This window comes from Salvia miltiorrhiza, chromosome 1, assembly GCF_028751815.1.
Source record: "Salvia miltiorrhiza cultivar Shanhuang (shh) chromosome 1, IMPLAD_Smil_shh, whole genome shotgun sequence".
Taxonomy (NCBI): Eukaryota; Viridiplantae; Streptophyta; class Magnoliopsida; order Lamiales; family Lamiaceae; genus Salvia; species Salvia miltiorrhiza.
In genome coordinates, this window is record NC_080387.1 from 48,079,237 (window position 1) to 48,150,883 (window position 71,647).

Genomic DNA, 71,647 nt, shown 5'->3' on the forward strand with positions numbered 1-71,647 from the left:
ACAAGAACCGAGCCCTAGATCCCCAATTTTTCCACTCGATTCCCAGTGACGATAGCCGCGTCCGCGCCCCTGCCTCTATCTTTCTCTCACTCCTTCATCCTGCCGGACGAACAGTAGCGATTTCACGCTCCGCCGCCGCCGCTCACGGTCAAGCACCCTCCCATCATTTTTATTGGGTTTGCGAGCAATTTTGATTTTTATTTTGTTGATTTGATTCTAAAATCTTGTTTATTCTGAAATTTGGAATTTCGATCTTGCTTGGGATTTGGTTTTGGAATCTTATTTCGATTTTGCTTAGTGAATTTGGTTCTTGAATTTCGATTTTTGGTTCATGAATTTGTTGATTTTTGTCGATTTTTTGGTTCTTAAATTTGTCGATTTTTGGTTCTGTAATTTGTTGATTCCAATTTCAATCTTGCTTGTAAATAGAATAATAAATTAAATTTAAATTTAAATTATATTAATTAAATTACAGAATTCAAATTTAAATTACTTTAATAAAGAATCTCTAAATACAAACCTAATCAAATGGACCACACACCTTTACTCCTTAATCTACTACTCCTTAATCTCCGTGCCCAAAAGCGATGTCCCATAAATAATGAGACGGAGGGACCTATAGTTAGATTGGGATTCGAATAATCACCAAAAAATTAAAAATCATTATTAATCCTCTATGAAGAAGCAAAAAAAAAATATATAAACCAATTAATATTTTCATAGATAAACTGTTCGCCACAAACTTATAACAAAAAAATCATTTGAGAAACTCAATCGAAAAAGGTAATATGATATCAATGTTCCAAATACAAACACAAATTATAAATGTCACGTCGCGTCAAATAAAATCATTATCATTTAGATTTTGTGGATCATCGTTGACGCCTTGCGGTTTAGGACTAACAACATTTAATTCATTGGACATTTAAAAAATATAGAAAAAAAGGAAAAATAGTGAGTGAGAGAGAGAGATTATATAAGAAGGCGACGCCGAGAATATGTTAAAATAATCACCGCTCCCCTCTCTTTCCTTCTTCGAGACAGGCTGGCCACCCAACCAAAACATTTATTCTCTCTTATCTATTTTTTTCTTTTTTCTTTTTTCTTTTTCTGATTAATAGTGACCATTGTTCGATATTTTTCCATCTCCCAATTCCCATCTTTTACTTTCCCATAAATAAATACAAAAACATAGGTCTTATGAACATTTTATCGATTGAAATAAAATGAAATTTGTATAGATCCTTTGATTTGCTAGTTGATTGAAATACCTACCACATGATGAAGCCAAAGACAATATTTAGATTATTATGTTGGATGAAAGTTGAGCATCCATACATTTCACGCTGCATTCAACGCACCACGCGTCTTGCAAGAAATATCATTTTATAGAAATTATTGGAATTATGATAAAAAAAAAAATTTCAGTAATGACATACAATTTTTTTTTTGTCAACTTTCATATGAAGCCATCTTCACAATATAATTTTAAGGCATATTTCGAATATCAAGTGCATACATATTTATTATTCCATGGTTACACTAACAGGGTTCAAAATAATAAGTGGAGAAATTTAATCATAGAGATGAATCACAAATAACTAATTTAGTTAGCAAAAACTAAAACAAAGTGTCAATATGTCTTTTCTTTATATTAAAATAATCACCTTTTTACAGTTTCACTGCACTAGTTATTTATTTTAAATATTCACGTTTGGCTCAAGTGCGACCAAAAAATAATTTAGTTTTTTTTAGATACAAAAATAATTTAGTTTTGATTAGCTGAAGTTACTTTATTGACATTATAATTTTTCATAAATTTGAAAATTTGACTATTTGACGAACAATTGCTAATGCGGCAGAGATTGCCGGCCCGTGGGGGTGGGAGAATATGCGAATCCTCAATTTAAAGCCAAATTCCCCCCCTTTTTTTTCTTTTTTCTGTTTTTTTTGAGAATATTTAAAGCCAAATTCTAAGTCAATACATTTCATTCTTTTATGAGGATATCATTAATTTGTTTGATTTGGATACTTTTTCCCCATAACTTCATCGACGTCGTGAATTGTCGGCGATCAGATATATTGGGGTGATTATTATAAAAATCATATTTATCTATTTATTGCATAAAACGAACTTATTATGAATTTACAATGAAATACTATGATTTTGCTATGAAGAGTTCCAAAAAAATGAAATTCTAGCTCATTATCGGATTCGAACTGTGAACCATAAATATAATTAACATAAGCACAACTGACTATATTTTTTTCAATCTAAAAACTGAAAATGTTTTATATTCGATATACACATGAATTCATTTGAACCACTCCCTATATTGTATAAAATAAAAATCATTTTCAGCATTTTAAATTCACGGTTTTTGAGTTCGAATCTCATAATTGGCGAAAATTTCAATTTTGTTGAATTCAAAATCTTTCATGACCAATTTATAGTATTTCATTGTAAATTCACAGTGATTTCATTTTATACAATAATAATAACCACACACACACACACACACACACACACACATATATATATATATATATATATATATATATATATATATGGAAGGGCTACCGTGAAAACACTTCTTAAAATAAAAATAAAAATATTTTTTTAATGTATGAATTTTATGTAGAACACGTATGAATTCATCTAACAAGATTACGAATTGTGAAAAATAAATTTTTGCTACCTTTGGGATCGAACTCAGGACCACGAATTCATCCAACAGGGTTACTAATCAACCGTAGATCTTGATGATCTAAGGGCTGAAAATTGTTTATATTTTAAGAAGTATTTTTATTTTAGCTATATATATATTAGAAATTATTTGCGGCTGTTAGATCATGATAATTTACAGTGAATTCATCACTTTATTGGATTAATTTATAATCATGAATTTGAATGTTATAAGAAATGAAAATTTTAATTTTTGAATTCGTATATTTTTATGACGGATTCGAACAAATTTAAAGGACCATATCTCATTACAAATTGCATCATCAAATTGAAAAATGACAAATGAACAAAATATTATTCAGTTAATTCGATACGTTTGCTTATAAACTGAAGGGAACCAAAATAGCTTTGATTTACTTAATTTTTTGAGTTTTTGATTTTACAATAAATTTAGGGCATGTTAGATCAAACAATATGTTTTATTTGGATGTGGGCCGGGCCCATGAGAATATTGGATTTTAATGAGAAGAAGTCACAAAATACATACAATATCGACTATAAAAATAAGAAAAAAAGCGCAATTATTCAAACTTCAAGTAGTTGCGGGAGAGAGGCCTGAACACGTGAGGCGCACGCGCCTCAAGCAAATCCAGGTGCCTTTCCTTGAGATGCATGTACACAACCCAATCTCCATTCCCATGCGGGCCGGGCATCGGCATCACGTACCCGGTCTCACCGCCCCATGGAAAATGGTACGACCCGAAATCCGGCCCGCCCCACCCGAAATCCAGCATCCGCACCGGGAACCTCTGCCCCGACGACACCACCACCGCCGCCTCGTCCCTCTCGTCCTTGCAGTACACCCTCGCCACCGCCGCCTTCGGCCTCCGCACCTCCACCCAGTCTATCAGTGCCAGGAAGTGCTGCGCCGTCGCTGCCGTCGCTATGCACGCGCTCACCATGTCAGCCACCGCCTTCAGCGGCGCCGCCTGGAGCTCGCCGGCGCTCGCCTCCACGTAAGGGACCGAGAGGACGTTCCCGAAGTAGGACTCCAGCGACGTCGTTTTGTTATTGCCCAGCCGCGCTCTTCCGTCGACCACCACGCCTAGTTTGACCGCCTTGGAGCCGTCGGCGGCGGAGGCTAGGGTTTGCCAGAGGAAGGCGCTGAAGGACTCGATTTTGCTCTTTCTGGTGCCTTTGTGGCTGGATTGGGACTGGAGGCGATCGATTTCGTCGGACTGAACGTAGTAGATCCGGCTTGTGAGGAGGCAGTGGTTGCCGGCCGTTGGCGGCTGCAGCAGCGGCGCGTAGAGTTCGTCGAGTGACTTATGCGGCTGCGGAGGGCGGCGGGGATTGAAGAGGGAGCGGCGGAATGAGGGGAGAAGCTTTATGGGATTTGATCGGGCGATATCCGCCCATGCCGTGAGAAACATGTTGGCGGAGTGGGCGTCGGCGGCGCGGTGGTCGAAGGTGCATCCGATGAATAGGCCGCCGCATTTCAAATCCGTCACCTGCGCAGTTGAAGTTGTTTGCATGCGTCAAACTTTTCCAAGTTAAAGTTTAGGTCAACCAATTAGATTCATTAATTTTCACTTAAAATTTAATTAAAACGAATACATCATTTATTGAGAATCTGAGATGCAGTGGAATGTGCCACTTTGTTTTGAATCACACCCACTGAAGAAAATTAATTGGAATCACCATACAAAACACACAATTGAATCTACGTTTAATAGAATTATCATTTTTTTTTCCCAATTCGGATCTTCTTTTGTTTACTTGAGTTTCATCATTTATTGAACTTGTTGCAATTTAGGGACTAAAACTTATCAATGTCAAAATAATTATCATGTTAATCAATATACAAGAAAAGTCTTAATCTGTCTAATTGGATTATTATAAAGATCATAGAAAGATTCCAAGAGTTTATTGGGTTTCCACGCTGGTTTCTTTCAATCGTAATCCAATTAATAGTGTAACCGTGAATAGTTTGACTGAATAAATAAAGGAGAAGATGATCTTCAACTGATCATCGCATGAAAAAGGAGACAGAGTTTCTTCTTCTGTTTCTGTTAACGTTCATTGTTTATATTGAAAAATGGGATATGTTCTCAAATTAAGCAATCATAGACCCATTTTATATATTGCACGAAAAAATTGATTTTTAATGTTGAATATAAGCTGAAATTTGATTATAAGTAATGATTTTTTTTTAATCGAAGTATTATCCCCCCACCTTTTAGTATAGAGTGAAAATTTAGAGCGTTAACACTTTTAGAATAATCATCGTCTTGAAAAGGGTCTAAAAAGTAAAATCTAATGCATGTCTACGCGGGACCTCAGAGAGTAAGCCACCCACTAAGTTTAAATAATATTTGTAGGTGGAGAATCAAACATAATTCCGCATTTGCTAAAGTCCAAACTACTCTTACAGCAAATTAACCACACTAATAAATTTATTATTCCTTTTGGACCAAACGTATAACACAAGTAATTAACAAGGTTTTAATTTTTAAGACGTGACCAATTTAAAAGTCTTATTTGGTACACACGCAATCTTATATCTTATATATAGTATAAAATAGAGAATATAATATGCACTCATATAATCACATTGAGTAATAAAACTCAATTTTTGCCACCCATCTAAAAATCATAAATTATAATTATATTTTATAATTTCGATCCAAAATATTGTTGATCCCGCGGATACTACTCTACCCAATCCAACCATGTACACGTAATGAATGAGACAATTGACACGAATTTATCCATTTGTACCAACTGTACCATCATTCAATCTTCAGTCACATTTGACACAAACGAACCTAATTGTGTCAAGTGTACCTAATGAATGACACAATTGACACGAATTTATCCATTTGTACCGACTATACCATCATAACCGGCGCGCCCCAACCCGAACCCGAAGCCCAACCCACGCGCAAACCCGAATCTGATCCTCTTTAATTAAGGGCAAAACAATCCTAAACGTAAAAAATGATTAAAATTTATGTTTTTTTTATATAGAAGCCTAAATATTGAATTTCATTGCTCAACATGGCTATCTCACACGTTGACTCTATAAAATAATAGAAAAATGGGATTTCATAATTTCACTTGTATGGCACTTTAAGATTTCACTATTCGAATTTATCTCTATTCTTCTTCACTTGCAATAATTCTCCATTTTATATATTTTAATTCTAAATTATAGTTAATAAATAATATATCACGATCAGTATTACTATTTATCAATCAAACAATCAATAATGACCTTTAAAAGCATAAATCAATTAATATTTACATATATTATTTATAAATACTTACCATCTAACTCCAATTGTGATGTGAAACTATTAAATGATTTTTGGGTTTCATTATTAATAACTATTATATATATATATATATATGTGTGTGTGTGTGTGTGTGTGTGTGTGTGTGTGTGTGTTTATCGTGATGTTAATTAATAAATTCATGAAAATAAAAAATATTTCATTGGGGTTCGATAAGAGAGTAGTAAAATTACTTTTTAATTGAGTTTTGGACATGTATACATACGATTATAAACATTTTAAAGATGTCTGAATATTAACTGACATGTCCATATTTTTTTATTTTTTTAATCTTGTATTATTTAAACTATTTTATTATTCATGCCAATAACTTTACAATGTTCAATTATATTAAGACAATTAACCAATTATTATATTTATCAATTTAAACAAAAGAAGCATACATTTAGGGCCTTTAACTTTTGATTGTGAAATGGAACTAGCTAATTCTTTGTTTACTAAAATAAATTACCAAAATCCTTGATAATTTCTATTATTTAAACTAATTTTAATTGATCCATATCCCACTAAAAAATGAAATTAGAGAAATTCTAATATAGTATAAGATGAAAATGCTTAATTACATATCTTATCAATTACTATAATAAAATAAATGCATGCACCCTTACCAAAATTAGCTTCCTATAAAAAATGCATAAGAATATTAACAAATGCAAATGTGTTTCAGTTTTCAATAGAGCATAATTTGAAGATAAATATCATCAAAATGCAAAAAAGAATAGGATAATTGACATATAAATACACCAACTTTAAATTAATTCTCATTTTTAACATAAATATTAAAAAGTATACCAAAAAATGCACCAACTTATTGATCATATTAACTTTAACACGAATTCTATTTTCAGCCAAATTAAAACTTATTTAGCAATGCCGCAATGCGGATGTGAACAAATTGGATTGTAGTAATTTTGTGACAATTGAATTGTTGGAATCTATTAAATTTTACGATATCTCTTTTGAATCGTCTCGAATTGTATCTATGAAAGTAAATAGAATTCGTGTTAAAATTACTGTGATCAATAAATTAGTGTATTTTTTCTTATAGTTTTTAAAGTTCATGTTAAAATTAGAATTGTCCAAAGTTGGTGTATTATACGTCAATAAGCCAAAAGAATATACTTTATCCGTCCACGAAAGAACTTATTCGAAGCGAGTGACACAGGTTTTAAGAAAAAGTTGTTGACTGTATTAAAATTATAAGAGAAAATATTGTTGAGTGTGTTGAGAATAGTGAAAAATGTGTTTTACTTGGTATTGACAGTGGTAAAAAATAAGGGTAAATGAGATATTTATAAGTGATTGGATATAGTTCAAAAATAGATAAAAAATTCTTTTGCGAACGTCCCAAAAACAAAATGTAAGAAGTTCTTTCACGGATATAGTAATAAAAAAAGGGTACCTGAACGGTAAGAAGAGCATGCATGTGAAGAGGGACAAGTTTAGCATGAAGAGACAAATCCGGTTTATAAAAATCGATGTGTTTTAGCTCCACATCCGCATAAGCATGCGTGAAATCGACGCCGCGGTTGTTGCAGAGGATCTCGGGCTCGCCTTGGCCGTTGGCCACGATCTCTCCGGCGAAGGGGGCGAAGTAAACCAGCACCTGGGCTAGGGATTTCTTGAGCACCGCCGCCATGCTTTCCGGCGACACCCTTTCGATATTCTTGTAACAAAAGAAGATTCCGAAGTGTAGGGGCGGCAGGAGCAAGTCGAGGTTGGACATCGGCAGCCAGTGCTCCTGCACCGGTAGCACCGCGGCCACCACCTCTCTCCGCTTGATTGTCACCGGAAAAGCGCCGGAGTCCATGGTGGCTGCAGGTTCTGCAAGAAGTGACGATTGGAATGTGAAATAGTTCTAACCGTGTGTGGGAGGTGAGCTAGCCATACATGCTCATATATATAGTAACATAGAATAAGGATTATATGTGATAAAATAAAAACCTTCCTTTAACATTAATAATTGTAGAATTTCCTTTTTCGGAAACTATCCATTATTTGTATTTTAAACCACATTCATATTCAATATTTATAAAATATCCAACCATTTAACACATTAAATTTGATGAGTCCTTTTCTCCGCTTAATTTTGATGGCCTCGTTCTAAATTTTATACACATTTTTTAATTATTTATTAATTAAAATTTGTGGACTCGAGATCACACTATAACTTTTATGGATAAAGGGAGTATTATTATTGCAACCGATTTCCACAAATAAAATATTCGGGGAAGTATCTCATCCACACCTAATTATTAACGCATAATTTATTTATCAAATAAGGCGAGTTCATGTAAAGTGTCTCAGGAGTCAAGATTCAATAACATTTTACTAGTTTTTTTAGACGGTTGTTATTTTAGTAGTTAAGTACAATATTAATCTGGTGTTGATTTGTACATCTTGGGAAAAAGATATTACATCAATTTACGAGAAACTCGGCTGCTAGCAAATACATTATCAGTTCGAGATATCCTTCACATTTTATACTATATGTTAATTAATTAAGGCCATTAAATACTTAACATTTAATTTCTCTTAGCAGCTGAAGGATTAGGATACAAGTTCAATAGTAATTAGTAGATTTTGGAAGAAAAAATGAAAGAGTATACATTAGCAGTTCCGCCCAGAAATTCATTACTTGCATAACCTAACATTGGAAACTTGGGGAAAAAGTATTCGTTTACTACCTATTTTGGAGGTAATTAGGCGTTACATCGCAATCACACCACCTATGTGAGATTAGTTTTTTTTTTTTTTTGAAGAGATATTATTAAGCACGAGAACAAGCAATAGTAGAAAGGCCAACCACACACACACACACATATATTTTTAGGCGTTACATCGTAATTACACGACTTTGTGTGTGTACAATTTTATGAATAATGTGTGAAAGAGCAGTGTGTATGTAGGCCACCGTGTTTGTTCACTTCTTATGTCAAACTAGTGTACATATCCATATCCGTAGATTAATTTAATTCGTTTTTTTGCTTTGATTGCACACAACATAACTGTATATAATAAATACACTACTACACCTCTGTAAATTAGCAGGGCGAAACTATTGAGTAAAAATTAAAGATGATGTAACAAACCAATTATATCGTGACAAATCAATTCAACTCTTGGTCTACCAAGTCCATACAAGAAGCCCAAAAGTAACAATGTTAGATATGAATTACGTAGGTCAAGTTTAGATACAACGTTAACGTTCCATTGCCCAAAATTTTGCCATCATAATAATAATAATGATGATGATGATGAGATGATGATGAACATTCAACATATAGGGTGCAAGGTGCGTTTACTTTGATGGAAAATGAGAGGAAAAGTGTATTTTCACCCATTTTCTATTATTTTCACATATTTACTATAATGGAAGATTTTCTCGGACAGTTTATTTTCACTCATTTTCTCTTAAATCTTATATAATGTTATCCTATGATAGGGGTGTGAAAATATTATCCAATATTTTCTCATCTTTTCATCTCTAATAACAAATGATAAAATAAGGAGAAAAAGATAATATTTTCTTATATTTTTTTATCCATCATTTTCTAATGAAAATTTTACAATCAAAGTAAATGCACCTAAAGATGTAAAAAAAGAAAGACATAAAAAGAAAAAGGAATGCCCATGATTTTTTTGGGGCATCTAGGGGGGGGGGGGGGGGGGGAAGTAATTACATTTTTATTTGTTTAGGGAATGGGACAGTGAAATTTGAATTCTATAAAATCTCACTGTTTAGTATAGGGGTATTACATCTTCATTGGAACCTTTAAGATAATTGTTTGTGGGACCTTTACGTGCACGATCATATCTAATAATGTCCGAAAAACAACACAAAAAGATATACAACTAAATGAAAATTTCCAATCCTATTGTGTGGTATCATGTGTAATTTGTAGACAAATGATAATTTGTGTCAGCAATATAATATTGTACTGTGCTATTTGGATTAATTTGATTCCGATCAAATACAAAAATTTATAATCTCGTTATAAAAAGATATTCTTACTTTATAAATTTTTTATTTTATAATTTTAATAGTGTGAATTAATTAAATTGGTTATATATATGAATAGAACAACATGCATGAATCTTTTCAACATATATGGATCTTTTTATTTGACATACATGGATCTTATATTAGGCAAAAATTCATGATTTTTTGTTAACATGCATGAATCTTCGCAATTTTTTTTGTTAATATGCATGAATTGAAATTGTATTAAACAAGTATCAAAAAAAAATTGTATTAAACAAAAATCATACATTTATTATAAATCTTCACGATTTTTATTTTTTTTTGTTAACATGCGTGAACTTTGTACTATTAAGCAAAAATTCATGATTTTTTTGGTTGACAGAAAATTCGGTGAATTTTCTGTCGAGGCTCCTGAAGCAAACTTTGGTGTAGCTCATCATCTCCAAAAAACACCATTTCTCTTCTCAACATCTCTTTAATGTAATTCTTGAGATCATCAAATTGTTCCTTCAATGAACGATACAAAGCATCTAAACTTTGTACTTTCTCCATCCCACGAATCTTGACATGTTATGATTTCGACACGAAAATTAATGAGTTGTAAATTAGTGTTTTAAGTGTATAGTTAATAAAGTATAAAAGTGATAAAGTAGGAGAGAGAAGGTAATGTGTCAATACTCGTGGAACGGCCCAAAAAGAAATACGTGTCATAATTCGTGAGACGAAGGGAGTACTCTTTTAAGGGTATATATACCACACGTGAGTGACTCTTTGATATCAAAATAATACTAAGGATAGAAAAATATAAAGACACAATTCAATGTATTTAAAATACATTGCATCCACCTCTTAAAAAAATAAAAAGAGAATGGCAATTTATATTTAAATATATTTATTTATTAATTGAATAATAATTTACCGTTATTTCATTACAAAATCATCATTAAGTGATATTTGCATTTAAAAAAGTTTATGAACTCATGGCAGGCATGTAATGGCAGTAATGGGCTGAGAACATAAGTGTTAAACGAACAGAGACTGCGGAGAACTAATTCAATCTGCAATAGGCTAACTTCTGTTATTCAAGATTTCAATAGAAAGTGTAGAAATAGCGGCACAAGTTACAATAATCTCAAGCTCCATTGTCAAATTATATGGATTTAAAAGACATTGGTCTCATGAACTACAATCATGGAAGCTACTGTTACATTTGAGTACATTTAAAATTAAATGGTGGATTATCAACCACCATATATAGCAAGCAATGGGAGCAAAGCATCATTCCTATCTAGCTTTGAGTTCCTCCTCGAATCGAAGCAAATGCTTGCGAAGAGGCTGCAAAAATAACTTGAGATCTTGAATAATCTGCTGCTTAACTTGTGGCTGAACGTCTTTGTCTTCACTGAGCTTTACTTGAATCTGAAAAACAAAATAACACGGCCAATATCCAAATGAGATCTAAAGTACCTTGAGGTTCGAATAATCATAAGGTCCAAAAGCTGAAATCTAGCTCTACTTTTAAGTTCATCCAAACAAAAACTCCATGGATCACATATAAGTGATGTAACATACCTCCAAGTCGTCCAGTTCACCAAAGGAGAACTCGACAACATCTATGTGGCCTTTCATCTTCTTTGTCTCCCCTCCAATTTCCCATTCTCCTAATTATTATTTTTCCAAAGGGGGTAAAGGAAAGATAAATGAGGCCGAGAATGGAAAACGCAATTTAACATCCAACAGCATCAGAATTCTGCAAAGAACAAGACGGTCTTACCTTTTACTATTAATGATAACTCATAAGTATAGCCAACCCTTTTCTTGTTTCTAACAGTAACCAAGAATGCCTGCAAGAGAATGTACAGAAATCCTATTGTGAGAACTTTCCAAATCGATAATAAACTTCGAAAAAAAGAGTGGTATTCAGGCATAAGCAATGGATGTGAGAAATCCTGACAATCTAAAAAAATTATCTTGCTTCAGTCTAGAATAATTCTTTCACCTGCTCACTTTCCACTTCATTCTATCAATGTTGAGCATAAATGCAATCATAAGGGGATCCAATTTATTTATATGGATCTCCAATCCCGATAAATATCACCTCCCAGTTCTATACAGCAAAAAACATCCTGATTTCTACATAGCCAAAAGCCGACCATGGTATCTGCAACGTCTAGGTTGGAAATAATATAAGGAGCAAATAGAACAGTAACAATAAATGGCCTCTTGATACCAACCTTTTTTTAGATTGCAAATCTAACAACTGTAACTTTGACAAAAGAAAAAAGACTGAAACAACTACTTGGTTCAAATTCAAGTGTTTATAAAGGTTTGCATATCCAAGAATAGAATGAAAGATGGCATTGCTCTGTATATATTCATCTCCAAAAGCTCGCAACAAACACATCATCTTTAACAATTAGTATTAAAGGCACTCACATCTCCTGAGCATCTTGTCACTTCTGTTATTTCGGCCTTGCCCCCAGAGAACTCTAGTGAACCCATAGAGAGAAGCAACTCCTGCAATTACGGACAAAAATTGAAAATGAGGATCCTAGGGCATAGTGCATGGACAGTCAGTTGCTCAATATCCACAAATAAGAAAGACCATTGTATGAAATCATACTAGATTCATCAAAATTTAACATTAAACACACATCTCTGATTTTTCTTCTCTTGGAGAAACTAACATTTTTCACACAGGTTATGACTAGGTCCTTATAGCTAAACTTCAATGTGATCATATCTCAGATGAAGACGAGGCCCATAAAGTATAAGTCCCTTCTTTGGTTTATGCTAATTCTGTTCTTGTTTTCCTCAACCCTAACCCACCCAAGGCACTGCCCACAATGCAACTTCATGCATGGATTTAAACAAGATCAATCATCACGTCAATGAGCAAAGAAATTCGAAGCGTTTATAGGCTCACGTAATCCAAAAATTTAACAACATCACATAGTCCGTTCCCATGGAATGGGGATCATAATAGCATGGAATTCTCCCATTGAATAATAATACCATTTTTTTCTTCAGGGTTAAGCCGAAGCACAAAGGCAATGACTACAGAGCACATCTTCAAATATGCCTCAGGTATACCAACAAGTAATATCTCAAAAGTTTGAAGCCTTAAAATGCCCAGACCTTGATTCTCTCAGTTGCCCATTTATTCAAATTCTTTTCCTCCCACGTTCCAGCCTGCAAAGAGTAAAGTATGATAAGCAAAAAACTGCAAGTAAAAGAAAAACAGTACTTGATGATTATCATAAAAAGCTAGAAAAAAGTTCAGACAGTGTTTGGCTAAGCTTATTTTAAAGAGCTTATAAGCTCTTGGAACTTAATGTTTCAAGTGCTTATAAGATACTCCCTCCGTCCCACTTCAAATGGTCCAAAACTATAGGACAAACACACCCTCTTAGTGGCACCAAAAATGAAGCAAACTAAACCCTTATCCATGATTTTCATAACATACCCCGTGAAATACATAGAGGATACAATCAAATTGACAAGATCACAGTTCAGATATTACTCAAATGCAAGATAACTACTTCTACATTAAATATGGCAGCTCGTAAATGGAAAGCGCAATATCCCGTCCAAATATCTAGGTTCTCTCGGGGGGGGGGGGGGGGGGGGGGTGAACCAATGGTGCCAAAAATGCATACCCGATTCCAGGCGGAGCCGAGATGAGATTGGGTGGGCTGATTGCAGACATCCGCCGGGTCAATCTTCTTGGGCGCGGGCAGCGGCGCGGCGTCGCGGCTCGCCTCTCGGACCCAATAAGTGTAGGAAGCTGATTCCGCCGACTTCTCCGCCGATACCGCTGCGCCTCCCTCCATTGTTCGCAATTCGAGTACGGATCAAATGAATGAAGAGATCGCCGACGATATCTAGAAAATTGGGGGCACTAATTGAATGCGGAAACCTATAAAACTCTTGGAATTTGGAGGCGGAAAAGAGAAATGGGGTTTTGGGTGTGATTCGAGAACGTTCCTAGCGGGTGGGAAGGGGTAGCTGCTTCTTGGAAATAAAATCAGTGGTTCAACTTTGACTGCCTGCACATTTGGGAGACATTCATTAATTTAATGTCACTTTTTCTGGAAAATGATTAATTTTATGTCTTATTTGTAATTAAAATGTAAATTTGTAGGGTTTTCTGGAATTCTCTGGTTTTGGATTTAGCTATTTGGGCTTTTAAAATACTGATTTTGAGCTTTATTATAAATGGGCTTAGATATAATATTCATTGGGCTCAAATCTGATGGTATGGTATGTTATATACATTGCAAATTTGCAATTTTTTTTTTTTTTGGTTATATTAAGTCCTCGAACATTTTAATATATATATTCTAGCGGATTTAATTCCTCCAATAGTGTTTTCTTTTTCATACTTTTCTAGTGGGTTTTAATGACATTGACATATGAATTTCTGTCGGTACTAAAATTAAGTCACCAATTTTACAATTCCAATAACATGTTTTACGGTTCATCTATTTGAAATAAATATAAAAAATTGAAAATTGTTGCTATATTAAATAAGAATTAACGTGCTCACCTATCAAAATAGGTACTCCATTTTGTTGCAAAAGAATCGAACAAAAAATTCTTTCGTATGATTAGCTCCCTTTCAATTTTTATTTATGCAATGGTATATCTGCTATGTGGTGAATTATTTACCTGAATTTGATGGAAGAGTAAACCCAACCCGGAAAATGACGTACACGTATTCACAAGCATACCCGTTTAAGAATCGAGCCAATTTGGAATTGGATCAATCACCCGTTTAAGAATCGAGCCAATTTGGATCAATCAGGCTGAGCCAGAGCCCATCATGAATACTCAGGTAAATTAATCCTACACCATCAAAATTTCATCTTTCAATTGCTCCCAACAGTTTCCTTTTGTTGTTGATGCGTGAGATAAAAAAGGAGTAGGAAGAACTCAAAAGGGCGTTTCTTGATTTCTTGATTCTTCTCATTGCTGCTGGTTTAGTTGATTTCATCTTCTGCAACTGAAGAATCATTGAATTTCAGTAACTAACATACACGTGCGCGTGTAGCTTCTGTGATGATCTTGAGTTTTTGGATTTGGGTTTTGATCAGGTGGTGGATATTGATGGGAGTGGTCCAGCTTACACTCTGGATGAAGCTCTTGGCGCGGTTGGGTTTGGGAAATTCCAAGCTCTGGTGCTGGCTTATGCCGGGCTTGGAGCCATGTCTGAAGCAATGGAGGTGATGATACTGTCTTTTATTGGACCTTCAGTGAAAGCAGAATGGGGGCTTTCGTCGGGGCAAGAGAGCTTGATCACCACTATGGTCTTTGCCGGGATGCTCATTGGAGCTTATTTCTGGGGCATCTTGTCTGATAATTATGGTAGAAGGCAAGTTTCTTGATTGCTGATTCTTCAAGTATATGGATCCCAATTGTGGTTTACTTTTGATGTTGGTTCCCGAATTTGCATTTTCTGTACATTGGATTGCTTGTTCCAATATTGTGTCTGTATCCTGCAGAAGAGTATGTGGCCCGTGTTGGGCTAATTCCATTACAAGTGCTTATTGAATTATAGCTGCATCTATGATTTGATCATAACTTACTTCTCCAATTTTACTAGCTCATTTATATGGACTGTCTGATATAAGCTTTATGGCCTATGGAGAAGTAAGTTATGATTATTCTAATTTTCTAGTTATTGCAACATTTTGGAAGTGCCGGTATTGTTACTGACACTCAAATGATGTTTCCTTGGTGATCAATCAGGGTAGGCCTTCTAAGTGTTGCTGTGGTAACTAGCATATTTGCTTTCCTCAGTGCCGTCTCCCCGAATTATGTTTTATTGATCCTCTTCCGAATGGTTGTTGGCATTGGTTTGGGTGGCGGACCTGTGTACTCAACCTGGTTTCTTGAGTTTGTGCCTGTGCGAAATAGGGGCATTTGGATGGTTATCTTCTCCACTTTCTGGACAATTGGAACCATACTCGAGGCTGCATTGGCATGGGTATGTCTTGATTCTCTTGTAACAAATCCTACGCCTCGTTTGATTCTTCACATTACTTTAGCTTGTACAAGTGACTTTATTGTTAGTAAGATGCAAATTTACCAGCTATCCATGTCTTTTTTGAGGCAGTATTTATCTATCTCGAGTTAGTGAACAATTAATAACCGATTTTGATAATCTTCTACTTCACATTTTATACAGATCGTTATTCCTAGATTGGGATGGAGATGGCTGCTTGCAGTATCATCAGTACCCTGTTTTGCAGCATTTATCTTATATTTCCTCACAATAGAGACTCCTAGGTACCTATACATGCATGGAAAGATCGGTGATGCATATGAGGTTTTGAAGAAAATGGCAACGGTCAACAAAACAGAGCTTCCTTCCGGAAAACTTGTTTATGAGAAAACGAGTAACCTGAACGAGGATTTTACTCCTTTGGAAGGCACCATATTACTTGATACCAGGGAGCAAGAAACTAAATCAGGCTACTCCTCGATCTTCACACTGTTCTCGCCAAGTTTAGTCAAAACAACCCTTCTCTTATGGGTGGTTTATTTTGGCAATTCATTCTCTTATTATGGTGTTGTGTTGATGACCTCGGAACTAAGCAGTGGAGTAAGTAAATGCCACACAAGTTCGCATTCAGAACTCTCGACAGATTCCAGCCTCTATATCAATGTATTCGTCACCAGCTTTGCAGGTATCACGGTGCTATCCTCGTTCCATCTCTCTTATGAATTACATGCATCGTCTGACTTGAGAGAAACTAATCTGTCAATTTCAGAGCTTCCCGGGCTCATTCTATCAGCGATACTCGTGGACAAAATTGGTCGCAGGATGTCAATGGTGCTTATGTACGTGTTCGGATTTGTATGCCTTTTGCCATTGATGTTCCAGCAGCAAGAGGCTGTAGCCATATCTCTACTGTTTGGAGCCCGCATGTTCATCATCGGAAACTATACCGTGGCCGGTATCTACTGTCCAGAGGTTAGTTGCTCTGTTTCTCAATCCACCTCCGTCACTTGCAACTCGTTTTTCCTGTGAAACACGGCCTAAATTTCCCCTTTAGGTGATGGTTAGTATGCATGAATGGAATGAATGAAATACACATTATAATTACTTTGGCTGGTATTCACAAGGAGTGAGGCATGAACAGAATTGTCATTCTTCAATTGCTCTCATTTTTCCTATATTGATAATTAGTAGTAATGAAATGCCAACTTTTGAAATAGATTTACTTTAGATTATTACACAAAAACTTGTGTGAGACCGTCAAGTGGGCCGGGATCCGTCAAGTATCCGTATTCAAAACCATATCCATTGACGTACCTGTCAAACGTCTTACACGTACTCGTCCTTATGTTTGGAAACATGGTTATTTGCAGTTATATCCGACGTCGGTGAGGACAACAGGAGTTGGTGTTGCGAGTGCTGTTGGGAGGGTTGCAGGCATGATATGTCCTCTTGTAGCTGTGGAGCTTGTTTCTGGTTGCCATCAAATGGCAGCAATAAGTTTATTTGAGATTGCAATACTTCTGTCAGGAATTAGTGTGCTTTTCTTCCCAATTGAAACCAAAGGAAGAAAGCTGAGTGATATTGTGAGTGTACTGTAAATAATTAGTATATATACTGTTATTAAATGTACTTGCTCTACTCTCATTTTTTGCTTGAAAATGTTATAGAATAAATGGTAGAGATGAAATGGATATATGTAGCACGATATTCACTAAAGTTTATATACATGTGAAAGTGCTGTGCAATATGCTAGATTTGATTTGTCTCTTCTTTTGCAACTTATGTATTGAGTTTTTAATGTAAACGTGTCTTTCAGAATAGAAGTAGGTCTCTGAATAATTAATAGATGTGTTTGCGATCTTTTGTATTTAATCTGATGATGATTGATGATAAATTTGTCGTTATACTGCCTGCAACATGTGAAGGCATATATAATACTAATATAAAAGATGAGGTTTTTTAGCTCCAAATTCTCTGTCTCCTTTCAATTTTTCTTCCAAGTTTTCTTGTTTATATTTTAATTCTTTAAAAAAAATTGTTAATTTTGATCCATGAAAAAATATTCAGTATGAATTTAAATTAAAGATTATAAAAAAAAATTAATTTGATATAAAAATTATAAAAAATAACTTTAAAATAAATAAATATGATCGTTTAAAATGTCAAAATTAACTTTTGTTCGCTTTCATTTATTTTTAATATTGATCATATGCTTCTACATTTTATTTTCGTTTATTGGTTAAAAATAAGTAGATACCATTTTTTTTTACTTTCAAAATTTTTTACATGATTGTTTAATTATAATTAATTTAAATTTAAATAATTTTAAATTATAGTAGTTTTTAATGGAATTAAGAAGAAGGAAATTTTATATTAATTTTAATATAAATTTGTAAATAAAAAATTAATTATATCTAAAAATTAGAATGTAAAATATTATATAAATTTTATTTAATTGCATATACGAATTATTTATTTATTTATTTAAACATATTTTTTTATATTATTCATATTTTCTTGATTTTTTAATTAATTTTGGGCTATTTAAATACTACATTCGTCCACGAAAAGAGTCTTAATTACCCTTTTTTGTCTACAAAAAAGAGTTTCATTTCACTTTTTGAATCATAGCATCATATCTTTTCTCATATATTTAACTATAAATTATACATTTATTTCATTTCTTACTAATAATATACCTTTATTTCATTTTTTTAACAAATAATGTACTTTTATTCTTTTTTTTTTGTATTAATTGAATAATTGTACATTTATTCTACTTATAACAGCTTTAACAACTTTATTAAAACATGTATTCACCTTCAAATGAGACTCTTTTTCGTGAATGGAGGGATTATGAACATTTAATATAGTTTGGACTTTTAAGAGCCCAAAATTGTTACTTCATTCGTCCCCAAAAAGTTTGCCCCACTTTACTTATTTTCTATTTTTGTACATGACCTCACCATCAATTTTACAATTACAACTCTTTAAACATTATTTTTGTACATGATCTCACCATCAAATAAATTTTTACCAGCTTTTATTAAAATTTGTGTCGTTCCTCTTGGAGAAAACTCTTAAGGGACGAAGGGGGTATATTAAATGATGACTATTAATTTTGTTATATTGATGGTTTAGTGTTATTTGCTCAAAATGAAATTGACTTAATTTTTTTTACAATCTGTAAATTTAATAATAATAATAATAATAATAATAATAATAATAATAATAATTATTATTATTATTATTATTATTATTATTATTATACAATACTCAATATTATACTCATTAAGTTGATAATATTGTTATTATACACTATTTTAAATCAAATATTAATATTTAAATTAATATATTTTTTTTGTTACCGATTAATCTAACTCATAAAAATAATGACATTTTGACATTTTTACATAATTTAAAATTTTAAAAATAAATAAATATATCGTGGTCCGTGCATCGCACGAGTTGATATATTGATTCTTTTGAATTCACAATTAAAAGTAATTGTGGTTGTGAATTGGAGTTTTAAAAGTTAAAATTCACAATCAAGTCATAGATTGACTGTGAATTGCGAAAGTAAAATAATAAGTGTGATTTTTTTTTAATTATTATATTACTTCCTACATCCGATAAAAGTAGTCATAATTTTCCTTTTTAGGTGTCCACAAAAAATAGACCTATTCTATTTATTGACATTATTGCATAATAAATAGTTTTTATTTTTTCTATTTTAATTTAGACATTTTCAAAATCGACCCTAAACAATCTTTGGAGCTTACCCATATTTTTATCCACACATAGCCTGAGAGCCAAACAATAGTAATTACAAATCATATATAAATAATACTAGCGTCTAACCCGTCGAAATTCGACGGGAACTATTTTATGTCATCATTTATAATTATTTTATGTTATTTTTATTACTATAACATATGAAATAGTTTATATATAAATTATTTCTTTAATTAATTTGATATGATCAAATCAAATTAGTAATACAATATTTGAAATAATATTAATCTTAATCACTTTCGCCAATTAAATGTAGGTTGTGATAATAGAAATACATTTTTATATAAATATTCATTTGATGAAGTTTATAAAAAGTTGATGTGGGATTGAAGATTTTAGAAGAAAAAAATATGTAAATTTAAAGTATGATATGATGTACGATTAATGTGTCGCATCAGCTGTTAATCGTATATCGATAATATTTACTCTCTCCGTCCCTCAAACATTTTCCTTATTTTTTTTTTCTATTTTGGTTCGTCCCCAAAACATCTTCCTAACCTACTTTTGGAAACAATTTCACTAATGATTATTCTTACAATTTCACTTTTTGTGGGACTCGTTCTCCACTTTCACTAACTATCACTCTTATAATTTCACTTTTTGTGGGACTCATTCTCCACTTATCAAATACATAACTAACTTTTATTAAAACATGTGTCATCCTCTCTTAGGAAGATATTTGGGGGACGGAGGGAGTATTAAGTTTGTTCAAATTCTTTAAATTTGACGGATAAGAAATAATTTCAGGCGTTTGAAAACAGATGAATGGACCCTCGAAGTGCTAATGTGTTTTAATTTGGCTAGGTTCCGATAATCAAATGGATATGTATGATTTATAATTAAATGGATATGCTGGATTTATCTAATAGTTTTATACAATATTATTTAATAGTACAGACTTTATCTAATAGTTTTATACGATTATTTAATAGTATATAATTTATCTATAAATTTATATGATTATTTAATAGTTTTTAGATGTAAAAATTGATTAGAAATGTATAAATAAATAAGAATGAATGAGAATTGAGAAAAATTAGAATGAAGTGATTATACGATGTCACGTAGGATATGATTTATTTTGTTATAATGTAAAAATTGATTAGAAATATATAAAATAAGAATGAAAATTTGAATGGAGTAATTATACGATGGCACGTAGGACAAGATGCTACATATTCCTTTTCGGGCCGTCCCAACGAAGATGCTACATTTCTATATTTGGCAAAAATAAGGAATTTTAAACACTTAATTAACACTAATTAAGTATTTTTTTATTACATTATCTCTCCTACTTTATCACTTTATTATCTTCTCTTTCTTACTTTATCACTTTATTACTTTCTCTCTCTTACTTTATCACTTTATTATTACACACTTAAAATATTAATCTACAACTCCTTAAATCCCGTGCCGAAAAGCAAATGTAGCGTCTTGGCCGGAACGGAGGGAGCATGTAGGATGAGAATTGAGAAAAATTAGAATGAAGTGATTATACAATGCTACGTAAGATAAGATTTATTTTGCTATAATATATGTAGAATTTATAATTAAATGGATATGTTGGATTTATCTAATAGTTTTATACAATTATTTAATAGTACAAACTTTACCTAATAGTTTTATACGATTATTTACTAGTATTGAATTTATCTATAAATTTATATGATTATTTAATATTTTTTAAATGTAAAAATTGATTAGAAATGTATAAATAAATAAGAATGAATAAGAATTGAGGAAAATTAGAATAAAGTGATTATACGATGCCATGTAGAATATGATTTATTTTGTTATAATGTAAAAACTGATTAGAAATATATAAATAAATAAGAATGAATGAGAATTGAGGAAAATTAAAATGAAGTGATTATACGATGCCCACGTACGATAAGATTTATTTTGCTATAATATACGTAGGATTTATTTTGCTATAATATACGTAGGATTTGTCATGCAAATTGAAATAGCGGATTCGAAATGGGCAAATTGAATAGTAGAGTCTGTAGAGCCGATATATATATAGATGAGTGATGAAAATTGTTGGTAACCGCGGGACCAGTGGAGGATTAGGTAACCTCATGAAACGTGCTTCAGCTACCCTTCCATCGTCAACGGCCCCTTCTGTAAGAACCGCTTTTACTTTTCTTCTCGATTCTCAGCAGGATTCATTCACTTTTTCCTATATACTATAGTAACTAAGAGATGTATTTACCAAATTTGATCGCCACATTACTGTTATTTATTCCTTTTTCGCTTATCACTGCTGTTTCTTCTTATGGTAATCGATGAATCTTCAATTTGTTGTTATGCTGACACAAGCTTTAGGTGTAGAATTCCGTGTTCTGAATATATTGTTCCGACGTTTCCCTTACTGATAATGTTTCACATGTTGCAACAGTCCAAGTGTATACTGGATTTGAGATCAAAGCACACGCTACGGCTACATTGACAGTGCACCAACAACGGTAAGAGTTGCTTGCTATGATATTCAAAGAAGGCAATATGGTAATAATGCATAAAAGAATAGAAGGTCGATACGAACTATAGTGATCTTAGCTACAATTATAGGAGGGATAGGCCAAGTATGAACGTTATTCGAATAGTCCTTTAAACTAATTGTGTCCTGTTAGCAGCTTTCTAATGATAGTCAATAAGTGCAAAACTTATTGAGAATGATGCTCCACATTCTTACACTTTGCTATTTCAGAAATATTATACTAGTACTTAAAAGTTAGGATTGATAATATATATGATTGAGGAGTTCTGTCCTCATTAATCATTATTAGGATTTCTCCTATCCTAGCCCTTCCAATGGGATATTAATCAAGCAAGTTAGCTCACATTGTAGATATTATAAAGGGCCTTGGGATATCCGAAACTTCCAATCCATGTTAGTAAACAATTGATTAACCTATACTATCTTTTTCTATCTAGGCTAATCCTCAAAGTAAACTTCCCCTAAATTTATGTTACAGTTAGATCATATGAATTTTTTGGGTTTAATCGCTGTGACTGCTCTAGAAGGTGGAGGTGGCGGCGGAGGGAGTAGTTTCATTTTGTTTGTTCTTTTTTTTTTTTTTTTTAATATGCATGTTACTATGTCTAATTCATTATATACACTGCTAAAAATGGTTGACTTTGCATCTATTAAGTTTTAGTTTTTTCCTCCATATCACATGCAGCATTTTACAATTTGTGTTATTAAACTCAAACCATATGCAAGTCTTTCCCATCTTCCGATTTGTGATGGTGCAGATGGGAGATTCTGACCACGTGTACTCTCTGGACGAAGCACTTGCTATGGTTGGCTTTGGTAAATACCAAGGTCTGATGCTAGCTTATGGGGGACTTGGTTATATCGCTGATGCAATGGAGATTATGATTCTCTCATTTATTGGAACAGCAGTTGAATCTGAGTGGCATCTGTCTCCTGGTGAGCAGAGCTTGATATCAACTGTGGTCTTTGCAGGGATGTTGGTTGGATCATATTTTTGTGGTGTCATATCAGATGCTTATGGACGAAAGTGAGATGCTTGAACTTGTCTACTCGATTCTCAGTTGACCTACTCTTTATCTTTTTGAGGTTCATCTAATTTCACAGTTGCCTCCATGTTGATTGAATGAAGTATGTTCTGGTTCCCCTTTTCCTTTCCAGGACGGGAATCCTTGGTCTTGCCACTATTACATCTGTTGCTGGGCTATTAAGTGCTTTTTCACCAAATTATGTGACATTACTCACACTTCGTTGCATGGCTGGAGTCGGTCTTGGGGGTATGCATACCTTCACCACATGGTTTTTGGAATTCATCCCAGTACCAAACAGAGGTGTCTGGATGATTGTCTTTTCAAGTTTCTGGACAATTGGAACAATATTCGAGGCTGGCCTTGCATGGGTATGTCATTGGCACGCTTCTCTCTCTCTCTCTCTTAAAGACCGGATGAATCGATCTCTTTTGGGTCGTTCTGCTTCTAACATGATCGCTATCCCTTTACAGACTGTCATGCCTAATTTTGGCTGGAGGTGGTTACTCGCAATATCTTCTGTACCTTGCTTCATCGTACTTCTATTGTACAGTTTGGTACCAGAATCTCCAAGGTATTTATGCATGAAAGGAAAATTCAAAGAGGCTCATCATATTCTGGAAAAGGCAGCACACTTTAATGGGACAACGCTCCAAAAGGGTACACTTGTTCTTGATCACATCAAGGATGATAATGAGTTTGCAGCACCAGAAGATGCCCCTTTACTGTGCCCAAGAGTGGATGAAGCAGACAACTACAAAGGCAGTCCTTCTCCCTCATCATTTTCTCTACTTTTTTCTCCAAAATTATTTAGAACTACTTTTGCTCTATGGTTTCTGTATTTTGGGAATACTTTCTCATACTATGGAGTTATACTGCTGACATCTGAACTGAGCAGTGGTGGAAGTAAGTGTACCCTAACCACGTTGCATTCAGAGCAAAGCCAAAACTCAAGCCTTTATCTCGATGTTTTTGTTACCAGTTTGGCAGGTAAAACTGAATTGTATCTGATTGAAAGTTGTACAGTACACTTACTAGTATTGTTCAGGATTAGGTTGACCAAGTGTTCTTTCAGAGGTTCCCGGCCTGATCGTAGCAGCCTTCATTGTGGACAGAGTTGGTCGCAAGCTTTGCATGATAATCATGTTCGTGGTAGCTTCAGTTCTACTTATTCCGCTATTAACTCAACAGAATGAGGCTACTACCACAGCTCTGTTGTTTGGAACTCGCGCATTAGTTTCCGCAACATTCATAGTTGCCTGTATTTACGCCCCAGAGGTACAATTTTTTTGTAATATTTTTTTAATGAAAACTCTGTTGCATGATCAGGTTGTCTCCTTCCAAGAATGTTATGCAACACCAATGGGTAGAGATGTGAGAAAATTATAGGATAAATTATTGTCTTTTGACACCTCTGGTTTAATGTTTTGGCATCTTGATTTGTCGTTGGGCAGGTATATCCGACTAGCATAAGGGGAACTGCTGTTGGACTAACAACTGCTATTGGGAGAATTGGAGGCATGATATGCCCTCTCGTAGCAGTAGCGCTGGTTGCTAATTGTCAGCAGACGTATGCAGTGATTCTTTTCCAGGTAGTGATTCTTGGCTGTGCTCTCAGCGTCGTGCTCTCCCCGTTCGAGACCAAGGGGAAGAACCTGGTCGACGTTCTTTAGATTGCTTAGATCATATATGTTCATGTGATAATTGTTACACATTTTAGTTAAAGGTCTTGTAGTTCATTCTGCAGCATGCGTAAGTAAATAAAACTGCTGAGCTTTATTTATACTTATGGCTAGCTCTTGTAGTTATTTTTGGAAAAAAATCCATCATTACCATTTAGATTTGTTTCATTAGGCTCTACATCTTTTTTGGTAGCGGTAGCGGATAGGAATTTTCATTTCTTTTTGTGAAAAAACTGCCAATTTACTTTTTCGGAGCCTTATGAACTCCCATCAACATTTCTTAATTGAAGTTTGTATAGCAATTTAAACTTCTGGCCAAGTGTCATTTAGCCTAAAATGAATAGGTTAAATATAATAAATAATGTAAAATTCTTTTACACTAGCTGGTATGTTAGTCAATTGTTTAAAAGTTGTCAGTTTTCTTATTTTAGCAACTTGGTGACTTTTTCGCCCAATGTAATCGCAACAAAATTTAACTAGATTAAGCAATTTCAAATAATTGAACATACTATCATTTTAGAGGCAACAATAACAACACACGCACACACAATTTCAAATAGTAATTGATAAAATCGTGAAAAAACAATTTAAATTTCTTCTTGCGCTGAGCCAAAGTTACGACTTACAAGGCTGCTACAGATCCACGAAAATGGGAGGCAAAATTTGAAAGCTAAGGCAGCGGTAAATGCATCATCGTATAATCAATCGGTTGGCCTCAAGTTGTTCATGCGCCCCAGCGCCGCTCCACACCAAAATCAAGCATCTCATCTCGCAAGAATTATACGAGCAAGCTCTCACATTCTACGCGCAACATCTCCACCCTTTCCAACTGACCATAGACACAGCCTTCCTCGTTCCCTCCATCACCAAAGCATGCGCTCTTTCCCAATCCCACCGGATTCTCGGCCGCCAGCTTCACTGCAACGTCATCAAAAATGCTTTCCATTCAGATTTCACTGTATCGAATTCCCTGCTATCCATGTACGCCAAGTTTTTCGACACAGAGCGTGCAGAGAAGGTGTTCGACGAAATGCCTAGCAGGGACACCATTTCTTGGAACTCCATGATAAACTGCTATATACAAAACGGGCACTTCTCTGAAGCGCTTAGCACGCTCAAGGAAATGTACGGCCTTGGTCTCGCGCCGAAGCCGGAGTTGGCTGCGGGCTGTATCGCGACGTGCGTTAGGAACGGGAGTTGGAGACTGGGGAGAGCGATGCATGCTCTTTTCTTCCTTGATGAGAGGATGGAGTGTTCGACGTTCGTGGCGACAGCGCTGGTGGATTTCTACTGGAGGTTCGGTGATCCGGAGATGGCGTTTCGAGTTTTTGATGGGATCGTGGAGAAGAATGAGGTGTCGTGGACCGCGATGATCTGTGGATGCATCGAGTTTCAAGATCATGTTAGGGCGTTTGCTTGCTTACGAGCAATGCAGTTTGGTGATGTGAAACCTAACAGGGTGACTTTGGTTAGTGTTTTGCCAGCTTGTGCTGCCCTGCACTCGCTCCCACATGGGAAGGAAATTCATGGCTATGCTGTCCGGCACGGTTATGATTCGGATGCTCAGTTGTCGGCCGCGCTTTTGCACGCGTATTGTGAGTGCCGGGGGGCAGTGAGGATCGCCAGGCTTATATTCGAGAGGTCTGTGAGTAAGGAGGTCGTGATGTGGAGTTCTATGATCGCGGGCTATTCTCGAAGCAAGGCTACTGCTAGAGAAGGTATCAAGCTATTCAATCGGATGCAGATTGAAGGAATTGTACCCAATAGTGCTACCATCTTGGCCGTGATTTCAGCATGCGTTTGCTTGTTATCTCTAACCGATGGCAGTGGTGTCCATGGCTACGCCTTGAAATCGGGCTTGGGAAACGACCTGTTCGTTCATAATGCCCTTATCAACATGTATTCCAAGTGTGGCAGTCTTAAAGATTCCGTCAAAGTGTTCAGTGAGATGGCGACTAGAGATTGCGTTTCTTGGAGCTCTCTTATTAGCGCATACGGGCTCCACGGCTATGGAAGGGAAGCTCTGCAGCTCTTTCATGAGATGCAGTTGCAAGGGGGTGGAGTGAAGGTGGATGGACTTACGTATCTTGCAGTCTTGTCCGCCTGCAGCCATGCTGGCCTCGTAGATGAGGGGCGGGCGCTCTTTGATCGGGCATTGAACGATGTGGAGGTGTCTCTGAGCTTGGAACACTATGGTTGCTACATTGACCTTCTTGGAAGGGCAGGGGAGATTGAAGCTGCATACGATGTTTTGTGCCGAATGCCGATGGAGCCGAGCCCCGGAATCTTGACTTGTTTGGTTTCTGCGTGTAGGCTTTATGGGAGATTGGATGTAGCAGAATCAGTAGGTAATATTCTCGTTGGAATGGAACCTGAGAATGCTGCCAATCATACTCTTTTAAGCATGGTATATGCTGAATCTGATAAATGGTGTGGGGTGGAAGAAGTTAGGAGATACATGAAGGGAAGAAAATTGAGGAAAAACCCTAGCTGTAGCAAAGTTTAAAATTGTGAAGGAATAATTAAGAATTGCTTACATTTTTTTCATAGTCAAAAGTAATAGTAGTAATTTCCCTTGCATTAGAGGTGATGTGGCATCGAATTGAAAGAACTTGTTATAGTTCACTCTCAATCAAGGAAAAGAAAGAGATGATTCATCTCCAATTTCTTGAATCCGCTTAATCAATCGAAATAAATGCACAACAGCATATTCATAAAGAATCCAAGCGGATATAAAACCCCATAGAATGAAAACTGCTACAAAAGTTTTCTAAGGATTCACAGAGGTCCTACATCAAAAGAGAAGGTATTCTTAGTAAATGGCTCCACAACATCAAAACCAGTATATCTGACGGCGGGCATTGTGCAGTGCTGAAGTCCTCGATGTTTGAACTGGGGCAAGAAGATCTGCACTCCTGAAACATCAATAACTTGAGATTAGGATCTGGTAAATTTGAAACCCTGCTTACCAATCTGATAACACATCACAAAGCAATGAGAAACAGTAGTCATAGAAATCGATGCATATCTAGGCTAGGTCCCATTTAACTTCTTTGGAAGACTAATAGCTACCATCATGTTGGGAATATTCGAATTACTTGCTGCTCCCATAAGTAGTTGAACAAAAAGCTTGCAGGCTAAATAATGAATTCAACTACTAAATACCTTCGGCGTTTAATCAATATGGGTTGAACTGAACATCATGTTATAAAGATTATCATTAGATTCTTAAGAATTAAGGACAAATTTTGCACATTTTAGTTGAGCATATTGGCAATGAGATAATAGAGACCGATGAATGATAGCTGTTGAATCTCCATGCATCTCCAAAAGCCACTACAAACAACATAGTTAGAGGCATAGAGCAATTGTCCTGTTTTACATATTCATTGTACAATGGGGAGGAAAGGAACTTAAAGAACAAAAGCATCCCCACAGCATACAAATAATTAGATCTAGTTTTGTGTTTTCTACAAAAATTCAACAAAGACAAAGGAAAAATCAAGCTTCTTGCAGCTTATGTAATCTGGCACATCCTGATGAATTTTCCACATATTCTTCTTTAATTGCTTCTCAGTAAGAAACTGAGGATGAAATGTACTCCATGTTATTGGCAATAACAATCTATGGAGTATTACATAATAGAGAATTCCCAAACAAATCCTTAACGCATGAATTTGATCCCATGTCACTCTATTAGCCTCCAAAACTACAATAAACAAATGCTCAAGAAATATCTAGATTAAAAAGAAGAGCATAAACTTGATTAGGAACCTAGAAGGGAAACACAGAGTAAATTTAAAATGAAAGCCTTTATCATTTTGACAAAACAATATTCTTAAATAGGGGCATTCCATCAAACATAACAATAACCCCAAAGAATCGATTAGAATAAAAGAAATCGGTAAAGAAATGCCCCGACAGTCCAACACGTTTCAGATACCTTACTATTCAGGCTAATATCCAGGCCCAACAAACTTTACAACCACGACACCGCAAAACAGAACCATGAAATCCGTGTGGAAAAAAAAAAAAAAAAACTGATGCATTGAAGCGTGCAGGAACATTCAACTCCAGACCTTGTTGGAAAATACAATTTTTAGGATACAATGGGATAGATAGTTAACACAATGTACATGTAATGCAAATGCAAGATACTGTGAGTTTATTCTCTTAAGCCAATACCAAGTAACTGTATGTCTATCACAGGTTAGATGTGGATTTCATGAATTACCCAACAAATAACACAGAATACTGAATTCCAATCATCAACACACACACACAAAGAGTGAGCTGCGAGGGGCATAGACAATCATACCTCAAGACGTCTTGTTGCTTGAATCATTTGGTGTAGAAACATCCTTGTTAAGAGACGGCGGCACGTATATCCTCGCTTTCTTAAGGATTTCGGCCACAGTCCAATGCTTCCGCTTGCTGAGCGGCCGCGAAGGATCCAACCTCACCTGCAATCGGAACAGGAAAACATAATGTCACTCTCGTAATCTGTTCGATTACATGAATATGTGCGCGCGCGTGTGTGTAAGAGTACTGACGCGATCGCCGATGTTGCAGTTATTTTGCTCGTCGTGCGCCATGAATTTGGAGGTGCGCTTGACGTAGCGGTTGTATAGCTTATGGTGGAAGAGGCGGTCCACCGCCACAACCACCGATTTCTGCATTTTGTTGGACACCACAGTCCCCACCACCGGTTTCATCGCTGATTGATTGGTTTCCGACGGCGATTCTTCTCCTCCGAAGCCTCTGCTTTCAACCCCAGGCAGCTAAAACCCTCCTTCATCACCCAACGACGTCGTTTGTCCCTTGAGAAGATGTGGGCCTAATGGACCCAGTTGAGCTTCAGCCCAAAATGAAATAAATTGGGTCTCTAATTTTATTTGGCAGTTACAAACTTAATGGTTGCTAGAATTTTTTTAGAATGACATGGTTGCTAGAATTTGATGTACTTCACTTTTGAATCAACAAAAACTCACCATGGCATTGTTTTATAATAATAATAATAATAATAATTTATATATATATATAGATTATTAAAGCAAAATAAATAATATCCCATGTGACATCGTATAATCACTCCATTCTAATTTTTCTCAATTTTCATTCATTCTTATTTTTTTCTAAATTTTAATCAATTTCTATATCTAAAAACCATTAAAAATCTAAAAGTTATGATATATTTAAAAACTAAATATCTAAAAAATCATTATATAAATATTTCAACAAAATAAATTCTATCCTACGTGGCGTCGTATAATCACTCTATTCTAATTTTCCTCAATTCTCATTCATTGTTATTTTTTTCTAAATTTTAATCAATTTCTATATCTAAAAACCATTAAAAATCTAAAAGTCATGATATATTTAAAAACTAAATATCTAAAAAAACATTATATAAATATTTCAACAAAATAAATTCTATCCTACGTGGCGTCGTATAATCACTTCATTCTAATTTTCCTCAATTCTCATTCATTCTTATTCTTTTTAATTTTTAATCAATTTTCATATCCAAAATCTATTAAATATCTGAAAATCATTATATATCTAAAAACTATTGAATATCTAAAAAACATTATACCAATATTCCACTGATCAATAGAATTTTATGTATATCCTTACACGAAAAATAGAAAATACATAAGTATTTGTAATTTTGAGGTTGTAATGATTATTGTAATATTATACTTTATGACGTCCAACTTTGCAATTTTAATTTAAAATGTACATGATTTACTTTAATATATATGACTTTGATGTTATTAATTCTATTTATATTCCCTAAAAAATTATCTTCGACCTCATGGGCAGACCAATTCAGGTTTCAACGTATATAATACTTCAATTGAGTTAAAATAAAAACCACCCTTAAGATAAGAATGTAGAACTAATCTATACATTTGATCAATAATATTTAATATATTTTTAATTTGCCTCTAATACATACTGTATATTAGGAATAAAAAATTACTGTAGAAAAAGACTATAGATCCCTTAAAGATCACAACAAAGTTGATCACAAAATGCAAAATTAGATAAGTATTCTTAATTAATAAATCTACAAAAAAAAAAAAAAAACTTTTGGAATATGATTTAATCATATCCATTAAGATGGAAAACTAATTAATTTAGTTCTAAGTTCTTACAATAAAAATGATTTTAAATTGAACTCGTCCCTATATATATGTGTGTGTGTGTATATATATATATATATAATAACAATTAAATTCAACTGTTAACATTTCTTCCTTCTAATAATAAATAAATTGATTCCATTGTTCAAAACAGTATTGGAACTTATACGGTTGAATGAATTTAGTCCTTTCTATCTTCCGATGCATTATTCGCTAATATTCATTTATGAAGATGACGGATTATAAATTCTCATTCATTCCAATTACTATATTCTAATTTTTCTCAATTCTAACTTATTCTTATTTTTTTTCTAAATTTTTATCAATTTCCATATCTAAGATAATTAAATATCTAAAAATCATTAAATATTAAAAACTATTAAATATCTAAAACTCATTATATTAATATTTCAACAAAATAAATTATATCCTATGTGACGTCGTATAATAACTTCATTCTAATTTTCTTCAATTCTCATTCATTCTTTTTATTTTTCTAAATTTTAATCAGTTTCCATATACAAAAACCATTAAATATCTAGAAACTATGAAATATATAAAAATCATTATATTAATATTCCACAAATCAAGACAAATTTATTTATATCCATAACGTACTTAATAATGCATTTGATACATAAATATTTAAGAATAGAGCTATCTTAGCCCCCACTAATTAATGAGATGATTGATACGATAAGTGATTAAGTCATGTCTCTAATGTCTATCAAATAAATTGTTTATCTAAGTTCAGACAGTATTTGCAAAGAAGATGGATAAATTGAGCTTGATGAACATGTATTCTCGGTTAAATATCTCGACACGATCAAGTGTTCAGGATTACCAAATCGTGAGATTAAATTGAAAAAGGAATGCATAATCACGCTTCTAAAAAATATGATCAATCTAATGAGTTTTGCAATGGCACCAGGCTGATAGTAACTCAACTTGGGGAACACGTAAGTGAAGAGAAACTCATTTCACAAAAAAAAAAAAGAGCGCAATAAGTTTTCTATAGCTAGAATGATTATGATTTCATCGCATTTTACTAAATTTTCAATTCGGTTCCACAGAAGACAATTCTCTATGAGTGTTTGTTTTGCTATGTCGACAATAAATAAAAGTTACGGACTCTTTCAAATGTAGGATTATACCTGCCGAAACCTATTCTTAGTTATGGACAATTTTACGTGACAATTTCAAAAGTCACTAAAAAAAGAGGTCATATGCAAGACGCAACAACTAACGTGTTGTATAATGAAATTTTCGATAGATTATGAGGTAATTGCAAATTTAATATTTTATTCAAACTTTTAAAGTTTAAGTCATTAATGATATTATTTTTTTTTCTTATTTTAATTATTGGTTTCAACTACAGAATCTAATTTAAATACGTTTCAAATAATTGTTCCAATTTCTCTTTTAATATTTATTAGATCAAACTCTGTTTACATATAAATTTTATAAGACATTTAAATTAGGTCAATTTCAAATAAATATTATAACCTTTTTACTTTAAAACAATTTTATTAAATTTTTTATTTTTGTGAAAAATAATCCATGAAACAAAAAATGCATTAATAATTTCATAAATTTATATTTTAATAGACCCCATCGAATTTCGACGGGTCACTTACTAGTAATAATAATAATAAAAACTAAACGCTTTTATTTAATTATTTTAATATTTCGGAATCAATTTAGATATATTTTTTAGAGAAAACAATTAGACTACGATGAGTTTAAGGCATTGTCTAATACTTTGAAAATGCAAATTCTACTGCGAAGAAAATGTATCTAAATTTATCTTGTAATCCCTCCATCTCATGAAGCTACCAAGTTCTTTTTGGTATGAAAATTAAGAAATTGGTATTTTGTGTGTTAAGTGTGGTAGGTGAAAAAGTGAATAAAGAGTAATTTTTTTGCTACTTTTAGACACTGGTCTTGCTTCGTAGGACAAAACAAAAGAGAAATTTGATATTGCTTCATGGGACCGAGAGAGTATATGACTCGAAATGGATTCATCTGTACTTTTCCCCCTTTATCTAGTGACTTGTATTTTTACAAAAGGAAAATTATATATTTATCCCCAAAGTTTGAAATGATTGTTTTTTTTTTTTGAGAATAAATGATTGTTTAAATTAAAACATTTTTAATTTCGATATATTAGCACCCTAATGAATTTATTAAGTTTCAAATTTAAACTTGGCTGAATTATTCGGTATCAAAAAAATTCTAATTGACTGCTGCAATTCGTGCCAAACTATATAATATTATGGATGATATGAATTTTCTTTTCAACATCACTCCTACACAATGTTGTTTAGTACTTATAAATAACTCATTAAAATTTAATAGTTTGAAGAGCGTTGAAAGCTTCTAATTAGTATTTTTTTTTTCATAAATTACTCAACTAAATAAAAAAATATAAATGCAGCTTCATGGTGAACCCGAACCCATAATCTTAAATCTTGGACATTAATCACCTATGACATATCGCTAAATCAACACACATTCTAATTAGTATTCTTGTAACTCATGAAAGTCATTTTACATGAGTGACATGGTAAAAATAATATTCACAACATTATATATATAGGAGTTCAGCAACCAATTAATTTTTTTGTACATAAGATAATTCGGTTTAGTCTAGATTTGAAATATAATAAATTCATTGAGTATTAATATGTCAAAGTTCGAAAGTTTGTTCTAAATTTGACAATTAATCCAACTTTGAGTGTAAATAGAGTATTTGATTTCCCCTTTACAAAATCCTATATATATGCACAAAAATGCAAATTAAGTAACTGAAAAATGTCTCTTTTGTAGGTGGCGTGTCAAATAAAAATAAATATGATTATTTGTAAAATTATCAGATGATAGAAAAGCGTATGGATACCTGAATATCATACATGCGGAAATATCCTGTATTGAGCTGAGGCTCTTATCCTTGATACGTAGGTTCATAAGGAATTCAGCTTCTACCGAAATAAAAATGAAAATGTAAGGCTCAAATTCCAGTTTAGTACCTAAAATGTGCCATAAATCACAACAATCACCATAACCTCGAAGCTTATTTTTGACGGGTAAACTGGGCAGGTGTCAAGAGGTTTATCTGAAGAGAAAATCAAACCCAAACCGTTATCGTCTCCCTCCTCTTGGCTCTTACTGTCCCTTTAGATAAACCCACAAAACATTATTGTTTTTTTTTTGTTCTTTTCATTTTTCAAGTATTGTACAATCTGTTGTAGTTGGATTAGGTTTCTACATTTTTCTATTTCTTGGCCCAGTTTCTTTGGCCATATTCACTGTTTTATCTTTGAAATTTGAGAAATATGATTGCTACACTTGTGGGGTTTGCGTGATTGGCTGATTTTTATGGCTAATTTCGCGTGTTTATTAAGTTTGTTCGAGCAAGATTGCGTCTTTACGGCTTCATGAGGCTGAAAAATGTGGAGGTTCTTTCATGTTCTTGATGAGCACTTCAATTGTCCTATGTCAAAATCTGATATTGTCTAAGAATAGTTGTGTTTTTGAGAGTTCGTTTCGGTGGGGCAATGCTTGGAGTTCTGGGGTTCAGTTGAGTCGTCGGAGGAGTTGTGGGCTGGTGCCAAATGCCAAGAAAAGGCATGCAAAGAAGAGGAGTTGGTGGCAGAAGTTCTTCTTTGATGAGGATGGGAATTGGCTTGGTTTGAAGGATGAGGATGCATTCGAAGTGCTTGAGGAGGAGGAGGAGGAGCCGAGTGATGTGGGGTTATCTGCAAATGAGAAGTTTGAGGCGTGGAGAAGGCGAGCGGAGGCTATTGTGGAGCTGAGGGAAGCACAGGAAGATGTCAAGAATGAGGAGAATAGGAGGTGGGAGGACTGGATTGTTGATGGAACTTACGATGTTGATGTTAGTAATGGTGCTTCATGGGTTCAAGACTCGAATGGGGCTGTTGGGAAACCGGGAGATGATGTTGAGGAAGATTTTAGGGAAGTGTTTTCTGGTAGAGGGTTGGCTAAGTCTGTGAGGGATTTAGTTCTAGGCAGAGAAGACGATGACATTCTGTATGAAGATCGAGTTTTCCGCTATGCCTCGTTCAATTCGGTGAGTGGGAGTTAAGTTTATTGTCATAGAGTTAAATCAACTTGATTCATAGCCTGTTGTGTTGCTATCCTGTCACATTGTTGTGGGATTTGATTTGAACCTTTCGTTTATTTAGTTTCCTGTGGTAATTATTCAAATATAAGCATCGTTTTGCAGTAACATATCTCCGATGTTAGAACTTGCTGTGATTGCTTATACAGCAATATTTACCTAAGTTCCTATTCCAAATAGTAGAGGATGGCTTATGTTTCAGACGCACTTTCTCAAACTGCTTTTCTAGCTCACATCTGTTGAATAACATATGCTCTAGATGTAGCATTAACAGTGGATCATCAAAAGATTTCGAAGGGATAAAACGTGTTTCATAGTCTAACAACCTCTTGTAGCCAAGCTTCTTTATTTTCCTAAAGTTGGAAGCCTCTAAATTTGGATACGTGTTTTTACCTATTAGCCATTAAGGGTAAAAATCTATGCCACTTAATTATGACATGTGCAATCAGTAACTTCAACATGATTTAATAAATTTGTAAAACTATGTAAAAAAATTTTGTTTGAAGGGATAAAACTACGTAGTATCATTCATCTAGTTATGGATTTGTCTGCTTTACAAGCATTTGGATGTGTGGCTAGTGTTGGCCGTAGCTAATTAAATGTATTCTCTCGAATAGAGCTGAAACATCTTACAGTAGCTAGAGAGATCCTATTGATGTGGAACAAATACCTCTTTTCTCTTATCACTAGATAAATGAGATAAATTAGCTCATCATACCAATGGGCAATATGGAAGAAAGAATCCCCAACATATATATAGTGCAGCTAATAAATTTTGAAAATATTTATATTCGGGTGCTTGGTACTTGTAACTTTTTCATAGAAAAAAAATTCAATAACCGGCTTTGTCTTGTCTAATTATTTGTTTATGAGTAGATCTTGATTAAGTGCTATAATATTGACTTAAATATGAACATTTTTAGGAGTTAATGGTCAAGCACAAATTCATTACATCCTTTTTTATTTCAGGCTAAATTTTTGGCTGTCCTGGTCATTGTTCCATGGGCTGTGGATTTTGTGGTTCATGACTATATTCTTATGCCTTTTCTGGACAGGTACATCTTGTCATACGATGTATTTTCACACTTGGGTTAATGATATGAACTAGCATTTCTTGTTTCTGTAGAAAGAGAATCATTCTTTGTTTCAACTCTTGTTAGGATGGATAGAGAGACACCAATACTTTATTCTCATCCATTAAGTAGCAAAAGGCAACCTGATAAGAATGTTAGTACTTCTTTGAGAAAAATAGTACTCCCTCTGTCCCATTGATAATGGCTCACTTTCTTTTTCCGTCTATCCCATTGGTAATGGCCTGTTCCAAAAAAGGAAACCACCTTCTCTCATAAAACGTTGTGGGCTCCACCACTTTCTATCACTTTTATCCTTTAATCACTCTTCTTCATAATAACTAATAAGTAATAACCATGCCGAACAATAATGAGCCATTATCAATGGAACGGAGGGAGTACAATCTAATATCATAGCTGTCCACATCAAGATTACTTTCAGTATCAAAGAAATTGCTAGCTTTGAACTTAGTAAAATCTGTGAATTTTAACTGAAGTTCTGTGTCAGCAACTTGATACTACTACTTCATGCTACCAAGTGTGATGCTAGCAAGTTGTTGATGTCTTGATCATGGGATTTTGATGCTAGCATGATATATCTTTTTGAACTTTTGAAAAAAAATCTCTACTTCCAGTCTTCCACATTACTAACTTATACTGGTATTGCTAAACTCTTTATATAGCATTCATGGTAAGATAATTCTTAGTGGCTGCAGCTGCCAGCTGCTGACATCTTATTGTTGCATAGTTTTGTCAATGGGGACTTGATGAGTGTTGCGATTTCCTAAGCAGATATGTCGAAAAAGTACCACTTGCTGCACAAGTGCTTGATGTTAGGAGGAATCAAAAGCTTGAAATGGTCAAGGCTCTGAAACTTGAGAAAGCACGATATCGGCTTGAAGTAGAGATTGGTAAATCTCCCCCTCTTTCTGATCAGGAGCTTTACTTGGAGTTACGACATAAAGCGTAAGTATCTTCTGCTTTATATAATAGCTTAAATTTCATGTAGGAAGGGAAGAAAACAATAATAACCATGCTTCATTATGTATAGTTATGATTCATATAAATAGTAGGATCATTGCTACTGTTGTTTTTACTAGAAAAGAAGGTTCAAGTCCAAAATCCTATAGCCTTTTCTCAGTGCTATACCTTTTGATTGTTCTGTGAGGATTTTCTTTTGTAATATGCAGTAATACTCTTTGAGAAAAGTCATGCCGCTGCTCTATCATGCAGCCTAATATGATTCTTTCTGTCTTCTCTATTACCTGACAGGTTAGAGCTGCGAGACGAGTGGAGATTGGAGAACCGTAAAGCATTTGCTAACATTTGGTCGGATATGTTGTTTGGGATCTCGGTATTCGTTCTTCTGTACTTCAATCAGAATCAAGTGAGTTATCATTAAATAATCTGCTCACTTCGATTTTGAGCATTCTTTCTTTGCTCCTTTTTTGAATATGCATGAGAGCGAATTTATTATTTCTCATTTCACAATTCATAAAGAGTTACCTGTGGTCAGTTGAAAATAATTAATTAAATGATAGCAACTGGTAATGTTCAATATATCGATAGAAAAGAATTCTACTTATTACTGTAATTGTTGACGCTTGCCATTTAAGAAGATAGCAAAATTCCCAAAGGTCAAAATTCTACATGAATTTTTTTTTTTCCCCCTCAAGATGATAGAGTGAAATTTTGGAAAATGTTGTTTTCTCAGAGAAGGTAGCTTGTTTGCTAACTAATCTCTTGCCATGCACCTTCCTGGTCAATTCGGAGTGAGAAGTTGTTTTATTGCTCGACGTTTCCTATCACTAGTTTTAAGATGGTATCACATTCTAGAGAATTACCAAGTGAAGTAATGTAAGACCTGCCTGAGATATGACGATTGATGTGTAGTTAAACAATATTGACATTTTATGTTACAATCCTCATAATTTTTTAAGCACAATTACATTTCCTTGAGTTTTAACATAGAAAAGCAAAGTTTCATTATTTGGGTTACATCTTCAGTGATAATTATTTATTTTTATCTGATGATGTCTATGTTTCTCCTACTTGTACTCCTGCAGGTAGCCTTGCTGAAATTTACTGGCTATAAGTTACTGAATAATATATCAGACACTGGAAAGGCATTTCTTATAATACTTATCACTGATATTTTTTTAGGGTAATTTCTCGGCTATTCTCTTTCAATCATCATATTTAATTTCCATATAACTCAGATAAATTCATTCTGTATGTGAAGTTTGTATAACATTTTGCTGTGAGCTTTCATCGTTAACTCAGTTTTACAAAAGTGGACCTTCCCCCACTGTTCTGTTGTCGGGAAACAGTTGTGGTCCAACAGTGAGTAGTCACTGTACTTCTTCTCCGTGATGATTTAAAATAACTAACTGCCTTTAGCTTTCGTCTTGGAAGCATTCTATTCCATATAAAAAATACACTTTAGTATAGCTCTGATAGTTTTCTCTTTCTAATTTAAGCTCATAAATTTGCAACTTGTAGATATCACTCTGAATCGGGCTGGCAGACATTGTTGGAGGTCTTGACTGAGCATTTTGGGCTTGAGGTCGATCCGGCCGCCATAACAATTTTTGTATGCCTAATTCCAGTTATCCTTGATGCTTGTGTGAAGCTGTGGGTACGTTTTCGTTTTACTGTATTATGGTATACGCATTATTAATTTTTATGAAAGAGTTGCTACTCTCTTGCTCTTGTATTGAAGTTTTGTACATGAGATTCTTATTGCAAGGCATGCTTAGATCATTTATTCTATTTGTCAATTTACATGATATTTTGATGTGGCAAAATATAGGCCCTGCAAACTTGTAACTGCATTATGTAACATGTGTACCTTGTTCGGCTTAGTCCCCGAGGAAAAGACCAGTTTCGTTCGTGTTCACATTTACTTTCCTTCTTTTGAATCCTAAATTTAGTGGGACCTGCACACTCGACAGTCCTGCTCTAGATTCCATCCATGCACATGTTAACTACTGCTGCTGCTGCTGCTGTCTTTTCAATTCTTCACTACTTAAAGTTGGTCCAAGATGCCCCATCTTTTGGGTGGCTTTGAATGAGGGTCGGTTCTAATTATATCGCGTTATGAATGCTGCATTCAATTGTGACTGTGTCATTGCTTAAGCATGTCTTAATTCTTCAGTCCCATGCCTTGCTAGTTGCTCGGTTGATAGTTAACTCCCTTTTCCCATAAAGACGGGGGAGAAAAGATGAAAAAGAATTGGACGAAGAATGTTTTCTCATAAGTCTTATTCTTTCCACATGAAAATTTTGAAGCTAAATAGATGGATGAAGCTATTTATTTATTTTAATTTTTGTTTTCATTTTTTTTGGGTTCATTTTACCTAAACCTTACACTTCAAGATGTTTTGAGCTCGCAATCGCATATTAATAATGCTTTCTTTTTTTCTTTGTTTTTCAGATGTTTAAATTTCTGCCAAGATTATCCCCAAAGGTGGCCAATATTTTCCAGGAAATGAAGAGACATTAGGAAGATTTTGCTATGTATATGGGTTCTCTCTCGACTTGGGCTCTCATATTCTTTTCGCATATAAACATTTTTTTTCCTTCATAGAGAGTTCGTTCTCCACAATATTTGTGCACAAGAAAGCCGAACCTTCTTTAAGTGTGGTGGCTTCCTTAGTTTGCTACACGGTCTGTTGTACTAGGTTAGAACATCAGTTGGATTTACATTCTTATACACTCAGAACTCTAGGAAATATTCCTGGGAACAAAAATAATTATGCAGAGCTGCATAAAATCGTCATTATACTTACCCACATCACCTCATCTTCTTTGATGTCAATATTTACTTGGAACTCTTCTACTAGCTTTAGCTAGCTGGACACAGGAAACAGCTAGCTGTAACGAGTTATGGAGCCTTGAGGATTTTCCAAATGTCCGTTTCTTGTTTGTCGTGTATTGGTTAGTTAGTTACAATCTATGGATCTTGTTTTATTACTTGCATTGCTCTCTTCTTTACTGTCATGAGGTGTAGGGCCTTGTAGCATTAAAGGCGGTGATGCAGTGGAAACACATGCTCTGTTGGTTTGAGTCCAGAATGCACATTTATTATATCTTGTATCGAGTTTTGATCAGCAACAGCCAACAGGTGAAGTTTCACTGCAGCCAACAGCCCCCGGATCACGATCATCCCCACCGCGACGATGAAATTGTGGTATGTCTTTTATTTTGGCTTGGTTTACATGTGACTTTCTAACCAGACAAGCTATTCTGGGAAGAAGCTCTTATCTGTATAGGGCCCCCCCTATCCTCATCCTGCTGCATTATTTTTTTACTTCTGACCAGAAAAAACAAAGGCCTCAATTGCTTGCTTTTAAAATCAACTTTGTCCCATGGTTTGTTTTTCTATTTTCCTCTCAAACTTTAATTTGTAATGCTTAATAACTTACACTTTGTTGTATTAATTCTTATACTACAAATATATGATGGTACTGCTCTAAACTTTTCTCCGCTGAAAGTTTAATTTGGCCGAATTTTCATTTTGGGGAAAAATTACAATAAATTGTATGTTTGTGCTATTAGTGTTAGAAATCAAAATTCATGGGAAAAACAAATTATTAGCAAAGTTTAGGATTGTAGAAGCAAGAAAATGAAAAGGTGTGATGGGGCAGAGTGATTGTGGCTACTTCCAAGCGTGTTTTGGAATGGGCAGACTTAAAAGATGAGGGAAGAATTTTGGGGTAATTAATCTGTGTCAACGCAACGCTTTCAACTACTTAGGTGGGCGTGCATTCAAGAATTTTGGAGTGGCTCCACTTACACGTGTGTGGTGTTGCTGTTACATACAATACAATTAAAAAAAGTTGGAGGTAAAATAGGATGCTGCTGCCTATATAGGGCTGAAATATGAGCAACTACGTCTAAGCAAATATAATATACCTACGAAACTATTATTTATAGATGTAATATACCTACGAAATTATATAGCACTGAATTAAGTTCAAATCTTTCATCATTTTTGCAAATTAAACTCAATTTATGAAATGTTGAAATGATGTCCAAATCTTTCGATATGCACCTAAATATAAAAACCTGGGTACAATCGGGTGTACCGTACAATCGAGTTGACCCGCATCCAAAATAGTGTTACTTATACAGTTCGGGTCAGGATATAAGTTCGGGTCAGGGGTCTAAGTGATGATGCAACTAGATTGTACTCAAAACCACCTCGTACTAAATTCGTCCTTATAAAGTTTTTGCATTGATTTAAAGTTGAGATGTATACATTATTGGATGTTGAAATTTGATATTGAAATTTAAAATTAATTGATGTCTTTAGAAGCCCGTTGTGTAGGTTAACTTGTTGTGTTTTCGAGTTTGTTGTTGGACGTCCCACAACTCATTAATTGAGCTGAGACTTTGGCTCGACAAAGTTAGAGGTTCGTGGTAGTTCGAGCTGGAATTGCAGACATTCGGTGACATAACGATAGCCGATAGGATAACAACAACAAACTTCAAAAATCTTCAATTAATTTTGAGTTTTGATGTTTGATAAATATCTAAATATCAATTTCAAATTTATATATTATATGACAACATAATTTTAATGACTATATTTTTTTCTAATTTTATTAGTTTTTTTATCTTCTACTTCTGCCTTTTTTCGTAGGCATACTCTCTTTCCACTTAACTTTTTTTTTCTTTTCTTTTTTGCTCTTTCTTTTATCCTTTTTGTTAAAAAAAAAATGTGTAGTTTGATTAATGATAAAATATTCAACATATGTATCAAATTAAGGATCATGACGAGAGATTTAATTTTATACAATACATTATATATATTAAAAATGAATTTAAAATAAAAAATCGTATGGAAGTAAGAAGACTCAAACTACTTTTTTTTCCTCTTATTTTTGGATATTATCTTTTATGTTTTGGTTTATTTTATTTTCTCTTTTTCCTTTAAAATTTGATTTTATTTAATTTGCATTATTTTATTCTATTTTTTTAGTTTAAATTTTAATTTTTTTTAGAGGTGTTTTAATTTCTTTTATTTATAGCAAAAGTCTGGCATCATTTTATATTTATATCTAAATAATATATAAAGGCACAATTTTAACGAATATTTTTCTTTAATTAGTGTAAAAAAATAATTTATTTTGATATATTAAAAAATAGTTGAAAATTGGTGGGAGAAAAGAGAGAAAAAAAAAGACAGGAGAAAAACTCCTTTTTATATAGATATAGATAGATGTTTCAAGAGAGGGAATTAATGTGTAAAAACGTTAAAAGTTTGAGAAATGATTTGCAATTAACCCTAAATGCTAATTGCCTATATGTAACGCTGCATTTATCTACAATTTTTTTTCTTTTTTTGCCTACATATATGTTGTGGATAGATTTTTTTTTTCGAGGCAAATTGTATTGCTAGAAATATGGCTATGTAGTTTGATGTGATATATGATACTGTTATTATTTGCATATGGCCTGATCTTGTTTGTATAGTGATACTTTGGCAGTTTTGCATCACCTTCGAAATTTACAAATATGGGTAGACCTTTATGGTTTATTCCGTTATTACACTTGTGGCCTGTTTTTTAATCTTCTACTTACTTTATGACCTGACCTTCAAAAAATAGACAAATATGATTTGACATTTACTCTCATTAATATATATATATATATAGGGAGCAGATAATGTAGATTCACACTCTTATCATATTATATAGATTTTAAATATGAACTATAGAATATGTGTATGTGGGGCACTAGGAGGGTGATACGTGTCAAATGTCTTTCAATAACTTTTAAAGCAAAATACACGCATGATAAAATATGAATAAAATTTTCACCCAAAAAAAATGGTTGAAAATTCTTTTTTTTTTTACACGGTCGTCGCCATAATATGCATAATTGAACACAAATATGCACAAATCTAAACACATATATGCATAACGTATTCATGAAAATATATGACCAGTCAGGTGCCACTCGCTGCTGGTCACCTGACAGGTAGCATAGTGCTATACATATTTGTATTTATATGTATGGATATTTGTGTTCAGTTATACGCATATGACTATGCGACACCGTCTGGTGGCTCTCGCCGCTGGTCACCTGACGAGTCGCATAGTGCTATACATATTTGTGTATAACGTTATATATATATATATATATATATATATATATATATATATATATATATATATATATATATATGTGTGTGTGTGTGTGTGGGCGCGCGCGCGCGCGTGTTTATGTATATACATATTTGTGTTTTAGTATAAGCATAACTATTGCAACGGCGAACAAATGTTATACATATATCTGTTTATGTATATGCATAATTATGACTGCAATCATGCAAAATAATAATAATAATAATAATAATAATAATAATAATAATAATAATAATAATAATAATAATAAAGGTCTTTGTCATTGCATATTTGTGATTTTAATTTTCAAAAAAATTATTCATATTTCACAGCTGCGTGTATTTTGCCTTGGAAAGCCTTTGTCAGGTGTCGCGTGCTTAGTGCACCATGTAAATAAAATGTGTGGTTCAAATTTGGACCTATATACTATAAGGGGAGTGAGATCTACAAGATCTCATTCTTATATATATGGGAGGGCTACGGTATAAACACTTCTTAACATATAAAATAAGAACTAGCTAAAATGTATGAATTACATATAGAATATGTATGAATTCACTGTATAGATGTATGAATTGCGAAAAATAATTTTTTTGTTACCTATAAGATTCGAACTCGGGACCATGAATTCATCCAAAAATGTGATGAATCAACCGTAGATCTTGATGATCTAAGGGCTGAAAATGGTTCTTATTTTATATTCTAAGAAGTGTTTTTATTTTAGCCCACCGTCTTGATGAATCAAAAATGTGTTTATATATATATATATAAGGATGAGTTATACTAAAAATGTTATCTTTCATGATAAATGAGAATGATTGAATAAGCCAGTATATAGTGTTGCATAAACTGTTTGTAATGACTGAATAACATTTTTACATGGGTTCGAATCCTCGAGGGAGTGAAAATTATATATAATTAATTGAATTTCGTTATTCAGTCATTACAAGCAGCTTATTCAACATTATATACTGGCTTATTCAATCATTCTCATTTCTCACAAAAGATAGCATTCTTAGTATAACTTTTTCCTATATATATATATATATATATATATAGGGGAAGGCTAAAATAAAAATCAAAGATAGACTATAAAATAGGAACCATTTTCAGCCCTTGGATCATCAAGATCTACGGTTAATTCATCACTTTGTTGGAATAATTCATGGTCATGAGTCCGAATCTCATAGGTAGCAAAAAAATTAATTTTCGTAATTCATACATTTACATAGCGGATTCATGGGTGTTCTACATATAATTCATACATTTTAATTAGTTTATAGTTTATAGTGTAAGAGGAGTTTTCTGAATAGCCCTCCCCTATATATATATATCTTGTATTAATTTTAATATGACAAACTAATACTCCCTCCGTCCACGAAAAATTTTCCGTAATTTTCTTTTTGGTTCATGCACAAAAAACTTATCACTTTCATTTATAATAATAGGGTCCACACAACTCTACTCATATTTAAAGTGAGACATTTATTCCCACTTTAAATATGAGTAGAGTTGTGTGGACCCTATTATTATAAAAAGTGAGACATTTATTCCATTCACAACTCCACTAACATTTTTTTTTAAACTCGTGTCGTTCACAATATGACAATTTTTTGTGGACGGAATATGTATGTATATCTAGTATAAACATATTTAAACTATATTGACATATTTATTTTAAAATATAATTATATTTTCAATTAACAATAGATTGATTTAAAAAATATAATTATGTTTCCATTTATTGAAACTCTAACAATTTAGTATTCTTGAGTAAATAGTAGCAAAATGATTTAGTGTAATAATCGTTAATAGATGGTTTCATATTGTCGTATTCTTTTGAAGTATAATTACATTTCCATTTATTTTAGATACAGTAGAGTGAAAAAATTACCCTTTACATTTGAGGTAACATGGATTCTTAAATTGAATTTGAAGCATAAAAAAAGTCTCTTCTTGGTGAAATATATTGGATTCTATTTTCATTAAACCCACGTTTGATTGAGTGTTTTTAAAAGTTGGAAAGGGAATCAAGTAATTGAATTCATTACTTGTTGTTTAGTTTGAGTAATGAGATAATCATTATCCTTACTTGAGGGTAATCCAATCACCCAATTTGTTACCCCTTAAAATAGAAGGGAAACAAAAAAAGAGAATCTCTTACTAATGATTCATTGTTAAACTAAACACTCAATAAAAGTAATGATTATTGTTACCATTCCACTCATTTATTTGATTGAATTCACTTTCCATTCCTCTATTTGAACCAAACGAGCACTAAAAATACGAGTTGTCTTTTCATTTGCTTTGATATGATCTAGTATGTACACCTTTGTTTATTGTGCGAATTATTTAAATTCCTTCCTAGTATAAATTCAATTCATCATACGATGTTACTTTCTCAGTTCATGAAAAAAAAACTCCCTACCTATTTTTGGACTATACCTCACTACTTATAATTACTTATTTTTCACTTTTTCACAACTCTCAATATTAATTATAACACTTTTTCACCACTCCCAATACACTCAATTTTTTTTTCTTTACTCTCAATACACTCAACTTTTTCTTAAAATCCGTGACACTTTCTCCTAGGAAATTCTTTCATGGACGGAGGGAGTATATTGTATCTCAAAAACTTAATGACACACCAAAGCCTACAATTAATGAATCACGTGATATAATTTCAATACGCATAGAGTCACATGTATATCTATGTGTGCATTTTAAAGTTCAAGAGAGGTACAATATCTTGGTATATAATTCATCTACCAATATCATTTAATAATATGACATATATACTCTCAACTTTCAAATCTATCATAGTTTTCTAAAATACGCACGGAGGCGTAGAAGAAAATCCCATTGATCTGAATATTACAATATTAATTATAGATTGGCAATTATTATGTTTTGACTGAGACTCATGAGTAGTGACAAGTCAACTCATCGAAAATGAACTGAAGCACGTACAATATATACCCCATTTCTGAACCATTTTATGGGTCGATCGAGTACAATGTGTTGTGGGCTCTCCTTCAAAAATGTTTCTTTTTTTTTTCTTCTAAATTTATATGTTTGTTTCTTTCTATTTTTCTTTTTTAATTCTAAAGAATAATAAGAAATTGAATAAAACTTAGATATGTAAAATTAAATAAAGATGCCGAAGAAAACACAACAAACAAAATAACACCAGACGCAATGAAATGCTATTTTTGTAACATAATTATAACTATGTTTGTGAATAATTGCAGAATCATAATTATATTTAAGTTAGGGTGCGTTTACTTTCAGAAAGAATGGGAGAAAAATATAGTATATTTTTACTCATTTTCACATGTTTACTATATATATGATTAAAAAAAATTCTTTGGGCATGGTGGAATATTTTCTCGAGCAGCTCCTTCTCACTCATTTTCTCTCTAATGTTGGATAATTTATCCTAGGGTAGAGGTGTAAAAATATTTTTCAATATTTTTTTCATCTTTTCATCTCTAGTTACATATGATAAAAAAAAATGAGAAAAAGAGTAATATTTTCTCATATTTCCTTACCCATCATTTTCCAATGAAAATTTTACAATTAAAGTAAACGCACCCTTAATGGCATAATTATAAGTACATATTCATCAAAGAGCAAATACTCCATTCATCTATGATAAAATTTTCTAAGAGGGAGTGACACGAATTTTAAAAATAGGTTGTTGAGTGTATTAGGAGTGGTGAAAATGTGTTATTTTGTTTTAATTTGTATTGAAACTGGTGAAAATGTTAAAAAAAAAAAATAAGGATAAATGAAGGATTATAAATAGTGGGGTATAATCCAATTTTTTTTCCGTGAATATCTCAAAAAGAAAAAATCGAAAGTTTTATCATGAATAAATAGAGTATATAGTATAAAGTTCAGAACAATATGTGCACCATCAATATATAGCACATTATTCAAAAACTTATTTTATTAATTACAAAATATAGTACGATTGGAGATGCTTAAGTTTTATCACCCCCCCCCCCCCCCCCAATGTATTACATTTTCTATGTCCCATAAAAGTATGCACTTTTTGCTATTTTAATACGTCCAATAAGAATATACCTTTTATTTTTTGAACACTACTCCACCACATAATCTTTATTTTTATCTCTATTTTATCAATTTATTCACAGTTTTATCACACATGGCTTTACCAATAAATTTCTTACTTCACACATAATACATTCATATAATATTTATTTAAACATGTGCTATGTGGGACATAAAGAATATAAATTACTCAATTAGTCAAATGATTTTTAAGAGAATATGGTTTAAGATATCCTATGATTTTCCATCTATATATCAAGATATACGGTAAATCAAGTAAGATTAACTCATATATATATATAGGATAGAGTTTTATGGAGACCATCAAAAATTTGAAGAACGAAGACCAAATCATGTGCGTCGATCTTGGTATATCCAAGGGTGATGATTCATCTGGTGAAGATTTGATATTTTCATTAATTGTCATAGATATAGGCAATCAAATCTTTTATTTATAGAATATTATTTTGATGAAGAGTCTGTTACGTGAATAATGCATCCACATATTATATTCATTGATATGTTCGTAGAAAATACTAATGAACATACTAATATTCGTTGATATGTTCGTAAAAAAATAAATGAGCATACTAAATTTCGTTGATATGTTCGTAAAAAATAAATGAACATTCGTCGATATTTTCGTAAAAATATAAATGAACATACTAATGTTCATTAGTATAATAATATTTATGTGGAGGGAGCTAGGGTGGCTTATATCTTGTTGGATAAAGGAAAACTCTACCCGACCAATGAGATGCTGCCCGCTACATAATATGTCTACATCTTACGGCTACTACCACTGAGACGCTGCCTGATCGGCTGCCCGCTATGCTAATTTTAGCTCACTCTTTAGTTGCAAATTTGCATTCCCTATATTTCCGGTCCAATAAAGCCTACCTAGTCCAATTTTTTACTTCCTATATTACCCCTAACACAAATAATTGTTGCTACTATTAAATTACAAATTTACAATGTTTTAGATATCAGTAAAATAATATCTCAAAAGAAAAAAAAAAGATATCAATGAATTAGTATAAATAAATAGAGTAATAATCATCATAGGTGTATACCTGTATTCTTATACGGACGTGTTTGTTTTTTATCCCTCTAAATAATGGGATAATAGAAATTTATCATTTAAAGTGAGGACCGTATATTTTATATCTTATTTAATTTTAATGATAATATATTTATCGACTCCTTATAATAAGGTGTAAAATTACACCACTCTTCCTTAGGTATAAAATTGTCCCTTTCTCAAAGAAAAAATGTGTTGCTCGAAAACTTATACTCCCTCAGTCCCATAAAAATATGCATAGTTTATTTATAATAATAATTCTCCCACTAAACATCACAATCAATGTGAGACTTTTTCTCCACTCACACCATATTTTACATCACACTATATTTTACAGGATTTCTTAAACTCGTGTCGTCCCAAACTATGCATATTTTTATGGGACGGAGGGAGTATCATCTATCAGAATTTTTTATTACGTCAAAGCAAACGAGATATAATGTACTGAATGGAACTTATCCCTTCTTTATACTTCAAAGCAAACACACCCTATTAATATGTAGTAAATACATGTGTACAAGAACCACTATAAAAAATCACCAGAATGTTATTTTATTTTAATTTTTGTGTCGCACTAGAATATTAATTATGTTTGCTAATCTTATGTTTTCATTTTGTATTACATTTTCATATGATTCTATTTTTAGGGTGTGTTTAGTTTGATGGAAAAGAAGGGAAAAATATACTCCCTTCGTCCTACTATAAGTGAGACCTTTTTTTTGGGCACATAAATTAATAAAGGTGTATTTTGTGTGTAGATGAAAAAGTGAAAATGTGTTTACAGGGTAAAATTTTTACCCAAAAATGAAAGAGTATCACTTATGGTGGGACACCCAAAATAGAAAGAGTCTTACTTATAGTCAACGAATGGATTATTTTGATCTATTTTTTACCATTTTCATATGTTTATTATTATGGAAAATTTTCTTCGAGTATGATGGAATATTTTCTCGGGCAGCTCATTTTCTCTCCAATGCTGGATAATATTATCCTATAACATTTTCTCATCTTTTCATTTCTACTGAACATATGATAAAAAAAAATGATAATATTTTCTCATTTTTTTTAATTCAATTTTTTCCAATAAAAAAATTTACAATAGAGTGCGCTTACTTTTGTTGTAAAATTTCAGGGTGCGTTTACTTTGATGGAAAATGAGAGAAAAAATATATTTTCACCCATTTTCTAGCATTTTCACATGTTTACTATGATGAAAAATTCTCTCCGAGCATGGTGGAATATTTTCTCGGGTAGTCTCTTTTCACTCATTTTCTTTCCAATGTTGGATAATTTTATCCTAAGGTAGGGGTGTGGAAATATTTTCCATCATTTTCTCATCTTTTCATCACTAGTAAACATATGATATGATAATAACAGGAGAAAAAGGATAATATTTTCTCATATTTTCTTATTCATCATTTTCCAATGAAAATTTTACAATCAAAGTAAACGCACCTTCAATAGAAAAGGATGGATAAGAAAAAATGAGAAAATATTAAAATTTTCTCCTTTTTTGTTATCATATATTTACTAGAAATAAAAATATGAGAAAATGTTGGAAAATATTTTCACACCCTTAGGTAAGGATAATATTATCCAACATTAACGAGAAAAAGAGTGAAAATGAGTTGTCCAAGAAATTTTTTCACTATGCCCGAAAAAATTAGAAAAATAATGTAAACAATATACAGAGTATATGTAATGACTTGGGTGTAGTTCGTCATTTATACTATATTAAAAAGGCAACTTTCAATTGAAAATCAATTTCAAAATTAAGTGGCAATTTTGTAGTTATAATAAAATTGAAAGTTTATTTGTAAACTATATTTTTTTTCTTTTTATTTTCTTTTTCTTTATCTGTTTTGTTTTATTTTATTTATTTATAAAATTATGAAATTGGACTAATTATAAAATATTTAATATGCATATCAAATTAAAGATCACGAGAAGAACTTTAATTTGATATATTTTATGAAAGTATTTAATTTGAAATGTAAAAATTATATTTATTTAAAGATTAAATGTTTAGAACATTATCTCTCCTCTCTCATCTTTTTTTCAATAAATCTATTTTTCACTTCTTTTCTATTTTTATTTTTATTTTCATTTACATTCTTTTAACTTATATATTTTTATTCTTTTCATAATATCATTTATTATTATTGTGATTTTTTCTTAGTTTTTTTATTTTTCAATATTCAACTCAAATATAATTAATTAAAATTAATTTTTATTACATTTTAAAATTTGATAAGAACTTTAATTTGATATATTTATTAAATATTTGATTTAAAATGTAAAATTATATTTATTTAAAGATACAATCTCTCTCCTCTCTCATCTTTTTTTTAATAAATCTATTTTCACTTCTTTTCTATTTTTATTTTTATTTTCATTTATATTCTTTTAACTTATATCTTTTTTTCCTTTTCATAATATCAATTTTTATTATTGTGATTTTTTCTTAATCTTTTTTATTTTTATAATATTCAACCCAAATATATTTAGTTAAAATTAATTTTTTATTTCATTAATAAATATGATAATTGAGCTGGTTGAGTTGGTATCAATTTTATATAAATATAGAATATAAAGGTTCAAATGCTAGTTAGATATCAAACTCCATCACTCATATTTTCCCAAATAATAATTAGAAAAATATTGTACTTATGATGAAATATTAATTTGTTGCTGATGCTGTAATCTTTTTATTCGTTTTATTTACTGTATTGGTATCGTAAATTTAAAGAGCAATTAATGTCGCTGAAATTAATCCCGTTTAATTAATTGGGCATCTTTTTTAACATGTGATTAGTAGGCCAACGACAAATAATGTTTATATTTATATATAAAGCTGGCGTTTGGTAAGATTTGGTGGTAACTTTAAATGGGACAAGGTACATTCTTGGACTTTTTATACGATGGATTTTGTTTTTTGTTTGTCAAATTAGCCTCCGAAACTCAATAATTAACTAGGAACTAGTAATTAATAGTAGGCTGGTTACAGCTGACGTTGAAACAGTGAAATGATTAATGTTATCAATATAGGGATTACATCAGCTATAGAAAATAAATATTACATCAGCTATAGAAAATAAATATTAGGGTTATATTGGCATGGGTTATTGGCACATAAATACTTGAATTTTGGATTCATTCTAATTTTTAACATGAACTTTAAAAAATATAAAAAAATATAACAATTTATTGATTATAATAATTTTAACAAATTCTATTTGATCCAGTCAAATTAAAACCTACTTGGCATGCCAGAATGTTGATTTGGACAATTTGAATTGTACTCCCTCCGTCCCACGAATCTTGACACGTTTAATTTCGGCACGAGAATTAAGAAGTTATAGATTAGTGTTTTAAGTGCGTAGTTAATAAAGTATAAAAGTGATAAAATAAAAGAGAGAAAGTAATAAAAGTGATCAAGTATGAGAGAGAATGTAATAATTATTACCTTATTTGGAAATGTGTCAAGATTCGTGGAACGGCCCAAAAAGGAAAACGTGTCAAGATTCGTGAGACGGAAGGAGTAGTAATTTTAACACGAATTCGAACTATTGAATTATATTAAATTGTAAGACATTTATTTTCGTTTGTCTCGAATTGTATCTATAAAAATAAATAAAGCTCATGTTAAAATTACTACAATTAATAAGTTGATGTATTTTTTGACACTTTTTAAAGTTCATGTTAAAAACCAGAATTGGTCTAAAGTTGGTGTATTTATGCCCCAATAAATACCCCAATAACCCTATAGGGAATAGATCATATGGAACCTTTTCCCTTAGGTAGTATGTAGTTCCTAATCTCATCCATCCATCTCGTTGATCCTACGGCTAATATTCACCCCTTTCTTTTTCATCTTTTTAACTTAAAAATTTTATAGTAAGGATGGTCAGCCGATTTTGTTTCTTTCTTTCACGTGATTTCTTTTTCCATGTTTTTATTTTCTTTCTTTCTTTCTTCTTCTTCTTCCTCCTGAGTTGCGATATGCTACGGCGTGGCGGTAGACGATGATGGCTGATGTGACCACCGACGAGTTCTCACGTAATGATTCGAAGATATATTGTGGTTATGGTAAAATGGACAATGAAATTTTGATAGAAGATTGAGGGTTATGGTGGTGGTTTATGGCGGAGTTCGCCGTAAATTGGAGAAGGAGGCGGTGGGTTATAGAGGAGTTCACCGGAAACACGAAGAAGAAGGTTGCAAAACTAGTGGAGGAGAATTGGGAAGGACTTTGCTATCAAAATTAAACCATGCATATTGTGTCAATAAATCCGGCATATTGTATTAATAAACCCTGCATATCATATTAATTAACCATGCATCTTTTTTCCTGAAATATGCTATGTTTAAACTTAATCATGCATATTGTGTCAATGAATCCTGCATATTATATTACTAGACCATGCATATCGTATCAATAAACCGTGCATCTTATGTAAATGAACTGTGCATCCTATGTTTAAACCGAATCATGCATTCATGTTCAATCAACCATGCATCTCGTGTCGATGAACCATGCATCATTTTCCTAAAATATGCTATGTTTAAACTGAACCATGCATTCGTGTAAACTGAGCCATGCATATTGTGTCAATGAACTCTACATATTGTGTTGATGAACCATACATCTCGTGTTAATAAACCTTGCAACAACAAAATATAACAATGCATGACTAATTGCAAGAACCATGCATGTGACAAAACAGAACACTACATATTGCACAACATACAATGCATATTTTGAAACAGAATCATGCACGACTAATTGCAAAAAAAAAAAAAAAAAACGTAAAAATGATTGTTTTGCCCCTCCGTGTCTCTTTTTAAATGATATCTCATTATGTCATCAGCACATGTCATTCAACTGTGCAGTCCGCCCATTTTAATTAATGGTTTAGATTTTAATCTATATACTACATAAGGGAAAGGTTCTATTTAAGCCTTACACTGTATATATATAGAATGGTTCCAATGAGATCTCTCATATATGATGAGATCTCAGATTGATTTGTAGGTATTGATTTAAGGGGCAAAATGAGATATACTCTTTTTGAAAGAAAAAACATAAAAAATACTCATTATTTACAAAACAACAAATTATACCCACTTAGTATATTTTTACCCTTATATATCATTCCTGCATTGCTCGATACTGAAACGTCGAGCACTCAAGTGTCGAGCATAGACTGTCGAGCATCGAGGTGTCGAGCAATAGTTCAAATTAAACTATTACTCAATACCTCGAACATCGCGTGTCGAGCGTTGAGCACTAAACTGTCGAGTGAGGCGGAGGCGTCCAGCGTCGAGCAATAGTTCAAATTGAACTATTGCTCGACATTAAGCATCGAGCACTGAACCGTCGAGCATTGGACTGTCGAGCACTGAACCAACGATCCACTCTCCGCCACAAACAGAGTTCAGAGTCGCATCAATCTCCTATGAATGGCCAATGAAAACCTTCTCATCCCATGTTCCCAATCAAAATTCACAGATAATCGCAAATTCAAAACAAGAAAGAAACCATGAACCCAGATGAGACTGGGAATTCAATCTCTCCGCCGTTATTTCTTCTTCCGCCGGCAGTTTCGACGCCATCAGGGTAGTGGAATTCGACGGAGACGACGCCCGACATCATAGACATAAGAGAGAGAAATAGAAGAGGAAACATGAATGGGAATTCAATCTCTCCGTCGTTATTTCTTCCTCCGCCAACAGCTTCGATGCCATCGGGGTAGTGGAATTCGACGGAGACGGTGCTTTCTTAGCCACCGACCAGGGGAGAGAGAGAGAGAGAGAGAAGATGAAGGACTGCGATTTGGGGAGGGGAATGGTGCTTGTTTGGGAATTTTTTTTTTTTTTTAAGGGTATAAGTATCAAGTGTTTCAAAAAATGAGTACTATTTTTATGTTTTAATTTGTGTGGGTATTTTATTATTTTTATCTTTGAGAATGGGTGTTCTCTACTAGGGCTACTTATTTGGATATTGGATATTGGTTATATCTGAACCGAACCGAAACTCATTGGTTATCGAGTAATCGATACCCGATATTTGACTAAATGGTACGGTTATGGGTATGAGTATTGAGATTTTTTGGTTATCGGATATACCCGATAACCGATTGGGTATACCAGTTTAACCGATTTAATTAATTTTAAAATTATAAAATATAATTTTATTAATATAAATATATTTAATTTGATATTTATAATATAACTACAACTTTACGTGAAATGAAATGTAACAATTTAAAAATTAATAATTAAATAAACTTATTAATAGTCAAAGTATAATAGAATAATCAATAATAAACTATTAAACTCTATTAAAATATTAACTCAACTCAATGAAATCATTAACTTTTTCATCGCATCATCTCACGAGGAATCGTGAAGGTGAATTGATTAAATAAGTTCTACCAAATAGCTACAATTTAACATAGCTAAATTTTTTTAATGGTGTTTCGGTTACCCATTTAACCGACTCATATAACCGTCCCATTTAACCGATAACCGAATACCGTTTGGGTTTGAGTAAAATGCTAAATTTTGGGTACGGGTACCCGAATTTTGGGTACAGTTATCACGTACCCGACCCGTTCATCACCCCTATTCTCTACCATTAACTCTTGATTTAATGCATCCTATGGCTGATATGTATCTAGAGGGGAATTTTTTTACCTGGGTTCGAATTCTGGATGGAGCGAAAATTTTACTAAATTTTTTAAGATCGTTATTCAACACTATATACTACATTATTCGATACTATATATTGACTTATTTATTAGTCTCACATCTCACAAAAAATAGCAATCTCACTAGAACCTAACCCTATGAACATATGATCGTGGACAATTATAATACATAAACAATCACATTAGTTGATTTATATCTTGTATAGGTGTTATTTTTAATAATTCACGATCTAATAATCTCTTGTTCATATATTTTATGTGTTTGTACATATATTGTAACAGCCCGGCTCCAGACTTGACGGCTGTCCCCACAGACCAATACGAGTTTTTTCTAGCGTGTTTTGTTCTCACTCGCACGCTCCCTGAGAAACTTCTCAGGGGGTCACCCATCCCGGAATTGCTCCAAGCCAAGCACGCTTAACCTTGGAGTTTCTTCCGTGTGGGCACCAGAAAAGAAGATGCATCTTATTGATATGAGTAGCACCTATCAAATCACTTAAGCTCTCCTCGAATATGCAGTCCCATACCTGCATATTCTCGGAATCCCTCTCGTTCGGGTGTGTTCCGGTTCATCCATGCGCCCCTCCGCTTGGAAGTCTTAACCGGAGCCGCTCTTTGTCCGTGCCTCTTTGCACCGGCGATCACTCCGTACTTCATCCCCGGGCGTCACATATATAGTTCTCATATCTAATCATCTCTTGATCATATATATATACTCCCTCCGTCCCTGAAATAAGTTCATCTTTTTTCATTTTGGGACGTCCCCCAAATAAGTTCCTCTTTTTTTCTTTCTATTTTTGGACAACTACCCCACCACTAATAATACTTTATTTATTCTTACTTTTCACTTTTTCACCACTCCCAATACTAATTATAACATATTTTTTTCCACTATCAATACATTTTACCATTTTCCTTAAAACTCGTGCCGTCCCCAAAGAGGAACTTATTTTGGGGACGGAGGGAGTATAATATAAGAATGAAATCATGTAGTACCCAAATCTTAAGTAGTGTATAGTACCAATTATGGACCTACATTTTGTCCATGTGGCGCACCAAGAACCTGACACATGGTAGAGGACATTAGTGCTGCCAAGGGCCGCCCGGAACCGGCGGTTCGACCCTGAACCGGCCCGCCGGTCAACGGTTCCGGCCCGGACCGTTGACCGACGGGCCGGTTCAGGGCCGAACCGCCAGTTATCCGGGCCGGTTAAGGTTCCCATTTCCCCCAACCCTGAACCGCCGGTCCGGCCCGCCGGTTCGGCCCGGAACCGCCGGTTCCGGCACGGGGGCCGAGGAGAGCAGCTGGGGCGCAGGGGGGGCAGGCGCAACAGGCGGCGGGGGGGAGGGGGGAGGGGGGGGCAGGGGGCTAGGAGTAGGCGCCTAGCCTTTTGACCGGCCTTCTCTCCTCCATTTCAAAGTTCAAACTCAAACTTTACCCTCTCCTTCCTCAATTAACACCACACCAGACAGGCAGACACACACCCACCCACCTATAACCGCACCCTCTCTCTTTCTCGGCCCTCCTGCCGCCGCCACTTTACGCCGTCGCCGGAGCCCTATCGCGGCCAACCACCAGCTTCTTCCTCCTCTCCCTTTTCTTTCTATCTCCTCTCTTCTCACACCCAGCGCCACCGCGCGCCCCCTCTTCCGGCGAAACCTCCGCCAGCCACCGCCACAACCACGCTTCTCCCTTGTCACTCGTCCGGCTAGCAGCAGCACCGCCATCGCCGCCCCCGCGTCGACAGCAGCACAGCCCAGCCGCCGCCTCCCCTTTTCCAGATCTAGCACCGCCCATCCGCCTCCTCTCTCTCTTCCCTCGCTTTCTCAGCCAGGTCAGCGCCGGCAGTAGCGCGGCCGTGACAGCAGCGATGCCGCCGCTGCACCTCCCTTCGCCTCTCCGATTCGACAACAGCTGTTTCACCAACCTTCATCTCTAATACTCTTCTAATTTTATTCTGGGTTGCTAATTTGATTTTATTCTATTTTAGATTAAGTAAGTTCAATTTATCAGGGCATCTGATTTTGTGAATCACAGTGTTGGGTATTTAAGAATACAAAAAAAATTATAAAAAAAAAAACGAAAAAGCCCTTGAACCGCCGGTTTTCGGCCCTTGAACCGCCGGTTCTCGGCCCGGACCGGAACCGCCGGTTCAGGGTCAGAAAACCGGCCCTTTTAATTTCATCCGGGCCGGTTCAGGTTCGCCGGATTCCGGACCCTGAACCGGCGGCACCACTAGAGGACATCCAAGTCAAAATACACGTATGTGTAAAATCGGAATAAACATTACAAATATTAAAAAAAGAAATTGAAGCTAACATGTTTTTCATGCATAAGTTTGCACAAAAAAATACATAACATAACACAAAAATTCATAACATTATATACAAAAATGCATTGAATTTTGCGACCAATCAGGTATCTCATACCGTTGACCCTCCACACCCCCTATCAATTCTTTAATTTTTTTTAAACTGACATAAAGGGCCGTGTATATTATTTTCAGATTTTATATTTATGAAGGGTCGTGTATTTTATATGAAACACGATAGAATTTTGTTTATATACATCTCAATCACGAGTCCTTGGTCTCATGTTAGATAACATCCAGAGTGGCTATTAAGTACTATTCACTCCGTTTACAATAGATATGATATTTTTGTTATTTTCGTCTGTCCATATTAAGTGTGATCGTTTTATTTTGGGACATACTTTTATATTTTTATTTCCATTCACATATAATATTTATAAAAAATTTACCTTACAAATTATTTATTAATTAGTTAATTAATTAATTTTAATAAATTTATTTCTTCAATTTATATGTATTTTTTAATATTTTTTTAAAAATATGTGCCATTCCATCCTGACTATATTTGTAATGGACGGAGGATTTTTTTTTGTATTTTTTGTTTAGAGATACTCATAAATCATAATTGCAAGCGTCTGCTTAAACATATATCGAATTAAAAAGCATGAGTGGAGTTGAGCTCTTAGTAAACATATCTCGATTTAAATAAGTTAACAAAAACCATGCACCCCTGAACTTAAAAAGTAACATTGGATAAGAAAAAATGCATTTTCTTAAACCAGAGAGAAAGCATCTTAATTTACTGGGTTAATTACGCCAAAAATTATGAACTTTAGGTCAATTTCTAAATTTGCCATGAACCTTTTTTTTTATCAAAAATTTCCTGAATTTAAGGGATTGAACAATTTTTCCATGCTTTTTTGCTCCGATGAAGCTCCGAGCTGACATGGCAATTACGAGTTGACATGGCGCCTACTATGACTGAAAATTGACACATGAAAAAAAAAAAAAAAAAAAAAACCCCTTTCCCCCACCCGCCAAACCCTAATTTCACCTATTTCCACCCGCCGCCGCACCAGATCCGCCGCCCAGTCTACCCACCAATCTGAGGAGTAAAGCCAGTCGCCCCCACCCACCCCTGCAGATCCACCGCCTAAGGCGCCGAGGTGCTTGAAGAAGCTGTACCAGAACAAAAATTCCGCCAGAGGCAGGAGGATCCAAGAACAACGTCGACTCTATCCTCGAATAGCCTGGTTCACTCCTCCGACGGCGAAACCCTTTGCACATGTTTTTACGAGATGGAGCATTACCATACCAGATCTGCAGCCCTCTCCGCTGCTTTTCCCCACCACCACACCAGATCCGCCGCCCCCTACGTTGCCTTTCCCCACCACCACACAAGATTCGCCGCCTTCCTATTCCCCCAACCAACCCTGCAGATCCGTCGCCTCTCTCACCACCGCCTCTGTCACCAAACGTCTGCTGATTCCATCGAATTCCTATGCGGATGTCGCCGGTGGTGAGAGATGAGGGCGTGAAGGGGCCGACGAGAAGGAAATGGGGTGTGAAGGGGCCGTTGGCTTTGGGCTCGGCGAACCACCGCCACTGCCCCCAATTTTAGCAGACGTCTTAGTCGCGAAGAAGACGGAGGAAATCGAAGCAATTAATAGGTGAACTCTGGCTCATCCCCTGCTCCGATTCGCGGTAGGCAGCGGCAATAGCTGCGCCTCATCTTCACGCAGTAGCAACTCCGATTTGCGGCGACAACGTCAATTCCAGGAGAGAGAGAGAGAGAGAGAGAGAGAGAGAGAGAGAGAGAGAGAGAGAGAGAGACAAAACACATGACAAAACGACGTCGTTTTATCACACGTAAACGATGTCGTTTTATTAATCGTCCGGCAATTCCACATCATTTTTTCGGTAACTTAAAATGTGCCATGTCAGCTTTGAATTTGGGGATTTTTAGAAAGCATGGAAAAATTGTTCAAGTCCTTAAATTCAGGGAATTTTTAATTAAAAAAAAAGTTCATGACAAATTTGGAAATCGGCCCAAAGTTCATGGTTTTTGGCGTAATTAACCCTAATTTACTAGTATAAAGTAGTGTGTTCCAAATAGTGGACGCCATTAATTAATTTCTGTTGATTCATAGATAATTACCTCAGATAAATGAGGATTAATGAGCCAGCATGTAAACTGGAGAGGAGAACCGGTTTGGAGGAAGTGCAGCTGGTGTGGGGTTGGTTGTCCGAAACTGGAGAGGAGAACCGGTTTTAGCTGTGGCGCAGAGAATTGGATGTACAACCACCACGTTAATGGGGGAACTTCAAGCTATTCTTATCGGTATCGGCCATTGCCTACAGCGGGAGTTGAGACCGATCATGGTTTTCTCGGATTCTTTGCTTGCAGTTCATGTGATCAAAGAGGATCAAGTGAGTTCGGATTCTCTTTGCGAAGATCTCTATTCCGTTTTTTCTAGTGCTAAGGAGGCTTGTGTGGTGGATTTTTGTCACGTTCGTAGATAAGCTAATAGTGTAGCTCATTCTTTAGCGAATTTCGCTATTTCGTGTTCTGATGTAAAGATTTGGGAGTCGGATTTCCCGTCCTGGCTTCTCGACTTGATTCATCGGGATCAAAGCTAATATATTTCTTTGCTTTCCCCTCAAAAAAAAAAAAAATGAGCCAGCATGTAAACTAACTTAATTGAGTAAAATGACATAATTAACGGGTCCATTATCACATGGAATTTCTAATTGTCGAGTGAAGGTACTTATTTAAGGATCGTTTCTCGTTTGTGTAAATTAATTAATTAGGGCTACTAATAAAACCTTAATACTTTATCAGAGATTAAAAAAAAAAATCATCATTTAATTCTTTTCAAGTCAAAAAAAAAATCATCAACGTTAATGAGTTTCAATTATACGACGAGATAATTCCAAAAATTATTTGTTTGCTCAGCGTATTTATTTATGATGTTAATTTTCTCAAATAAGATATCAAAAGTATCCCTGATTTTTAATATTAAAAATCATTGTTTGATTAGAAGTATAAATATTTTAAGAGATTAAGATTATCTTCTGGATTTCATATGATACCACATGTTGCAAGCATGTTTGTCATATATAATATATATTTTCTATTAATTATTAGGGTTAATTGTTCGTAAATACACGAATTATACCCAACTTTTGATTTGTAATCAAATCTAATTTTTTTTTATAAAAAAACTATATTAATTTTAATTTTTTTAGAATTTATCACGGGCCGAAAGTTCGCTGGCTAATAACTTGATTGTCTGAATTCGATGTGCAATTCAAATGTACCACTAGAAAATTTGTGGCACTATCTGTCTAATGATACTTATATTGTTTGGTTTTGGTAAACAAAAATGGTGAAAAATGGCATGAAAGTTGATATCATGGAACTCTATTTTTTTTTCGATTATTTCTGATAACCAAAATCCAACAATATGAGTATCATTAGAGAGATAACATCAAAAGTTTTTCAATGATACTTTTGGATTGCCCATCAGAATTAAGACATTATTGGTAAATGAACTTTTGGAGTCGAATCAAATTCCAAAAAAAAAATATGTATTTTTGATAGTTCTTTTTTTTTTTTTTGACTAAAACCAAAATTGAAATATAATTTTTATATTTATAGACAATTAGCCTTTATTATTACAAAAAAAGTTACTTTGCATTTATTCCATATAGCGCACATGACATATCATATTGTTGCCTGTATACTTATATATGCAAATAATATAAAAATACTCATGAAACATATATAAGAACCAATCACTTAGGATGAAGGGAAAAATTGTCTTCAATAAAATGAATTTAAATTATCGTAAATAAAAAGTAAAACTAAAGCCTAAATTCTATCCACTAATTTTGGGGACGAAGAGACAAAAGTGCTTTTGGGGGAATAAGAAGTTAGTAAGGTTTTTAAAAAAATCTATTTCTTTAGAATTTTTTTTTAAATAAATATATCTTATTTTGTAGAGTTTTTTTTTTTTTTTTTCAGGGGCTGTTTATATAGTTAATTGGTTGTAAATCTAAATATTATAATAAAATTTTGTTTTCTTCATACACTATAAAATTACTGTCATATTACATTTCAAATTTAAATTTTGATCAAATCGAATATGATATAACACCAAAATTCTCGGTCCCGTAAGAGAGTCATATATGAGATGACACAAGTTTTAAGATCAGATTAGTAGATAATGTGGTGAGTGAAAATAATTGTGATTGAATTGATTATGAGGTTATGTACAAATAAGTGCTTGTGGTTAAAAAGAGAAAGTGAGATCATATCCCAAAATAGAAATGATACTTTCTTATGGGTCGGACGAAAATGAAAAACGTGATACTTTCTTATGGGATGAAGAGAGTATGTGGTATGAATTTAACATTTGGCTAGTGACAGAATTGTAAAGACAAATGAATTTCCACCCTTAAAGGAATGGCGTCATATTCAAAATTTTAAAGGCTGATTATCAAATTTGTTGCAGACATCTTCTGACAACTCACAATTGAGAATTTCATAACACCGACGAACTACAAATATTCTCACTCTACTGCATGGATGAGCCGTAGGATTTTATTGAAGCTACAACAATTTTAGTTTGAAGTTGCAATTTCAGTTTCAAGCCATAGTATTTTAGTTTTAAATTGTATTTTATTTTTAAGATGTAAAACGACACCACTTTCTCCCTCTTGCAATGCTACATTGTTTTAACTATCCGAGAGTCATGCCAAATATTAAAATTTTGATATCAGGTCATATTTGATTTGATTGGATTTAAATTCACAAGAAATTCTAAAAATAATGAAAATTTATGTATTTTAACACTAATTTATATATAATAGAAAAAAATTATAATTTGATTATGATGTTTGAATTTAGAGTCAATTAAAAGAAGAAAGCGGAATTTGGAGATCCAATCCTTTATTCCTTTATATAGGTAGGGGGAAGGGGCTTTGCTGTACACATACGATTATACGAATTATTCTGTATGTATAATGTATAGTAGGTCCAAAATTTGGAGATATGATGTCTCGAAATCAAGTGCCACTAAAAACATTTGGTATTTTTCTCATTTGTATGCCCTTGTACAAGTATTGTACTATGTATAATGAAATAATTGTTGATACTTAGTACTCCTTCCGTCCACTAATTCAAGGCATTCTTTTCTTTTTGGTCCGTCCACCAACTCAAAGTCTATCTATTTTTAATAAGTTTTTATTCATATTTTAATTGGTGGGTCCCAATAAATAATACATTTTTTCTCCACTCAACTAATAAACAATACACTTTGTGGGTCCCTTTCTCCACTCAACCAATAAACAATATATTTTGTGGGTCCCTTTTTTCACCCATCTAATAAAAATACATTTTTTCATAAAACACGTGTCTTGCATCTTAGGTCTTGAATTAGAGGACGGAGGGAGTAATTGATACGATGTAAGTAATTATTAATAATTGTTGATATTTAGAAAGTAAATACAGATGGCTCGGCTTTCGGATCACCGGATTTAATCGCAGCTGGTGGGGTTTTTCGGGATCATACGGCCACGGTTCGCGGCTGCTTTCACACTAAGACAGGTTTGCTTTCGAAGCGGAGTTACTTGCTGCTATCACCGCTATTGCAATCTCCCATAGTCAAGGATGGCATAAGCTTTGGCTAGAAGCGGATTCGTCCTACGTCGTGGATCTGCTTCATCGTTGCTCTTTGGAGGTACCCTGGAGGTTCATAAATTATTGGAAAGATACTTTAGCCCGCTTGCATGAGATGTCGTTCCGTGTTTCACATATTTACAGGGAGGGAAATGCAGCTGCGGATATTATGGCAAATCCTGCTCGGCAAGAGGGATGTTGGTTGCATGGAATTGACGCCATTTATGAGGCGGTGAACCGTGATATGACCTCTCACAGCCACACCCGTCGCATTTAATGGGAGAGATGGCGGGCTCTTCGCGTTTAGAGGCAGGCTTGGCCATGTTTTCTGGCTTGGGTTTTTCGTCAAACACTTGGTGGCTCTTGGTGGGTTGGTCGCTACCGGCTCTTTTGTTTCGCTTGAGTTTTCCACCATCTTTGGGCGGTTGATGCTTGGGGGTGTCACGTTGTTTGGGACGTTCCATGAACCTTTTCACAACCTCCGGGTGAGCTCGGGGTTGGGGTTCTCGGAGTCGGGTCTTTGTGGATGCTCCACGGCAGAGACGTCGTTCTCTGCAGGCGTAGAGAAGCTTTGGGACTCTTGAGTTGTGGTCGTGCATTGTGGTCCCAACTTTGATGAGTGTCCCAACTTTGCCACTTGAGTTAGACCTCATTGACATATAAGTAAGTATTATTAAGGGGGTGTTCGGATGAATTTATAAGTTTATTTAAATAATTTAAAAGTTATTTGGGAGTTTATAAGTTTTTGAAAAGTGTTTGGCAAAATATATAATTAAATTTTAATTTTATAAGCTTCTAAAAACTAAGTTGGGACCTCATCAACTTTCGTTTTCATAATGTTATAAATAATACTCCCTCCGTCCACGAAATCAAGGCCTAGGTAAAAAAACACGGGTTTTAAGAAAAAGTGTATTTTTATTAGTTGAGTGGAGAAGGGGACCCACAAAATGTATTGTTTATTAGTTGAGTGGAGAAAGGGACCCACCAATTAATGTATTGTTTATTAGTTGAGTGGAGAAAAAGTATAGTGGAGAAAGGGACCCACTAATTAAATATGAATAAAAACTTTCCAAAAATAGAAAGTAGAAAGTAGGCCTTGTTTTTGTGGACATCCCAAAAAGGCAAGTAGGCCTTTATTTCGTGGACGGAGGGAGTAATCATTTTGTAAAAATAATTTTACTATGATTTATTATTTTTAACATATACAATTCTGAAATAAGCTCTCTTTAGTTTATAAGCTCTTATTTTTCTCGCTTCTTTTGGCGTTTTTAACAAGTACTATTTTTCCTCGGCGAAATTTTTCCTTACGGGTTTTCTTGCTGATGTTTTAATGAGGTTTGGCCCTTAGTTTGCTCGTTGTGCTTTCAAGGGTTTTTCGTTTTTTCTTTAAATAAAATTGCAATTTCATCATTATTAGTTTATAAGCTCTTAATTTTTTAAATACTTTGACAATTTATAATTTTTTAAAATATTAAACTCCTATAAGCCCTTAAAACTTCTTATAAGATGTTGAACTTGCTCTATAGAATAGGCTTAATTAGTACCTTCTAAATACACAGATACTAAGTAATGATGATCAGGGTATTTATCTAATTTTACTAAGTGCTCGTTTGGTTCAAGTAGAGGAATGGAATCAAATAAAGAAGTGGAATGATAACAATAAGTCAATAACTATTACTACTTTTATTTAGTGTTTGGTTTAACAATGGAAATGAATCACTGGTAAGAGATTTCATTTCTTTTGTTTTCCCTCTATTTTAAGGGGTGACAAATTGGATGATTGGATTACCCTCAAGTAAGGGTAATGGTTAACTCATTACCCAAACAAAACAACAACTAATGAATTTAACTAATTGAATCTCTTTTCAAACTCAAAAAATACCCAATCAAACATAGGCTAAAAACACTATGATAAATTTCAATACACGATACATTCGTTCTAATCATGATAATAAACTTTAATTATAGATTAATAAATTTTAATTGAATATATACTACTCAAATCTAGTTAGGATAAATGTACCAAGTATCCGAATATATACTTAATAAATTATTTGCATTAACTTTGTAGCAAAATGGAGGGGCCGGGGTAGTTTTGTCAAATGGTTTAGGAGGCTAGTGGAGGATTAAAAGTAAGAAATAATTGGCTATAATAACCTAATGTAGATTATTGCTATGATGGTGTCTTAACATAACTAACGTCTGATTTTCTTGCGCCACCTTAGTTATTATTTTGCACTACTTCCCTTACTTTTTGTCAATGTCAACATAATTTGTGATTAAATTGGAGTTCATAGTTTCGAACGGTTCCCATCTATCATTATCGACTATCTACCAACCATAAGCATTAATATCTTTCCCAAAGCGAGATGCTCCATGATTTAGGGCTCCTAGATTTAACATGTCCAATATATGTACGAATTAATCCTCATTTTGTTTGGATTAATTGCTTCTAAAATCATGAACTTTGTTTATACTTTGTTTTTTCTCATAAATTTTAATTTGTAACATAATTAAACGAACTTACTCTTCGTTGCAATCTTCCCCCAAAACAAAGATTCGACCGTGTTGAACGTAATCGAGCATTACCACCACATATATATTACATAAATAAAAGTCAAATACTAGGAAAAATTACAACAATATCAGTTTCTCTCTCAAAGACACTCACAATTGTCCAGTGAATTTTCCATTAATATTGTCCAATAAATTTGTAATTGATTATTATGCAATAATATACTCCTACACCCGCTGTCTCATTAATAATGTTTCATTTTTTTATTTTATTATTATCTCATTTGTAGAATCTCAATTCACGTAAAGAAATAAATTATGGCTCTAATTATACTAAAAAGAACATGTGGGTTCCTTTCATTTTTTTTAGGCGGTCCCTTCCACTTTTTGATTAAAGTATTTTTAATTTTTTTTCTCTCTTCATTAAACAAGTAGGGTACCACCACTTTATACCATAAACAATCATTCTTTAGCTTGCATGCCCCAATTTTTCGATACGTTATTAACGGGACGGAGGAGTACTATTTATAATATATTAATAATTTATATGCTAATAATTATACATCAAGTAAAAATAAAAATGGTTGTGTGTGTATATATATATGTGTATGTGTGATCTTTTATATAGTTATATGTAGTAACAGTTTTATAATGGTATAAATAAAGCTAATTGTCCATAAATACATAAACTTTTATCAAATTCTAGAATTGCACACCGTTTTTAAAATTTGCGTGGCAATACATAACTTTTGTGTGCTTTTTGATTTTTCCCACGACAGCTTAAATCTCCAAACGTGAAATCGTCGTGGAGATCATAATAGACACATGGACTTTTCGGACGATGAATTAAAATGACATCATCCCTGCTTAAGGAAAACGACGTCATTTTACGTAAATTAAACATCTATAGTCAACTATCCCCCCCCCTTCCCACAATCCCTAATCTTCCTATTTTCTTCTCAAACGGTTGAAACATCCCCACATTCTTCTTCTTTGGAACAATCCCTAATTTTTTTCTCATTTTTGGTACATAGAAGACGAGATTTCCGCACGCGTAGTGAAGGGAGTTGGAATAACATCTCGAGACTCTACCGAATAACACCTCCCTTTCGAACCTGCCAAAAATTCACATCGTTGGTGCCTCTGTCGCACAAGAATGAGAAGAACGCTAGGAATTTTAGATAAAAGAGGGTAAAATTACAGCTTTTGGAAGAAATTAGAGAAATTACATGTTTAATTTACATAAAACAACGTCGTTTTTCTTAAGTATGGACGACGTTGTTTTAATTCGCCGTCTGACAAATCCACGTGTCTATTCCGATGTCCACGTTGATTTCACGTTTGGGGGATTTAAGCTATCGTGGAAAAAATCAGAAAGCGCACAAAAGATTATGTATTGTCGTGCAGATTTTAAAGGTGGTGTGCGATTCCAGAATTTGATGAAAGTTTATGTATTTAGGGGCTATTAGCCCTATAAACAAATAGTAATATTTTGTTGGTCATTTAATTTGTTACGTTATATTATGATTAAATAATCTATAAGTTATAATTATAAATTTGTCGATGTTTATCGGTTCTTTTCAAAATATTACTGATAAATGTTACTCCTTCCGTCGATAAAAGGTATGACAGCTTTGTCGTTTTCTGTGTCAATTAAAAGTATGACATTTTCATTTTTAGAACATGATTCCGCGTTTTTTCTTTATCTTTTGTGTTTACAAATATCACTTAATTACAATAAAAAAAATACAATTAATTCAATCACAACCACTCATTTTATATTATGGTGGGACCCTTTATCCACTACATAAAAATCATCATCCGTTTTATTAAAACTTGTGACAACTTTTGGTGCACAAAGGGAATATTCATTTTAAATATATTAGAGATATAATAAATTTATTTTCTATAATGAATACTCATAATTTTTAATTATAACAAATGTATATTACAAATATTTATATTGTGTTCGTGATTTTTATATAAGGTGTTACGACAATTAATGAAATTACATTATGCTCCATTTTGTTCAATGAATGAAATTACATTCTTGCTATTAGTGTCATAAATTAAAATTCATGGAAAAAAATAAACTATGAGCAAATTTTAATGTTTGGTGTGGATTGAATTTTCATAAAATTTTCATGGCAGAAATCGTAATTGGTAGTAAAATCGTATTAAATTAATATTTCAATAAATATCACGCTAAATAATACTATTAAAATTTGTATGTAAAATAAAAAAAATTGATGAAAGTTCAGTAATTCACAGTCAACCTTTCTTGTTCTTTTTATTAATGATATATATTAGCGTCAAGTGTTAATATATTCACGAACTTTAGTCTTATTTTGATTTTTGATGCGTTTTATAAATTGCTCAGTCCTCAAAAAAGTTTGCCCCAATTTACTTTTTAGATGTTCTCAAAAAATTTACCCCAATTTACTTATTTTCTATTTTTGTACATGATCTAATTATCAATTCAATAATGCTATTTGGAAAAAATATGGTTAAATACTTAAAAGATAAATTTATTTAAATTTTTTGGTTAAAAATAAAAAATAATTTAGTTAGTTTTATTGTTTTAGTCACATTGTAATTCTTTTTTAAATTTTTAATAACCTTTTTAATTTTTATTATTTTTAAAGTACCAAAACTACAAAAAAATAATTAAAAATAAAAAAATTGTTAAAAAATTACGATGTGGATAAAAAAATAAAAGTAACTAAATTCTTTTTAAATTTGAACTATTTTTTTTAATAAATCAATTTTTTAAAGTATTTAACCTTTTTTTTTGTCCGGACAAATTTTATCCAAATAGCACCATTCATCAATTTTACAATTATAACCTTTAAACATTATTTTTGTACATGATTCCATCATCAAATAATTTTTATCAATTTTGATTAAAATTTGTGTCGTTCTTTCTAGAGATAAACTCGGGGTTTTTTCAATTTTTATTTTATAGTAAAATGAAGATGTTGAATATATTGTGAGCTTAATATTGAGACGCATAATCACGTCATGAGTGGACTAACATGATCGATCGTAGCAAGCTTATTTGACTCTGGAGAAAGAAATGATTTTACAGAAAGTCAGTCACAATGTCAATAATTGGGGTGATGTAAAATACAGAATAATTTGAATGCAAGGAAAGGCATATGTCTTGTAAGAAGAAGCGGAAGTGGTTTGTTTGTAGTAATTAAGGGCAGTGAATTCAGCCCTACCCTACATAGAAGCAGTCGAATCATCGCCTTCTTATTCATTGGGGCTCAATAGCTGTTGACAGGCGACACCAAAAAAGCCACAACGCTGCTTTAATGCCCCTCCAACAACCCTTTTAATCGCCACTTATTATTCCACTCCCATTGCATATCAAAACTCAAAACTAACTGCTATTGCCGCATAAATATATTTATTTTATTTTTTAATACAAATTTTATTTTTAAAAGTGTTAAAATATACATTAATTTACTGATTATTGTAATTTTAATAGGGATTTGAATTATATTTAATAGTAAGATAATTATTTTGATTCGTCTTGAATTATATCTATGAAAATAAGTCGGTAAGACATTTAGCATGACTCGAATTGTTAAATAATGCATCAATTTCTGTAGTTGTCTTTAGTTGCTATTTATTCATGCCACTTTACTTTCATAGGTACAATTCAAGACGAATCAAAATAAATGTCTTACAATTTAATATAATCCGATAATTCGAATTCGTGTTAAAATTACTATAATTAATAAATTGGTGTTTTTTTTTTTGGCAATTTTTAAAGTTTGTGCTAAAATTAAAAATTGGTCCAAAGTTAGTGTATTTAGGTACCATATCCCTTTTTATAAACGTCCGATTTATCCACATTAGTATTCTGGCGTGCCAAGTCAGTTTTAATTTAGCTCGAAATAAAATCCATGTTAAAATTATTGGAATCAATAAATTGATGTATTTTTTTACATTTTTTTAAAATTCGTGTTGTAAAATTCGTTGTCTCCTCCTGCCCTCTCTCCTCTCTCTTGATTCTTCGTCTCTCCTCTCCCCCCCCCACTCTGATTCTCTAGCGCCATAGCTGCTTCGACCTTCACGCCTCTGCTACCTTCGTACGCCGCATCCAAAATCGCACACGTTTGCGAAAAAAATATGTAATTGTGAAAAAATATATATAGTTATCATATTAGATACACAGTTACACACTTTTCGCGACTATCATACGATGGCGTAAATAAAAAAACAAAAGTGTATTTAGATAAATAAAAAAGAATTGTTACGACATCCACAATTTAATTCCTATGAATAGATTTAGCTTTTAGTATATGATTTTGGGTAGAATAAAGCGGTGGGTCGCAGTAATAATAATAGTAACACAAAAGACGTTTGTTAATTTAGAATGATTTATTTTATCCTAGTGCGAGTGGCGGTAGAGAGCGTGTTTGGTCTGAGCGTAAATGGAAAGAATGGCGTCGACCGCACATGGTAGGGGAGAGTGAATGGCGTCCATTGTTGTGGGACTCTCTAGCAAGCTATGTAGCCTGTTTTCCTAGTGGGGAACACTTGCATTCTGCCACCTACCTTCCATATTTAAGCCCCCTCCCTCCTCCTCCATGTTGGAGCACCTCTAATGGAGGGCGACTCTGCCGGTCTGGAGTGGGAGAATCTCGCCCTCTTCTCCTCCAAGCCCCTCCACCCCTTCTCCATGCCCACCGACTTCTACCACGACCCCGACCTCAGCCTCGGCCGCCACCCCTTCGCCTCCCCCTCCCCCTCCCCTGCCCCCTCTTCCATTCCCGTTTCCGTATCTTCCACCCCCACCAAGCGGTCCCGCGCCTCCTACCACAATATGCAGAACCCCTGCTGCCAGGTCGAGGGCTGCAACCTCGACCTCAAGCTCGCCAAGGACTACCACCGCCGCCATAGGATCTGCGAGACCCATTCCAAGAGCCCCAAGGTCATCGTCGCCGGCATGGAGCGCCGCTTTTGCCAGCAATGCAGCAGGTCTTCATACACATTTCTATTCCATTCTTTACTACTCTCTTCTCACTCTCACTATTAATTTCTTTTAATTCTTGCAAGATTCCATGACCTCTCGGAGTTCGATGACAAGAAGAGGAGCTGCAGGCGCCGCCTCTCCGACCACAATGCCAGGCGCCGGAGGGTGCAGCCGGAGTCAATCCAGCTCACCTCATCTCCTGCATTGTACACTGGTATTCTCTTAATTAATTTGCTCATCTTCGATCCACATATTAATATGTCTATATATATAACTCCACTTCAATTCCATTTTTGAACAGATCAAAGACAGCAGCAGCAGCAGCAACAGCAGAACGTTCTGTTGAACGGACTTCCCGTGTCGTCGTGGGAAAACAGCATGTCGAGGCACGCCCTCCTTAGGCCTCCCAAGCTAAATGAGGACCTCCTTCTGCACATGGATCCCATCCACCGCTCCACTCCTCGCATTCTCGATCAATGTGAGTAATTCTGGAGTTTGATTTTTGTTTTTACTTGATGAATCGAATATTCTTGATATTTAATACATGTGTAGGCGTGCATAACAACTCTTCAATGGCTCCGGACCTGCTGAGTGCTCACTCTCTTCTGTCATCCAACTCCTGGAGCTTGAACGAAGGCGAATCATCCAGTTCGATGGAGGGCATCGTGATGAGGCACCCGGACCCCGACTCACACCACTTTCAGACCAACAACATCGGCCTCGATCAACCCCCGCTCTTGCATTCGGT

General features: G+C 33.8%; 8 protein-coding genes across 9 annotated transcripts in view; 5 read left to right on the top strand and 3 right to left on the bottom strand.

Annotated features, from left to right (window-relative positions):
• Window positions 1-3,146: 3,146 nt before the first annotated feature.
• Window positions 3,147-8,175, bottom strand: LOC130988250 (coniferyl alcohol acyltransferase-like). Its single transcript, XM_057912049.1, has 2 exons — window positions 7,445-8,175; window positions 3,147-4,197 (listed from the first exon to the last, which is right to left on the bottom strand). Exons 1-2 carry the CDS (start codon window positions 7,850-7,852, stop codon window positions 3,268-3,270), a joined length of 1,338 nt encoding a protein of 445 aa, XP_057768032.1. The 5' UTR covers window positions 7,853-8,175; the 3' UTR covers window positions 3,147-3,267.
• A 2,904-nt stretch (window positions 8,176-11,079) lies between these two features.
• LOC130988265 (uncharacterized) lies at window positions 11,080-14,242 on the bottom strand. Its single transcript, XM_057912071.1, has 6 exons — window positions 13,687-14,242; window positions 13,166-13,219; window positions 12,464-12,544; window positions 11,802-11,871; window positions 11,600-11,688; window positions 11,080-11,446 (listed from the first exon to the last, which is right to left on the bottom strand). The coding sequence occupies exons 1-6, from the start codon at window positions 13,858-13,860 to the stop codon at window positions 11,312-11,314; spliced, it is 603 nt and encodes a 200-aa protein (XP_057768054.1). The 5' UTR covers window positions 13,861-14,242; the 3' UTR covers window positions 11,080-11,311.
• Window positions 14,243-14,713: 471 nt separating this feature from the next.
• Window positions 14,714-17,776, top strand: LOC130988256 (organic cation/carnitine transporter 7-like). The gene is made up of 7 exons (XM_057912061.1): window positions 14,714-14,758; window positions 14,799-14,864; window positions 15,124-15,401; window positions 15,779-16,016; window positions 16,218-16,719; window positions 16,804-17,006; window positions 17,405-17,776. The coding sequence occupies exons 2-7, from the start codon at window positions 14,853-14,855 to the stop codon at window positions 17,630-17,632; spliced, it is 1,461 nt and encodes a 486-aa protein (XP_057768044.1). The 5' UTR covers window positions 14,714-14,758; window positions 14,799-14,852; the 3' UTR covers window positions 17,633-17,776.
• A 4,000-nt stretch (window positions 17,777-21,776) lies between these two features.
• Window positions 21,777-25,193, top strand: LOC130988283 (organic cation/carnitine transporter 7-like). Of its 2 annotated transcripts, none has more exons than XM_057912098.1 (7): window positions 21,777-21,955; window positions 22,231-22,297; window positions 23,088-23,356; window positions 23,488-23,725; window positions 23,828-24,344; window positions 24,430-24,632; window positions 24,809-25,193. In XM_057912098.1, exons 3-7 carry the CDS (start codon window positions 23,088-23,090, stop codon window positions 25,025-25,027), a joined length of 1,446 nt encoding a protein of 481 aa, XP_057768081.1. In that variant the 5' UTR covers window positions 21,777-21,955; window positions 22,231-22,297; the 3' UTR covers window positions 25,028-25,193. The 2 variants fall into 2 exon arrangements, with proteins under 2 accessions (XP_057768081.1, XP_057768072.1); XM_057912089.1 differs by lacking the exon at window positions 21,777-21,955 and adding an exon at window positions 21,956-22,110.
• A 154-nt stretch (window positions 25,194-25,347) lies between these two features.
• On the top strand, window positions 25,348-27,619 carry LOC130988274 (pentatricopeptide repeat-containing protein At4g31070, mitochondrial). Its single transcript, XM_057912081.1, has one exon. It carries the CDS (start codon window positions 25,722-25,724, stop codon window positions 27,540-27,542), a length of 1,821 nt encoding a protein of 606 aa, XP_057768064.1. The 5' UTR covers window positions 25,348-25,721; the 3' UTR covers window positions 27,543-27,619.
• Window positions 27,620-27,673: 54 nt separating this feature from the next.
• On the bottom strand, window positions 27,674-29,910 carry LOC130988295 (uncharacterized). The gene is made up of 3 exons (XM_057912108.1): window positions 29,590-29,910; window positions 29,355-29,499; window positions 27,674-27,951 (listed from the first exon to the last, which is right to left on the bottom strand). Exons 1-2 carry the CDS (start codon window positions 29,749-29,751, stop codon window positions 29,356-29,358), a joined length of 306 nt encoding a protein of 101 aa, XP_057768091.1. The 5' UTR covers window positions 29,752-29,910; the 3' UTR covers window positions 27,674-27,951; window position 29,355.
• Window positions 29,911-34,061: 4,151 nt separating this feature from the next.
• Window positions 34,062-40,192, top strand: LOC130988304 (chloroplast envelope membrane protein). Its single transcript, XM_057912119.1, has 7 exons — window positions 34,062-35,275; window positions 36,296-36,381; window positions 37,189-37,362; window positions 37,669-37,783; window positions 38,463-38,560; window positions 38,899-39,034; window positions 39,833-40,192. The coding sequence occupies exons 1-7, from the start codon at window positions 34,652-34,654 to the stop codon at window positions 39,899-39,901; spliced, it is 1,302 nt and encodes a 433-aa protein (XP_057768102.1). The 5' UTR covers window positions 34,062-34,651; the 3' UTR covers window positions 39,902-40,192.
• A 30,119-nt stretch (window positions 40,193-70,311) lies between these two features.
• Window positions 70,312-71,647, top strand: part of LOC130988313 (squamosa promoter-binding-like protein 3) — a 1,711-nt gene continuing 375 nt past the window's right edge. Inside the window, exons 1-4 of the mRNA XM_057912131.1 lie at window positions 70,312-70,904; window positions 70,983-71,113; window positions 71,201-71,377; window positions 71,452-71,647. The exon at window positions 71,452-71,647 is cut by the window's right edge and continues 375 nt beyond it. Of these exons, the coding sequence (XP_057768114.1) occupies window positions 70,531-70,904; window positions 70,983-71,113; window positions 71,201-71,377; window positions 71,452-71,647 (878 nt within the window). The 5' untranslated portion in view covers window positions 70,312-70,530. The remainder of the gene's footprint in view (window positions 70,905-70,982; window positions 71,114-71,200; window positions 71,378-71,451) is intronic.

Bases quoted from the DNA above. Each gene is read 5' to 3' on its own strand.
- LOC130988274 (XM_057912081.1), top strand. From the start codon at position 25,722: ATGCATCATCGTATAATCAATCGGTTGGCCTCAAGTTGTTCATGCGCC.
- LOC130988250 (XM_057912049.1), bottom strand. From the start codon at position 7,852: ATGGACTCCGGCGCTTTTCCGGTGACAATCAAGCGGAGAGAGGTGGTG. The intron at 4,198-7,444 runs GTACCCTTTTTT...TCAACTGCGCAG, and splicing joins ATGCTCTTCTTACCGTTCAG to GTGACGGATTTGAAATGCGG.
- LOC130988265 (XM_057912071.1), bottom strand. From the start codon at position 13,860: ATGGAGGGAGGCGCAGCGGTATCGGCGGAGAAGTCGGCGGAATCAGCT. The intron at 13,220-13,686 runs GTATGCATTTTT...TACTCTTTGCAG, and splicing joins TCGGCTCCGCCTGGAATCGG to GCTGGAACGTGGGAGGAAAA. The intron at 11,447-11,599 runs GTATGTTACATC...TTTGTTTTTCAG, and splicing joins GTGAACTGGACGACTTGGAG to ATTCAAGTAAAGCTCAGTGA.
- LOC130988283 (XM_057912098.1), top strand. From the start codon at position 23,088: ATGGGAGATTCTGACCACGTGTACTCTCTGGACGAAGCACTTGCTATG. The intron at 23,357-23,487 runs GTGAGATGCTTG...TTTCCTTTCCAG, and splicing joins TCAGATGCTTATGGACGAAA to GACGGGAATCCTTGGTCTTG. The intron at 24,633-24,808 runs GTACAATTTTTT...GTCGTTGGGCAG, and splicing joins CCTGTATTTACGCCCCAGAG to GTATATCCGACTAGCATAAG.
- LOC130988304 (XM_057912119.1), top strand. From the start codon at position 34,652: ATGTTCTTGATGAGCACTTCAATTGTCCTATGTCAAAATCTGATATTG. The intron at 36,382-37,188 runs GTACATCTTGTC...TTTCCTAAGCAG, and splicing joins CTTATGCCTTTTCTGGACAG to ATATGTCGAAAAAGTACCAC. The intron at 39,035-39,832 runs GTACGTTTTCGT...TTTGTTTTTCAG, and splicing joins ATGCTTGTGTGAAGCTGTGG to ATGTTTAAATTTCTGCCAAG.
- LOC130988256 (XM_057912061.1), top strand. The intron at 15,402-15,778 runs GCAAGTTTCTTG...GTGATCAATCAG, and splicing joins TCTGATAATTATGGTAGAAG to GGTAGGCCTTCTAAGTGTTG. The intron at 16,017-16,217 runs GTATGTCTTGAT...CATTTTATACAG, and splicing joins TCGAGGCTGCATTGGCATGG to ATCGTTATTCCTAGATTGGG.
- LOC130988295 (XM_057912108.1), bottom strand. From the start codon at position 29,751: ATGAAACCGGTGGTGGGGACTGTGGTGTCCAACAAAATGCAGAAATCG. The intron at 29,500-29,589 runs GTCAGTACTCTT...TTCCGATTGCAG, and splicing joins ACTGCAACATCGGCGATCGC to GTGAGGTTGGATCCTTCGCG.